We start from the raw sequence: 71,039 nt of genomic DNA, 5'->3' as shown, positions 1-71,039 counted from the left end.
CCAGGAGGTGAGGGAGGAATGACCCCATTGTCCAGCTCCAGCAGCCCCTGAGGAAGGAGTGACCCCACTGTCCAGCTGCAGCAGCCCCTAAGGAAGGAATGACCCCATTGTCCAGCTCCAGGACACCACCCCAGCAGTGTCTAAGGAAGGAATGACCCCACTGTCCAGCTCCAGGACACCCAGCAGTCCCTGAGGAAGGAGTGACCCCACTGTCCAGCTCCAGGAACCATCCAGCAGTCCCTAAGGAAGGAATGACCCCATTGTCCAGCTCCAGGACACCCAGCAGCCCCTAAGGAAGGAGTGACCCCATTGTCCAGCTGCAGGACACCCAGCAGTCTCTGAGGAAGGAGTGACCCCATTGTCCAGCTCCAGGACACCCAGCAGTCTCTGAGGAAGGAGTGACCCCACTGTCCAGCTCCAGGAACCATCCAGCAGTCCCTAAGGAAGGAATGACCCCATTGTCCAGCTCCAGCAGCCCCTGCAGAAGGAGTGACCCCACTGTCCAGCTCCAGCAGTCCCTAAGGAAGGAGTGACCCCACTGTCCAGCTGCAGGACACCCAGCAGCCCCTGAGTCAGGATTTTGGCAGGGTGGGGGCTGCCCCAGCCTCACCCCAGCCAGGAGGGGCTGGATTCCCATTCCCAGGCTCTGGCTCAGCCCTGGCACCACGTGCAGGACAGGAGCCGCTCCATCCCTGCTGCAGGCTCAGCCAGAGCCCTTCCCCAGCAGCACGTGGGGAACGTGGCTCCATTTCAAGGGACAAAGTGCAGGAGTTTCTCATTAACGGGGAATGAAAAGTTCCTGCTGGGATCCAGCTGGGCCAGCTCCCTCAGAGAGAGGGGGGAGAAAGAGGTGGGAAAGGAAATCAGAGCAGCCCTCAGGGCTCTGAGCCTCACCGTGCTGTCCCTGCTCCCCTTTCCCCGCTGGAGCCAGCCTGTCCTGCTCCCCAAACCTCCTGGGGGATTGTCACCCTGGTTTTTTGAAGATTTTCTAAGCCTTCTGATGTTTACATTCTTGTAAGGAACTTTATGTACACACTTTCTGTAAATAACTTGATATTTTGCATTCTTTTATGGAGCGGGAGAAATCTGATGGGCTGTTGGTTTGTCCAGTGTCATTGGAGAGGTGGCACTGTCACCCTCCAATCCACTGTCACTTCTGCAAATCTATAAATGTGATCCATAAACCTATAAATGTTGGAGTCAGAAATTAGAAACTCTCTTTTTACCTTGAGAGAGCTGCGTGTCCACATTGTGTAAATAACTGATTGTTTGCATTCTTTTCTGGAGGAGGAGAAATTGGACTGTTGGTCTGTCCAGTGTCACTGGAGAGGTGGCACTGTCACCCTCCAATCCACTGCCACTTTTGGAAATCTATAAATCTATAAATTAAAAACTCTCTTTTTACCTTGGGAGAGCAGCGTGGCTGTGTTGTGATATTTTGTGTCACAGCCCTGACCTCGGTGTCACCCCCAGGAAAACCTCTCTGCACAGGAAACACCCACCTGGCACCCAGGGCCAGCCCAGGACGCTGCAGTGGGGAGCAGGAAGGGCACAGAGAAAAGGATGAGGAGGAGCAGCCCTGCACTGCTTCACTCTTTACATCACCTCCAAAAAGAAGGAGCTGAACTGTGATTCCCCCAAGGCAGCTCCCAAGGAATTTACCTGACATTCCAAGAAAAAAAACTTTTTTTTTCTTTTTTCCTTTTTTTTTTCCCACCTACAGAGTTGGCTGCAAAAGCAGCCTCTCACTGCACAAGAGGAAAAAAAGAAAACATTTTGTTGGGGAGAGCCCAGTCCTGCCAAAGAGCCCGGCCCACGTGGGCCAGGCTGGGAGCAGGAGTGGGACAGGAGGGAATAAAGTGGTTTTTGTGTGGTGGGGCTGGCCAGGGCTGGGGTGATGCAGCAGAACTGGGAAGGTCAAGTTTCCCAAGAGCCCAAAGAGAGGGATCTTCCTTCTGGGGGAGCTAGAGGAGGAATAAGGAGGAGAATCTGAGCAGCAAACAGGCGATGGGAGCACGGGAGAACCTCCTTGGGCAGCAGCACATTCCCAAGCCATGGAGGAAGCCACATTCCCTTCTTGGAGGTGAAGGAGCAGAGATGGGGATGGCTGTGGGAGAGATGAGGGGAAAGGAGGGAAAAAGCTGAGTTTGGATACAGCAGGAGCACTTCCTCCTTTCCTTTTTCCTTTCCTTCCCTTTCCTTATTTCCCCTTTCCTTATTTCCCATTTCCCCTTTCCTTATTTCCCATTTCCCCTTCCCCTTCCCTTTCCCCTTTCCTTCTTTCCTTTCCCCTTTCCCTTTTTTTCCCTTCCTCCTCTCTTTTTTCTCCACCAGACAACCCCAGCCCCAGCAAAACTCAGTTTTCTTGATGGTGGAGGGAGATCTGCTTTGCTTTCTCCCCACCAACACCCACCCCTCAGCTCTCCCAGCCCTACTGCCAGCATCTGGGGAAGCTCCAGGAGCAGCAGCACCAGCCCTGCCTGCCCTGGGGAAGCTCCAGGAGCACCATCCCTGCCTGCCCTGGGCTGGGGCTGCTGCCCAGGGTGCCCTGCCCATCCCTGCCCATCCCTGCCCATCCCTGCCCGGGGTGAAGGGCAGGTTGCAGGGACACAAAGCCCCGATGCCATCGCCATGGAGATGTTCACTCAAGCCGAGTTCAAAGGGAATTGTTCCCGCTAACGAGGCCGGCAGCTGAAAGGGGCCAGCGCCTCGGCAAAGGGGGAAGGAGGTGGGGTCAGAAAGGGGGGCCCTGCTCCAAAGAGCAGCTCCAAAGAGTTCCCTTGGAGCAGAGCCTCCCCCAGCAGCACGGGAGGGCAGGCAGCATCCCCAGCTGACTCCTGCAGGGCTGCAGAGAATGCAGGACAGAGCAGGGCAGGACAGAATGCAGGACAGAGAGAAGGGCAGGACAGAGTAAGACAGAGAAAAGGGCAGGACAGAATGCAGGACAGAGTGAAAGATAGGACAGAATGCAGGACAGAGCAGGGTGGGACAGAATGCAGGACAGAGAGCAGGGCAGGACAGAATGCAGGACAGAGGGAAGGGCAGGACAGAGGGAAGGGCAGAGAGAAGGGCAGGACGGAGAGAAGGGCAGGACGGAGAGAAGGGCAGAGAATGCAGGATAGGGAAAAGGGCAGGACAGAGCAGGGCAGGATAGAATGCAGGACAGAGAGAAGGGCAGGACAGAATGACGGACAGAGAGAAGGGCAGAGCAGGACAGAACACGACAGGGAAAAGTCAGGACAGAGAATGCATGACAGGGAAAAGGGCAGGACAGAATGAAGGGCAGAGAGAAGGGCAGGACAGAACGCAGGATGGGGAAAAGGGCAGGACAGAGAGCAGGGCAGGACAGAGAGAAGGACAGGACAGAATGAAGGACAGAGAGAAGGGCAGGACAGAACTCAGGACAGGGAGAAGGGCAGCACAGCCCTCCCCTGGCACTGCAGCCACCCTGGCAGTGCTGCCCTCGGTGTAATGATTAATGCTGGCAGCGCAGGCTGCTCTGAAGGGTTGGGCTCTGTTGGGCTGTGCTGGGGCTGCTTTGCCTCTCAGACACTGCCAGCCCCTCAGAGCACGGGTGGCACTGCCCTGGCCCTTCTGCAGGGTGCAGAGGCCCATGTGGAGCCCCTGGAGAGAAGGCAGGGCTGCTGTGCCTCCTCTGAGGGGGCTGCAGGGGAGGCAGAGCCCGCAGGAGAGGCCAGAGAACAGCTCTGGAAGGGATGATGGAGCTACAGCTGCCAAGCCCTTCCCCTGCCCTGCAGGAGCACTTTGAACACCTGCCCTGAGCCAGAGCAGGGGCAGGGGCAGGAGCAGGGGCAGGAGCAGGGGCAGGAGCAGGGGCAGACCTGCTCAGTGCAGGATTTGGGGAGCCACGAGCAGCACGGCTCAGTGCTGGAGAGGAGAACTGGGGCTGGAAATAAAAGAAAGAACAAAAACCCCAGAGTGAGGACTGGCTCTTCCAGCTGAGACAGGAGATCTCCCCAGTGCCAAGAGGGGAATTGGGCTGGAGAGCAGCAGGGTGGTGAGAGGAGCTTCCATCTGCAGCAGGCAGTGCTGGAGGAAGCCCTGGCTGGCAAAGTGACCCTGGGGAGCCCTGGGCTGTCTCTGGCCACTGCTGGTCTGCCCTGCCAGGCCCCCTCTGCCTGCTCCCCATGCCCATCCTGCCTCCCTGCAGCCCTGCAGGCTTGGATGTGCTGCCAGGGCAGTGCTGGGGAGCAGCAGAAGGTGCTGACAGCTCCCCCATCACACATCCCCCTGCCCCAGCCCTCTCCCTCCTCTTCCTCTGCTTTCATCCTCCCCAGCTTCCAGGCTGTAGCTCCAGGCTGCAGGAAAAAAAAAGGAGATTTTTGCTGCTGCACAACGGGGAGATTTCTCACCAATTGGAGGAAAAATGTTTTCTCTGCCCTTTTTCCTCTCCTTCTTTCCCCTTTTCCTGCCTCCTCTCCCAGGGTCACTCCTTTGCCAGCTGGCTCCTCTCCCCTGCCACTCCAGGGGCTCCCTCCTGGAGCAGCTCTGACTTTTGGCCTCCTCAGGGACGTGCCCGAGCAGGAGCAGAGAAAAGTAAGGAAAAGGGGAAGGACAGGCTCGGGTTTCTGCTCACTGCTGCGTGCAGGGAAGCAGAGCAGAGCTGGATTTGCTGATTTTGGGAATGCCAGCAGCACGCTGGAGCCTCTCTGGCCCTGTAACCTCAGAGCTGGGGTCACAGCTCACCCCTGGCCACGTGGAAGGAGGACACAGCTCCAGGGCTCGGATCTGCTGCAGTCATCTCAGGATAAATGATATCACAGCTGCCTTCCTCAAAACAGAGAGGTTTTTCCTTCCCTCCCCAAGGCTCTATCTACAAGTTAAATTCTTTTAGAAAACAAAAACAACCGGTCAGAAAAACAACCTAGGCGGCCACAGTTACATTTGTTTTCCATTTATCTGTAATCTCAGCTCTTTTTTTATTGTATTTGCAGGGTTCCCAGACAAAGGGAGGAATGATGAATCTGACTCCATGCTCTTAGGAGGCGAATTTATTATTTTATGATATTATATTATATCAAAGAATGCTAAACTAAACTATACTAAAGAATACAGGAAGGATGTTTACAGAAGGCTAAAAAGATAATAATGAAAACTCCTGACTCTTTCCAGAGCCTCGACACAGCCTGACTGTGATTTGTCATTAAGTCAAAACAATTCACACCAGAATCCAATGAAACAATCACCTGTGGCTAAACAATCTCCAAACACATTCCAACAGCAAAACACAGGAAAAGCAATGAGAAAATTATTAATTTCCTTTTTCTCTGAGGCTCCTCAGCTTCCCAGGAGAAGAATCCTGGACGAAGGGATTTTTCCAGAAAATGTGACTGCCACACTTCTCCCATGAAAAATTTGCTCTGATTGTGAGGGTGGGGAGGCCCTGGCACAGAGCAGCCCCTGGAAGTGTCTGAGGCCAGGCTGGAGCACCCTGGGGCGGTGGAAGGTGTTCCTGCCCATGGCAGGGTTGGAGTGAGATGGTTTTTAAGGTCCCTTCCACCCCAAACCACTCCAGGATTGAATGGGGAGTGAAGCAGCAGCTCTGCATAAATCCACAATAATTTCTCCCAGCCCCATCCCCTTTTTTAGCTGCAGCTCCTGAATCAGGTGCTGACCCTGTGCCATGCTGAGATGCTGAAAACCCTGCTGGAGGAGCTGTGGCTCCCCCCACCCTCCAGAAGCAGAGGGAAGAAGGTTTTTCCCCAAATCCTCCTCCCCAGAGAGCAGCTCCGAGCTTTCCCTCTACCAGGAACTTGGCAATTTCCCTTTGGGAGCCTCTGCCCGCACTTGCCCCGCACTCAGCCCTTTCCCAGCCATGGTTAAACCCTTCTGAGGCAATCCTGAACCCACCCCTGCCCCTTCCTGACTGCAAAACCTCCCGGTCCCCCCTCCTGTTGCCCTTTTCGGGGTTCTTTTAGCGCCTTTTTTGCGGTTACTCAGCCTGGCTTTTGACAGCTGATCCCTCCACACTGCCACCTCTGCTCTCCCTGCTGCTCTGGCCCGTTTCTCCATCCCTTGCAGGCATTCTGATGACTCTTAGCATCCTTTTGAGGCGGTTGTTCACCCGGCTGGAACTGGACAACTCCTCTGGAAGGCGTCCTCTCAAACGGTTTGAACTCTGCTTGGCTTCTTCTTCTTTTTTTACAGAAAAATCGCAATTGCTCCTCTGAGCTCCTGAGGCCAATGCTCATTCCTGTGGATTTCTCTCCACCAGCGAGGGCTGGCCTGTTTGAAATCGAGGATCTCGTTGGCAGGCTTTGTTTGCTTTTCCATTTCATTTTCATTGAATCAGCATTAATCCCCGAGTCCGAGGCTGCTTTCTTAGCGTGGTGCCCTCGCTGCTGATCAAAGCCCAGGACAGGGCAATGCCTTTCCTCGCTGCTTCAGTGAACACTGCTGAGAAAATTCATCTCCATCCCATGCCAGAATGGATCCCCTGCTGCTATGAATGCCATTGATTTCTAGGATAAGTGAGAGCCTCTCTTCCTAAGAACACATTTTCTCAGGTGGTTTCAGGTGAATAATTTTGCAGAATTCTCTTTCCACGTCCCACCTTGACCCTGGAAATGCACAGAACCTCCCCTGACAGTGCCAGGACCTGCCCAGCTTTCTTTCCCCCCTGATCTTAAGCCTCATAGATTCTTTTTACAGCATGCCAGGACTTGGAGGATTCTCACTCTAAAGCTCTGCACTGCCCCTTTTACTGTGCATCCCTTAGGGGAGTTGTAATTATTTCAGATCTGGGCTGGGCACTCCTGCACTTCACCAGAGAGGTGGACTGCCCTTGGGGCAGTGTTAGTTTTTTATACTAATAACTACATTTTATTTACAATAATTTTCCAATACCTATCATCTACATTAGACAGTCTGTCTCTTCTCTAAACTAATTTAGAAGTGCCAACATCACAGCAGAAGATGGAGGACAAGAAGGAGAAGAAGGACAGGACACGCTCAGATTCCTCCATCTTGCCTCTTGAACCCCCATTCTAAATCCCCAAAATTCTACTTTTTCACCCTGTGATAAATTCACTATCATTCTACTCACTCTTGTGGCTGCAACTCCTCACACAAAGTTGGGAATTGTTTTTTCCATGGGTTAAAATCCAAGGCACAGGTGTTTTTGACTCCCTGCCAAGGTCTCTGAGCCCCCTGCCAGGGTCTCGAGTCCTCCAGGGCAGCCAGAGCAATGTCCTGGGTTTTGACAGAGCAGGACTTGGACAGGCTCCTGGAATCGCTGCCACCAGCTGGGAGACTAATTTAGTTTCTGTTCTTCCCCCCTTTCTCCCCATCCTCGCTCTTTCTGTGTCTCAGTGAGGGGGGAAGGCAGCCAAGGGCTCTGCTCCAGCCGGGCTGGGGCATTCAGAGGAGGAGGAAACAGCAGGGAAAGCTGGAGGGGCTTCCCCAGGCTGAGCTGAGGATGAGGAGCACTTGGAATCCCTGCCAGGTCCTGGCTGTGCCCAGCATCACCTGGGGTGGGGTGGGGTGGAGCAGCCCAGGGACTGGCAGGGAATGAATGAATGAATGGAAGAGTAAAGAAGCAAGGCTGAGGATGTTGAGGGTTCTGTCACCTCCTGCTCTGCTCCCTGCTGTCCCAGCAGCAGCTCTGTCAGCGTTGAACCACGAGTGACCCATACTCACCATCAGGCTGGCTCCACAGCAGCAGCTTTGATACCAAATTCTCTTCTCTCTGCTGTCCCAGCAGCAGCTTTGATACCAAATTCTCTTCTCTCTGCTGTCCCAGCAGCAGCTTTGATACCAAATTCTCTTCTCTCTACTGTCCCAGCAGCAGCTTTGATACCAAATTCTCTTCTCTCTGCTGTCCCAGCAGCAGCTCTGTCAGCCTTGAGCCAGGAGTGACCCAGACTCACCAGCAGGCTGCTTCCACAGCAGCAGCTTTGACGCCAATTTCTCCTCTTTTATAACTAGGCTCCACACGTTTTACTCGATTGGCTTATTAACAAAAACAGCTTTCTCTCGAGCAGGCCCTGAGAAGAACAGAAAAACAGAGCAGGAAAACACCACCTGCAGGTCGTTTGTAATAACGAGTTATCATCGTTTCTCTACATCTCCATCTCCCCTCTCCCATTTCCATCTTCCCTCTCCACCCCCCAGATCCTGGGATATCCACCAGGCAGGGATGACGACTAAAAATCCTCACAAAATCCATTGTGAGAAAACAAATCCCGTTTTCTCTCTCTCTGACCAGGCTGCCACATCCACACAGCTCCACGATTTTGTGACCCCAGCACATCAACCCCTTCCCCACTCAGCCTGGCCTCCCTGGTGGGAGCTGCTGTGCCACTGGAGGTGCCATCCTCTGGAACAAGACATCAGCCTGCCAGCCTGGAGTGTGAAAAACCCTCCCTTGGCAGCTCCTGCCCGCCTTATCTCCCTCCCTCAGCCAAATTCCAGGTTCGGAGCTGCACAAAGCAGCCCTGATGAGCTGCCAGGATTTTAATGAGCAGTTCCCACTGACACCTTCCCGTGATGAAACCCCGAGCAGGTGCACGCAGAGCTCGCAGAGAAAGGAGCTCTGTTTGCTCCTGGCTTGTTCAAACAGCAGCAGGTACAGAAATCCTCCCTCTCGAGCATCACTCGAGCCGGGAAGTGGCTTTGTTTGGCGAGGAAATTGTCGCGGAGAGCGGTTTGCTGCGGGATGTTTACACGGTGCTTCGGAGGGATAATGGCTGTGCTGATAAGATAAGGAGGCAGCCGGGAGGGAGCACGGGGATGGGAATCGCTGGGTGCGCTCTGCGGGGTTGTGGCCCTGACTCTCCCCGCAGCAGGCACAAAGCTCCCAGCATTTCTCTTGGGGAAGGCAGTGAGAAGGCTCAGTGAGTGCTGCAGAAATTATTACAGAAAAATTGTTTTTCTCTTTTCTCGGAGTCCCTCTCCTCCCTGGAGACGGACGGACCTGCCGGGTTCTGGAGGCATTTCCCAACACGCCCAGGTTTTTGGGGCCCCTGACACCCGTGCGTGGGCCAGGGAGGACACCTAGCGGCTGGCACCTGTGCGGGGTGCCCGCCCCGCAGCACCTCCTCTGTGGCACAGCTCTCCAGCCTCTCCCCTCGGCATCCTCTGCATCCTCATCTCCTCTCTCCATGTCCTTTCCTGCTCTCCATCTCCCTTCTCCATCTCCCCTTCCCACCCTCATCTTGCCTCTCCGTGCTCTTCCTCCATCTCCATTTCCTCTCTCCATCCTCATCTCCCCTCTCCATCATTTCTCCATCTCCATCCCATCATCTCCATGTCCGTGTCCATCTCCATCTCCCCTTTCCATCCTCATCTTCCCTCTCCATTCCTTTCTCCATCTCCCTTCTCCGTGCCTTCCTCTGCCTCCATTTCCCCCCTCCATCTCCATCTTCATCTCCATCTCATTTCTCCATCTCCATTTCCTCCTCCATCTCCCCTCTCCCATCTACATCTCCATCATTTCACCACCTCCATCTCCCCTCTCCTATTTCCATCTCCCCTCTCCTTTCTCCATCTCCACCATTTCTCCATCTCCATCATTTCTCCATCTCCATCATTTCTTCATCTCCATCTCCCCTCTCCTATTTCATTTCTATCTCCACCATTTCTCCATCTCCATCTCCTCCTCCATCTCCCGTCTCCCATTTCCATCTCCATCATTTCATCATCTCCATCTCCCCTCTCCCTTCTCCATCTCCATCATTTCTCCATCTCCATTTCCTCCTCCATCTCCCCTTTCCCATTTCTATCTCCATCCTTTCACCATCTCCATCTCCCCTCTCCTTTCTCCATCTCCATCATTTCTCCATCTCCATTTCCTCCTCCATCTCCCCTCTCCCATCTCCATCATTTCTCCATCTCCATCATTTCTCCACCTCCATCTCCCCTCTCCCATTTCATTTCCATCTCAATCATTTCTCCATCTCCCCTCTCCCCTCTCCCTCTCCATCTCCACATCCCTCTCCATCCCCCAACGTGTCCCCAACGTGTCCCCCTCCCAGGGGACTGCCCTGGGGAGCCCTGGAGTGCAGGGCCAGGCCATTCCCTGCTCCAGGAGGGAGCTGCAGCTTCCTCTCCCAAGCTTCCCCCAGGCCTTGGCTCCCCTCCCTGGGTGCCAGCCAGCCCCAGGACGCCGCACAGGGCTGAGCTGGGACTCGATGGAGCCTCCAAGCTGAGTGCAATTAATGTAATGAAGGCTGGCCAGGAGAGCAGGCCGGGCTCCCTGCCTTGCCCAGGCTCCAGGTGCTCCCTGCCCGTGCACAACACGGGGTGAAGAGCCCAAAGCCAAGTGCAGGGAGCGGGCTGGGCACCGCCAGCAGCAGCGAGGGGACAGCCCCAGCCTGTCACCCTGCCACCACTGTCACCCTGCCACCACTGCCACCACTGTCACCACCGTCACCCTGCCACCAGGGTGGCCACCGAGGCTGCAGAGCTCCTGTGCAGCTGCATGGCAGCGCTGGGAGGTGCCCAGAGGGCGCAGGAACCGCTGCATTGCTGCCTCCCCAGCTGCAGAGCCTGCTCCTCCAGCAGCATCCCAGCTCCTCGTGGGTGGGGCTGTGGAAGGGGAGAATCACCAGGGCAGGAATGCCAGGGAGAGGGGCAGGTGTGGGAATCTCCCTTGTGGCTCCCCCTAAAAAGTTTTGTGTTGGGAATGAGAGATAAAAGGGACTCTTGGTTTTTTGGTCTTTAGGTTGTTGTTTATTTTTCTCTTATCAGAAGTTCAGTGCTGCGTCTAGATCTCAGTGTACAAAGAGAAGGCACCAAAAGTCACCAGACACACAGGTTCAAGGTTTTTTAAAGCTGTTTTGTCCAATTAACTCTTAGAATGTACTTTTCTACCAATAACTAATTATTGTTCTGTCCTTGCAACACCTGCATTGTGGTTCTTTCTCACCAATCACCCTGTGCCACCAACAGTGCAGAAAATGGAGCAGATGAAGAGCAAGAAGGAGCTCAGACAATGCCCAAAATCCTTCATTTTGTCTCCTACCCATCTCCATACTAAAAACCCAAAACTCTCTAAGTTTTTCACCCTGTGACAAACTACACCACTGTCTATTTCACACACTCACAGATTCCAATTCTTCCAAAGCCTTGGCAGCTTTCTCCATGGAGGAAGCAGTGTTCTCCTGGGGGTCAGGACACCTCAGCACAGCAGAGGAATATTCCCTGAGCCTGGGGTTCCAGCAGGCTGGGATGGAGGGATGGACAGGAGGGATGGACAGGAGGGATGGACAGACAGAGATGGACAGCAGGGATGGACAGGAGGGATGGACAGGAGGGATGGATGGGGATGGACAGGAGGGATGGACAGGAGGGATGGATGGGGATGGACAGGAGGGATGGACAGGAGGGATGGATGGGGATGGAGAGCAGGGATGGACAGGAGGGATGGACAGACAGAGGTGGACAGACAGGGATGAACAGCAGGAATGGACAGAGATGGACAGGAGGGATGGACAGACAGGGATGGATGGGGATGGAGAGCAGGGATGGACAGACAGGGATGGACAGACAGGGATGACCAGCAGGAATGGACAGAGATGGACAGGAGGGATGGGCAGGAGGGATGGACAGACAGGGATGGACAGACAGGGATGGACAGACAGGGATGGACAGACAGGGATGGACAGACAGGGGTGCAGCAGGTGCTCACTGCTGTGCCCCCACAGCCTCACTGCCCTGACCAGGATTCAGCTCCTGCTGGGGGCTCCTGCAGCTGGAGAACGTTCAGAGTTCTGTTTTGCTGGGTGGGAAGAGCTTTGTCTGCCCCAGAGCAGGCAGGAGCGAGGCAGGGAGGCCTCAGAGCACTGCCAGGGTGGGGAGGATGCTGAGAGGACTTTGGGCTGCAGGGAAGTGTCCAGGATGGAGCAGGCTGAGAGGGGCAGGACCCCCACACCACGGTGGGGCTGGAAGGGACACAAACAGGCGCTGGAGGAGCCATGAGCTCAGTGCCACTGACGTCAGAGCCGCCCTGCTCAGCTCCTTTCCAAGGCAAACATCAGAGATTTTCCATCCAGCTCCCCTCAGATGCCAAATTTCCCTCCCATTCCTGCAAGCCAGGGCTGGTGTCCACACGCTCCTGCTGGGTTGCAGATCCCTTCCTGTCACTGCAGCACACGAAACAACACGAGCTCACACAGTGCTGCTCTCAAGGTGAAGAAAAGGGAAGTTTGTTTTCTGACTCCAGCATTTATAGATTTCCAAAAGTGGCAGTGGATTGGAGGGTGACAGTGCCACCTCTCCAGTGACACTGGACAGACCAACAGTCCAATTTCTCCTCCTCCAGGAAAGAATGAAAACAATCAGTTATTTACACAATGTGGACATGCAGCTCTCTCAAGGTAAAAAGAAAGTTTTTAACTCTGATTCCGACATTTATAGATTTATAAATCACATTTATAGATTTCCAGAAGTGACAGTGGATTGGAGGGTGACAGTGCCACCTCTCCAATGACACTGGACAAACCAACAGCCCATCAGATTTCTCCTGCTCCATAAAAGAATGCAAAATAACAAGTTATTTACAGAAAGTGTGTACATAAAGTTCCTTACAAGAATGCCAGCATCAGAAGGCTTAAAAAAATTCAAAAATCAGGTTGACACCTTCCCAAGCCTCCACCACGGAGCAGCCCTGGCAGGGCAGATAAGGCAGCTGGGAAGAGGAGCTGTGTCAAGGGCTACCTGATCCCATTTCCAGCTGAATTCCAGCCACCAAACCCCCTCTGTGAGCGGCTGCCTGGAGGAAATCAGCCTTGCTGGGCTGGCCTGCAGCCTGCTGATCCTGCTGGGCTTCCCTGCAGAAGGGGATGGCATCACACACACACTCAGAGCTGGTTCCCAGGCAGCTGCCACCACCCTCAAGCCAGAGGGTGGGATTGGGCTCAGAGGGAGAATGCTGACCCAGGACTGCAAGCCCAGACAAGGCAGCTCAGAGCTGCTGCTGCTGAGTAAGAGTGGTGGATGCAAAACCCTCCCTGAGGTCTGGTCCTGACCCTCCACCTGCCTCAGCTCCTGTCACCTTATCCTCAATTTATTGCCATGAGTACAGGCAGCTTCAGGCCCCAATCTAGATTTTGGATTTATATTTGTATTTATCTCTGGTTTTTTCAGTCATTTTCCCAGCGTTTTCCCTCTCCCTGCTCTCTCCCCTGCCTCGTATTTCTCTGGCTGCCCCATTTTGTCATTCTGTATTTACAGTGGGAAGGCAGAGGGGAGTAAATCAAGAGCCACACACGTGCAGGCTCACACATGGGCTGGATATTTGTCTTGCTCAGTCACAGGGTGAATAAGTGTCCTTGTTCCAACACGTTTTCCCAGTTCACTTCCCAGGGGTTCTGCAGAGCCACAATTCCTCTGCACAGCCACACACCAGGGCTCAGCTCACCCTCCTTTGCTGCTGGCCTCGCTCCCCAGGGCTTTCCCCTCCTTTTCCTGATTTCCAGGCACCCAAAGCCCACCCAAAGCCCACCCAAAGCCTCCCCAGGTGCTGAGCTGGCTCCAGGGCAGGGCAAAGGGCAGCAGGATTTTCTCTGCTGGGATTGCTCAGCCCTGCCTCCCACCTCTGATCCTTCTCAGCAGTCAGATCCCACTGCAGGCTCCTCCAGGAGCTGAAGGGAGGTTTGGGGGACACCAGGTGTGCTCTGAGCAGTGCAGTCCCCATCCCTGGGGGTGTTTAGCCAAGCCTGGATGTGGCACTGGGTGCCAGGGCTCAGTTGAGGTGTTGGGGCTGGGCTGGACTCTGTGATCTTGAAGGTCTCTCCCAACGTGGCCATTCTGTGATTCTGTCAAGGCTCTCCCTTCCCTCCATGGTTCCCTGTGTGCCTCTGCTGCTCTCCAAGTCCCCAAAACCCAAGCTCAGCTCCCTGGTGAGGTCAGGGAGTGCAGCCAGGGGAGCCCAGCCTGGAGGGAAAGTGGGCAAGCAGCAGAGGTGGCTGGCAGGGAGGGGGAAAGGGCAGCCAGGTGTTACCAGACTCCTGTGAAATCCTCTGAAATCCCCTGGGTTTGGCAATCCCAAGCCAAGCATCCCTGCAGGCCCTGGTCCAGCAAGAGAGCTGTGCAGGCAGCACTCCCTGCCCTGGGGACAGAAACTGTGCCTCTGTCCCTCCTGAGCCACCAGGGTCACCGGGCAGCCTGGCACAGGGACAGAGGACAGGTGAGGATGAGGAAGGGGCAGTGCTTCCTCCCCTCCCTGTGCTCCCAGGTTTGAGTGGCAGAGCTTGAAATGCAGTCCATGAAATCCCTGATGGCAGCTACATCTCAGGGCCAAACCTTTCTGAGGAAATAAAACCTCCTTTTGAGCAGCCAGATCTCAATCAGTCAGTTCTGCCAGCTGCAGGATGAATAAAGGATAAATCAAATATAAAAAGAGCAGAATGTTTTGCAAGACTTCTACAGCCCCCCCAAAGCAGGAGATTCTATAAATGATCAATTCCACATAAATAATCTCTCCCTCTCTTGCAGCTTGCTTTGCTCCCAAAGATCCCAGAGCACTCCAGACAGGCTGGAGCAGGGCAGAGTCTCCATCTCCCAGGCTGGAGTGGGAGAACTTGGAATGCAATCCGTGAAATTCCAGCTCCAGAGTCAGGGCCTGAAAACTTCCAGTGGCCACAGGCCCAGGAAGCCAAAGCAGATGGCAGGAAATCCCCAGTGCTCCTTTTCCAGTCCAGCAATGTCCCAGCTGAGCCCAGCTTTGGAGCTGGGTTTAGTGCTGGGCAGACACCTGAGAGGAGATGGGGATGCTGGATGTTGGCAAAGCCGTGGGTTTTGGGGCCAGCTCTGGCATTTTGGCCAGTTCCTGCAGTGGGATCTGAGTGCTGAGAAGGATCAGGGGTGGGAGGCAGGGCTGGGCTGGGTTTGGGGTTTAATGCTGAGCAGACACCTGAGAGGAGCAGGCAGCTCCACCCAGCCTCCCCCTGTGCACCAGGCCCAGCTCCAGTGAGAACCAGGTGGGAAAGAAAACAAAAACTCCAAAAGTCAATGACACAGAAACCAAATTAATCATCAAAGTGTGGGGGGAAAACCTTCGTGGCCTCAGCAGGCAGCCAGCAGAAGCCTTGAAATGCAGATTTAATTAATTAATTATAAACAATGTGAGCGTGGTGCAACAAGCCCTGTGAGCACGTGGAAGGCATGCAGGATCCCTGCACTGTTATGCAACTGAAAAAAAAAATCCCAATATTGTCAAGTTGTAAAAAAAAAAATCTCTATTCTCAAAACCCCTCAGCCCCAAAAAATGAATTTAAAAAAGAACTAATGTCCTGAAAATGAAATTGATTTTTTAAAACTAAACAAAACTTCCTTTTAAAAAACCCTTAAAAGCAGCTCTAATCCAGGCACAATAATAAAAACACTATGCATTAAAAAAAAATCCCAATAATAAATGTTCTCCAAGCAGTGCCACGTGTGACATAAAACCACAACAAGTTTCAACTATATTTCCTAAAAAAGCCTATAATATAAAAAAACCTGCTCTCTCCTTAATAAACTAAAAATTAATTATCTAAAAAATAATAACGTAATTGAAAATCCAAAGTTTTATCTCACTATTCTATATTAAAAATAAAATATATTTTAAAAATAGATAAAAAATATATATAAAAAGACATTTTTTTATTTTTATAGATATATATATATAAAAGGTGGGAAGAAGAAGAATGTTTTAGAGAAATTTCCTTCTAAATTATATGTGTGCTCCTTTTTACCCAGCACATGGAAGGCGTGCAGGATCCCTGCATGGTTATGCCACGTGTTGATGGCTGCAGACCCCTGAGTTTTGGGCTCCAAGGCTGCTCCAAAGCCTGGCCTCTGTCCCTGGGGTGCTCCCCTAATTCCCAGATCAAGATTTTTAATGTGTAAATCTAGATTTTTAATGAGTAAATCTCAATTTTTAATGAGTAAATCTAGACTTTTAATGAGTAAATCTCGATTTTTAGTGAGTAAATTTCCCCTTTCTGATCCGGCATTGCCCTTTAACTCAGACTCCCCTCTGTCTGTGCTCTGGTTTCATGCTGAGCTGTGGTTTTGCCCTTTTCCAGACTCAGCAGAAGCCCTGGGAAGGGGTTGTCCCCCAGGCTGCACAAATCCTCTGTGCTGTCACACCCTGGCACTGCTGCCTGCCTCACCCAGTATCGCTCTTACACAACAGGGCACTCGTGTCCTGCTGCCACTGCTGCCAATAATTAACATTCCCCATGGTCCTGCTCATAGCCTGCAGGCCTGCTTTACACCCTGCAAGGGTGTTTGGCCTCTCTGCTGTCCTGGAGGAGCTCCCTGGGTGCTCACAGCACCCTAAAAATCCAAATCTTGGCACAGGAAGCCAAATCCTGAGCAGGACCTGACCAGAACTGAACCAAATTCATGCCCCAAATTACTGAATCCTGTTGGTTCAGCTTTCCTGCCCTTCATCCCCCAATCTGAGACACACAGCTGGTGGGCAAAGAATCACAAACGTCTGAGCTTCACTGCATGCACTATGAATTGGGTCTGTCTCATCTAAATTGAGTCTGTCTCATCTAAATTGAGTCCATCTCATCTAAATTGAGGCTATCTCATCTGAGTCCATCTTGTCTAAGTTGAGTCCATCTTGTCTAAGTTGAGTCCACCTCATCTAAGCTGAGTCCACCTCATCTAAGCTGAGTCTGTCTCATCTAAATTGAGTCCATCTCATCTAAGTTGAGTCCATCTCATCTAAATTGAGGGTATCTCATCTGAGTCCATCTCATCTAAGTTGAGTTCATCTTGTCTAAGTTGAGTCCATCTTCTCTAAATTTAGTCCACCTCATCTGAGTCTATGTCATCTAAGTTGAGTCCATCTTGTCTAAGTTGAGTCCATCTCCTCCAAGCTGAGTCCATCTCCTCCAAGCTGAGTCCATCTCCTCTAAGTTGAGTCCATCTCCTCTAAGTTGAGTACACCTCATCTAAGCTGAGTCTGTCTCATCTGTATTGAGTCCATCTCATCTAAGTTTAGTCTGTCTCCTCTGAGTTGAGTCCATCTCCTCTGAGTCCATCTCCTCTAAGCTGAGTCCATCTAAACTGAGTCCATTTCCTCTAAGTTGAGTCTCTTTCATCTAAGCTGAGTCCATCTCCTCTAAGTTGAGTCCATCTCCTCTGGGTCCATCTCCTCTAAGTTGAGTCCACCTCATCTAAGTTGAGTCCATCTCCTCTAAGTTGAGTCCATCTCACACAAACTCTCCTTGGAGGCTCCAGGGACACCTCCCTGTGGCTTTCCAGCATTAAGGGGGTTTATAAAAAGCACAGAGAGGGACTTTTTAGAAGGGTAGATAACAACAGGACAGTGGTTTAACACTAAATAAAGGAGGGCAGGGCTGGAACAGATGTTTGGAAGAAATTTCTCACTCAGAGGGTGGCAAGGCACTCAGCTCTGGCTGCCCCATCTCTGGAAGTGTCCAAGGCCAGGCTGGAGCAGTCCGGGATAGCGGAAGGTGTCCTGAACATGGCAGGGGTGGAATGAGATGGGATTTAAGGTCTCTTCCACCCCAAGCCACGAAATCCCAGCCCAGAGAGTGTGCAGAGCGCCAGGATGTGATCAGAGGGAGCCCTGGACTCGTTCTGCCAGCTCTGCTGTCCTGCCCTGCATTGCCCAACGCTCCCCAGCTGGGAGCTGGGCTGATCCCTCAGCTCCCCAGCAGCAGCAGGAACACCCTGGCTGCGCCTCGGCGTCACATTTTCTGGGCTGGGGATGTATTTCATCTAAAGGTGGAAGAAATGAGAAAGGGCTGGAAATATGCAGGATGTGCAAGGCTCTGTGGATTAGTGGGCAGAGCACGGAGCAGGCAATTACCAGGCAGGTTCCCTGCTCCTGCTTGGCTCCGAGTTGTTGTGAGAAGCAGGGCCAGTGAATCATGGGCTGGTTGAGCTAATTCTCCCTGACTCCCCATGACTTCATCACTCGCTGCTGTTTGAAAACCTGCTCTGGAGCCTGTCTAAAGGAGTGCCCCGGGGTTGGCTTAACTGTTTCTGTTCTATTTAGTTTGAAGTGGACCCAGTTTCTTTCACTTTTTCATCCTGGGGAGATTGGTTTTCTGTCACTACAGGACACGAAACAACACGAGGTGAACTCGCTGCTCCTTTCGAGGTAAAAAAGGGAGTTTTAATTTCTGACTCCAGCATTTATAGATTTCCAAAAGTGACAGTGGAATGGAGGGTGACAGTGCCACCTCTCCAGTGACACTGGACAGACCAACAGTCCAATTTCTCCTCCTCCAGAAAAGAATGAAAAACAATCAGTTATTTACATGACACGGACACGCAGCTCTCTCAAGGTAAAAAGAGAGTTTTTAATTTCTGACTCCAACATTTATAGGTTTATAGATCACATTTATAGATTTCCAGAAGTGACAGTGGATTGGAGGGTGACAGTGCCACCTCTCCAATGACACTGCACAAACCAACAGCCCATCAAATTTCTCCTCCTCCATAAAAGAATGCAAAACAATCAGTTACTTACATTAAGTGTGTGAGAAAGTTCATTGCAAGAAGGCTCAGAAAAACTTAAAAAGTCAGGGTGACAGGTTTTCTGACACCAACCATGTGCAGTGATGCTGCAGAGTGGAAATGTTTTAATAAAACACCCCAAACTTTCTGGTACAGTGAGAACAAAGTGAAATTCTAAACAAACAACAGCGGCATCATGAGATAGGATTAAGAGAGGTTACAACCATGAAAAATAAGATAATGTAGGGAATGCAAAAGATAAAAAACAAGAGAAAGCCAAAAGGCTGCACAGAGACTTCAGGGGGAAAAAAAACTTTCATTTTGCTGAAAAATTTGCCAGCTCCCCAGTGCATGCCTCAGTTTCCCTAATTGCTACGTGGGGTTACCAGCCCAGACCTATTTTGCAAAGGTGTTGTCAGGTTTAATTTGCGAACCTTTGAAAAGCTCTGCCGAGTCCTGGAGATGAAAGGGCCTGCAGATGCCACCCGTGGGTGTGTGCTCTGAGTCACAGGCACAGCCAGGGCCCTGTGTGCTGGGACAGCACCCGCCAGGGGACACTTGTCCTGAGCAAAAATCCCAAGGGATGCTCCTGCAGGAATGAACTCATGCTGGAGGCAGCAGGAGCCACCTCTGGGAGGGGCAGAGATAAGGAGATGTCCAGGCTGGGCTGTGTTTTGGCTCCTAAATGGCCTGGAAAATGTGTGTGTGCACAAATTGGAATATGAGGGCCCCAACACAACACAAGGAGGACATGGAAGCAGGCCCAGAGTGAGGAATTTCTTCCAAACATCTGTTCCAGCCCTGCCCTCCTTTATTTAGTGTAAAACCACTGTCCTGTTGTTATCTATCCTTCTAAAAAGTCCCTCTCTGTGCTTTTTATAAACCCCCTAAACCCTGGAAAGCCACAGGGAGGTGACCCTGGAGCCTCCAAGCAGAGTTTGTGTGAGATGGATGGTAAAGGGGAGATGAGAATGGAGATGGGAATGGAGATGGGAATGCTCAGGCTGGAGAAGAGAAGGCTGTGTGGAGACCTCAGAGCACCTGGAATATGAGGTCCCCAGCACAAGGAGGACATGGAAGTGTTGGGGCAGGTCCAGAAGAGGCCACGAGGTTGATAAAAGGAGTGGAGACAGGCTGGGAGGGGGGAATGCTCAGGCTGGAGAAGAGAAGGTGGTGTGGAGACCTCAGGATCTGCAGGGGAAGCAGGAGAGGGACTCTGGATCGGGGACTGGAAAAGGGGAAATGGATTCAAACTGCAAGAGGGGAAATTTGGGTTGGATGTTGGGCAGGAATTGTTCCCTGGGAGGGTGTGAGGCTGTGGGTCCAGCTTGGCTGCCCCTGGATCCCTGGCAGTGCCCAAGGCCAGGTTGGACACTGGGACAGTGGAATGGGCTTCAAGGTCCCTTCCAACCCATCCCGTGATTCTGGGATTTATCTGCATTTACATCACCAAAACCAAGATCTAAAAACTCAATCCTTAACCTTTTATCTGCCTTACCCACCCCAAAAATCTTATCAAAGCACCAGGAAAACAAATCAAGACCACCTTTGTCCAAGCCAGACCTTTTCCTTGGGATGTTTTTTGCTCCTCAAGGATTAAACTTGGCTGGAACAGCTCTGCTGAGTCTCCTCAGTACACGTGAGAACAGGAGCCTCCACCCTGCAGTATTTTTAATTACTTGGAGACTTACAGGACTGTTGATGTTCTAAAGAACAGCTCAGCCCAGCAAGCCAGGGGGAAAGAAATGCATTGATGTCAGTCAAATTCTTCCTTTATGAAATCGGGTCTTAAAAAACGGCATTGCCCTTTCCTGTGCTGGGGAATGAATTCTGACTCATGAAAGGCTGTGGGACTATTAATAAAAAATTATTAATGAAAGAAATGCCCTTTCCCAACAACTGCTACCCAAAAAAATGCAGAATGCTGCGGCATTTTTCATAAAGAGAGAGTTGTGAGGACATGCAGGCAGCGAGAGGGGCTGGATCTATGAGCCAGAAAAAGAATTTCACTTCCTTTTTCTCTCATTTTGCGCAGACAAGACCTTGAAAAATTAAATTTGTAAGACAGGTTCTTTCCTTCTCCTATCAGATCCAGAATTTATGCTGTTCCTGCTTTGCCTCTGTTTCCTCCACACTACAAAAAAAGCTGGAAAATGCAGAGCTGGATTTCTACTCAAATCCCTTCCATCAGGGGGTTCCTGGTGGATGTTTAAGGAGATTTTTTTTTTACAGGTAAAAGTCACCTTCTCCAGCAGCACCACTGGGGCGTTCTGAGAAAACTCAATTAAGCACAAGTCTCTGGCATGGTTAATTTGCACCCTGGGCATTCATCTCAGAGAAATCTCACTGAAATTCCGAGTATACTCTGGTGGGATGTGAAAGGAAGATCAACCTCATCCTTTAGAAGTCACTGGAATCCACCAGTGCTCATAATGATCTTTTTTTTCTCCTGAAATCATCTGTGATTCCAACAAGTGAACATTTCCTAGGAATTCAGCTGCTGAAGACAGACAATTTTTAAAACTTTTTCACTTCTTTTCTCTAGAAGAGATTTTGACAATGGTTCCTCTTCCAGGTGTGTTCCAGGTGTGTTCCAATTCTGAGGGCATTTATGGGAAGAGCTCCATAGGATACACCTGAACCTTTATCTCAGAGCACACAGTGGGGGATTTATTTCCCCACTCATCCTTTGGAAATTGCCTGCCCTGTGGGAAAAGCAGGGCCAGCCAGTTTTTACCTGTTCTGATCCGTGGCTGGGTTATTTCCAGGTCTAGATGGACAGACCTTGCACAAACCCAAAATAAAACCAAAAATAAAGATAATAGGGCCATTTAAACCCAGTATTAACCATGAATTTCTCCTCCCTCCTGAAGGCAGCAGGCCCCGGGGGGAGCCTGCTTGAGGAATGCTTTATTCTAGGCGTTCATTTTAATTACAACCCTAATTATTTTGGTGCATGGCTATGACCCAGTTAACAAACCCACCCTGGGCATCTCGTGGTCTCCATCTCTGCAAGGAGGGAACCTCAGCTGCTGGCCAAATTATTTTTGAAACAAGCGGTGGAACTGGTTGCCACATCTTAATGAAAATGAATTTTTTTTTTCTTTTTTCTTCTTTTTTTTTTTTTTTTTTTTAAGGAGACATTTCTATGTATATAAACAGCCCTTCCTCCCCAACCTGGTTAGACAAGAATGTTCCTGGGTGTGGACTGCCTTGTATAATTAACTGCACAGCTGGAGCTTCTGATCCCTCCACGTCTGCTCCTTCCTTTCCTCCTTTCTTTCCCCCCGCATCCACCTGGGCGCGATCCGGGCGCGCTGCTCCTCCTGGGGAGCTCGGGCTGCGTCACTGGGGCAGGAAGGCTCCCCGCGCTCGGCATTCCAGAGCCACTCCTGGCTGGGAGCAGCACCGGGCAGAGCCTGCCTGCCTTGGAGGGGGCTGAGGGACGGGAGCTGGAGCAGAGAGCGAGCAGAGAAACCCCTGACCCCGCTTAGGCCATGGAAACGGGGAGCGCAGCCAGGACGAACGGCACGGCCAGCAAGCCCGAGGACGTCAAGAGCCCAAGCGCCCCCAAAAAAGAAGAGGAAGCCAAGAAGGCCACGAGCCCTGGCGGAGGCGAGAAAGAAGCTATAAAAGGCACGGGCGGCGCTGCGTTGGAGACAGGGCAGATCAAGAGCTCCCTCTTCTCTGGGAGTGACTGGAAGAGGCCCATCATTCAGTTTGTGGAGTCATCCGACGAGAAGAGGTCGACCTACTTCAGCATGGACTCGGCTGACTCCAAGAAGATGCAGTTTGCCAGCGGCCAGCTCGGAGACATGAGGAGACCAGCCCTGAACTTCCCGGAGAAGGGCGACCTCAGGAAGTCCCTCTTCTCCTTGGATTCCAAAAAGAGCTTCCTGCCCGCCGACGGGGAAGGGAGGAAATCCCTGTTCTCTGCGGGCCAGGTGGGCGACCTGAAGAAATCCTCGCTGCCTCTGGTGGAGACGGGCGACCTGAGAAGACCCTTCAACAAGGGCGAGCGAGCCGCGGGCTCGCGGCCCCGCGTGAAGCTGGAGGACGTTCTCTGCGACTCCTGCATCGACAACAAGCAGAAGGCCGTCAAGTCCTGCCTGGTGTGCCAGGCCTCCTTCTGCGAGCTGCACCTCAAGCCCCACCTGGAGGGAGCGGCGTTCCGGGACCACCAGCTGCTGGACCCCATCAGGGACTTCGAGGCCAGAAAATGCCCCGTGCACGGCAAGACCATGGAGCTGTTCTGCCAGACTGACCAGATGTGCATCTGCTACCTCTGCATGTTCCAGGAGCACAAGAACCACAGCACGGTGACGGTGGAGATTGAGAAGGCGGGCAAAGAGGTAATTGTATTCTCCTTTCGTTCCTCCTTTCGGCCCTGATGTCCCCAGCAGGTGCCCATGTCACAGCACAGCCTTTGCCCCCCTGCTCTGGTCATTTTTGGGGTGGGATCCTGGATGCAGCGGTGCTGGTGGGAAGTGCTTAGTGGTTGCTGTTTCCATGGGGTTGGCGCTCTCCTGATCTGGCTGCAGGAGTTGGGCTGCAGGCTGCATTTTAGGGGTGGAGAACCTGGCTGCCAGCACACCTGACTTCCAGCAGAGGCTGAATCCAAGCCCTAAATGCCAAGTTTTTAAAAATGTTCTTGAGTTTTGACAGTGTTTGTGCAGTGTTGCCCACAGAAAGGTGGGCACTGCTCAGGGTCAGCGCCTCCAGAATGCAAATTGTCAAATCAGTGGCTGCTAGAGTTTCTCATGGGTACTAATAACCATTGGAAATTGCTATCTCAGCTCCTGAGAGTGAGATTAGGTTTTGGTTTTTTTCTTTTCTGTTGAGCCACACCTATGGAAAAAGTCTTTTGAAGTTTAGATGGACAAAAAAAACAAACCCTGGTGCAAGCACAAAACATGATCATTTCCCCAGAAGTGTTACTACAACAGGTTCAGAGGATGGACATCCAGGGAGATTTCACTTTTGTTTGCTCTAAGCTTCTTGTTGTTTGCTTTCTGGGTGGATGAGGAGGATTTCACTTGTCCTAGCAAAAAATCAGGGTCTCACCACATTTGTTGCTGCACATCCCCATGGCAAAAGGAAGAAACTTTCTAAGCAGACAGGGCAGGAGAGATGCCAATAAAGAGAGCTGTAAAATAATAATTACATAAAACAAGGTGCCTGGAGTCACACAGTCAGAACCTGGAAGGACACTAAGATCTCCTAAACCCCAAACCAGTGCTGTGATGTGGTGACCAGGCAGACACAGGTACCTGCTGTGAGAAATCCTTGAGTTCCCTTAATGGGAAGAACGATTTTACTCTTTCCAAGGAGCTGGGAGGATTTACCTCATCAGGCTCAAAGAGCACCTTGTGTAGAGCTTATCTCTGGCTTCTCTGGTCTTTTCTTGCCATGTCATCTCCAGCTTGCAGCCCTGCTGAAACCAGACAAAGCCTTTTCCCCGTCTCAGGCAGCCTTTCCCAAATTCCTGCAGGGCTTGCCAGCCTGCTGTTTGTTCCATAATTGCCTGTCCTCGTGGTTTTGATGTCAGCCCTGAACGCTGCAGAGCTCTGACATAAAGCTGTGCCTGGTGTCTGCCAAGGTGTCCAATTCCTGCCTGGAACGAGGTGAGCAGCTGCTTCCTGAGGAAGCAAAGCTGCTCAGATCCTTCCTCCTGTGGCTGGAGACGCCTCCAGCACCTTGATTTTAAAGGCACAGCCATGGATGAGCAGAGAGTGGGATTTAAATGCTGTTTGACTCCTGTCTCTGAGTCCTTGTGCCACCTTTAGCTCCTGCACTGGCTCTGCTGCTGCTCAGCCTGAAGGATTTAGGATTTATCAACATGAATCATGCCCATGTGTGAGTTCCTCCTGACAGAGTTTGATCATGTTGTAACTCGAGCGAGCATTCACTCAGACAAAAACAATTAGCAGCAAAGCTGTTGCCTACAAATGTTTGTTCCCACCCCATATTTATTCACCAGAGGTGGAGCCTCAGCAGGAGCCACAAAGAGCAATGAATATTTCCAAGCCCCTGGTGTGTAAAACCTCTCCTTATCAAATCAGCCACGCTGGAATTTGTGACCACAAATTGGGAGGGTGGCTGGTGCTGCTGCTGCTCTTTTGGGAGGGATCAGTCACAACCTCACACCAGGTCACCCTATCCCTGCCCTGTTCTCCCAGCTTGGCGTCCCAGCAGCTCCAGAGGAGCTTTAAAACCTCCAGAGCCATCCTGCCACTGGGATAAAGCTGTGTCCTCACAAAGCCTTTCACTTTAAAACCCCCAAACCTATCCTGCCACTGGAGTGGTGACCAGAACAAAGCTGTGCCCTGACAGAGCCTGTCACACCTTGCTGGGTTTATCTGCAAGGATTTCCTCATCCCTGGCTGCTGTGTGGCTCCAGAACTGGAGAAGGTTCCAGAGCTGGGGTTGGTTTTGCTGCCCTGCCAGCCTGTGAGCTCAGTGACTTGGTGGCACAGAAGTGTCACAGAATAAGCTCGGTTTAGGTGCAGCTGCCCTTCAGGTCTGCAGGGTTAATGCAGATTTCAGCCTGGCTCTGCTGTGGGCCTGTAGGGAGGAGAGGGGCTGTGCTTTAGAGCTGGCAAAGGAATTAGGAAACCCAGCTTGTCTCAGGGAGCAGACAGAGAAGAGGAATGCAAACAAGCCAGGACAGACACCTATAGTTAGGGCAGTGCAAAGCCTGATATCTCTGTCCCAGACAGAGAACACAGCAGCATCTTCCACTTTTCAGGAGCCTGGGGTGAGAGTCACTCACCCCCTGTTCCTGCTGAGCAGACACAAGTGAAAGGCACAGGGACTCAGACAGAGACATTTGGCCTGACTTCCCACCCAGTGCTATTTGCCTATTTTACCCAGCAAACCTTTAATGCTCTCCCCAGATCCACTTTGCATTCATTTCCTGCTTCAGCTTTAAAGGAAAAGTAACAGTTTGCACCAGAACCAGCACAAAACCCAACCAGGAATAGGTCTGTGAGGCTGGGGAATAACAACTCATGCTTGAAAAGTGAGAATGCTCCACAGCTGCTTGTAAAACCCTGATTTATCTGCAATAAAACCCTGATTTATCAGCAGAGCCCCCCCTTGGAGCCAGCATCCTTCATTCTGGAAGGGGATCCTTCATCCCAAACCTGTTTTACAGGGCTGCTCTCCAAAGGAGACAACTTCACCTCTGCCTGCCAGTCCCAGAGCTGGAAATAACCTGGCATTGCCTTCCAGCACCAGCCTTGGTGCTCAGCATGCCAGCTCAGCTCTGCTGAAAAACACTTTGTTTTTGCTGTAATTCTTTATCTTTTAAAGCAAACTTCGCTGTGGGTACAGGAAGGGGAGCTGGGTGTTCCTCCTTCCCACAGAGCTGCTTTGAAAAGGGGGGGTTTTTACAAAGGCTGAGCCAGGTTTTGAAGAAAACCATCCACAGAGATGGATCCAGAGGGGTTCCCATCCCTGCATCACTTTCACTGAGCAGAAAGAAAACAAAATTAAACCTTGGGAGGGCTTGGGGGCCTTTCTCAGTGCTGCAGCGTGGCTGTGAGGATTTACCTACACCAGCTGTGGCTTCTCTGTGGACTCAGCTCAAAATAGATGTTCTGTCCCCAGAGTTTCCTGCAGGAAGGACGATCTTCCCAGCTGGAAATGGGAGTAAATCTGTCTGTGTGCCTGAATTCTGCATTAATCCTCTACACTGAGGACAGAATCCAGGGAAAACCCACTTGTTTGCAAGCAAGGAATTCTCTCCAAGCTGTGAGAACTCAGCATTTTATGGGCTGCTGGCTGAGTTTTCAGGGGTTTCAGCCCTCTCTGCTTAACAGAGATGGGAAAATGCAGTTGTGCACCCAGCAGGAATCACGTCCCAAACATCCCCCTGACTTTCCAGCCTCCTGGCCCTGCACTGGGACAACGAGCTGGAGCAGCACTTCTGCAGCTTTCCCTGGGTTAATTAGCAGAGCTCTCCCAGGCTGGGGACACAGGGCTGTTCCCAGAGCGTTCAGGGCATGATGCTGCTTGTGCACAAAGCACTTGCATCATCGTGCAGGGCTGGTAATCTCCCATCTGCAGCTCCTCCACAGCACCAGGGCTGGGTTCAGTTCTTTGGATGTACACTCTGAACTTTCACTGGAGCCTCTTAACTGCCCTAATTAGCTGAGGCTCTAATAGGGGATCCAGTCTTAGCTTGAAGGTTCTCAGTGCCTTCATTTCTCAGCCTGCTGTGCTCAAAAATTTGTCAAAATCTGGATTTCCTGGCTTTTCCCCCACTGCTCCTGTTATTTCTGCTCTGAGGGACCCCCACAATGGGGGTGTTGCTGTTTTATCTCCCATTAGGATCCTCTGAACCCCAAATCTTCCATTGGATTTGTTCCAGAGGGCCCCTCAAGGATTTCTGACCCTGGAAAATCTGGGAAATGTGAAGACAGATCGGAGTTTTCTCTTGGGGAGTGAAGCTGAGGCACTGCCTGTCCCTAACCCCTGTGGCCCCATACTGTGACTTTTTATCTGTCATACACATGGGCAGCCAAAGCAACCTTCCAGATTAAAAAAAATTACTTAAAACCATCAGGAATTCACCTCCTGACCCCTTGGTGTTGTGCTCCACCTCCAGAGAACCCTCCCTGAACCCTTCTGCCCATGCCACCAGTTTTTCCACAATTCCAGACTCTCCCTTCACCTCTCTAACCCTTTTTTCCTATGTTTAGGGTGTTTTTTTTGTAGTATTTATTTAATTTCCTGCAGTACCCCACAATGACACCTCCTTCACCTCCCCTGCCCCTGCTGCAGTCTGTGCTGGTGTTTCCCCTTTGCCAAACCTGGCTGAGTGTGGGATTTGCATCCTGGCCATTGGGACCATCTCTGTAATTTCCATTTGCAAGTCATAAAGCTGCTCCAAATTGTTGTGTGCCTCTGCTCTTAAGTGGCTGTTCCATCCCACACCACCTTTCTGGGGGGTGTTTGAGCTTCTGGGGAGTCAGGAGCACTTTTACAAATAATAGTTCTCAAAATTCCTTGGAGACCCATCTTAATTAAAAAGGAACCATAAAAGCATAATATTGTTATCACCACCTTCCAGCCATCACCTGATTTTTTTTTTCCTGTCATTTTCTCTGCAAATCCCTTGAGTTTGGGAGTGTCTACGTGGCTGTGAAAGTTCTGCTTTTCCCCAAAAATTCCTTCCAGTCCTTCTCTGTAGGATCTCACTCCCATTCTTGAAAGGATGTCCTGATTTTGGGGGATGAGGAGGGAAATAATTGCTCTGGAGATGAGCTTTTCACTTCACAAGCAATCAATGCCACCTGGATGCAGCTCTGGGGCTCAACCAAACACCTGGAATTTGGGTGTAATTTCTCACATTGGTTAATGCAGTGGATAAATGGATCTAAAACATTTTCATCTCGTTGCATTTCCCTGCTGTGCAGAGTCTCCATGCACAGGACATCTCCCACTGCACGTGGGAATGGAAACCAGCAGGAATTCCTCCAAGTCACTGCCTTGAAAAATGTGAAAATTGTGGGATCAAACTCCTGTCTTTGTTCTTTTGATGGGTAGCAGGGCAGATTTTCTCATCTGGAAGGCAGAGTGGTGAAGCTCTGCCACAAAATCCTCCCCTGAACCCCTGGAGAGGGTGAGAATCAGCTCATGGCAGCGTTCAGGCCACTGCTGAGGGTGTGTGGGCAATATTTAGAGAGCCAGTGCTCTCCTAATTCCTAAAAACAATGTGAGGATGCACTGAGACGCCTCTGAGCACACTTCCCTTTTTTCTGCCCGCTTTTCCTGTGTTTTATAAGGCAACCAAACCACCCTCCCATCATTGTCCCTCCATAAACAGAGCTTTTCTGGGTTGGAGCAGCTGGGGTGGTTGGCTCTCAGAGCAGCTGTGCTGGATTCCAGCTCCAGAGGCTGTTCAGACACTTGGCTGGCATGGGGACAAGAGCTCCTGTCTGGGCTGGTTCGCAGCTTCTTCCCTGCTCCTCATTTCTAGTGGGGAACTGAAAACCCTCAGACTCTGATCAACACCCAGATTTTCATGTTCCACTACGTTCTTGGATGGACAGCTGGAGTGTGAGAGTGGATTTATCCATCCATGCCTTTAATTGTTGGCCTGAATTTCAGCGGTTTGGGTTAATCCAACGATTTTGCAGAAGATCCCACGCGCCCAGCAGGTTCTCAGGGCTCTCCTGACATGACAGAACACGGAATTTCTGCCAACTCTGAAATTCCTCAACGGCTCTGGGCTGGGTGTCCCACAGCCAGGTTGCCTCCAGCCATGGCTGAGGCCAACCTGCACACACATGAAATGCAGAAATGTCCCAGCAAAGGCTGGGGCAGGATCTGTGGGGCAGGGATGGAGAATGGGAACGACCCAGGGAGGGATTGAAGGAGTTAACGGGGCAAGGCTTTGCTAACACCCAGGTCCAGGGACAAAATGACCCAGGGAAACAGGGCATGGTCTCCACTGCCACAAATTCCAGTGCAGGTCTCAGCTCTGAGCTTCTCTGGGAAGGCTCTGCACAACGAAATGCAAATGAATCCCAGCGAAGTTGCTGATCTCAGCCGAGCAGGTCGACTACACCTCTCCCCTCCTCCTTTTGTGGCTTTTTTTTTTTTTCCTTTTCATTTTTTTTTTTTTTCCAAGCATTCCCCAGCTCCATCCCTACATGAAAGCTCTCAATTCAGAGCAAATTAATCCACAATCCTGTCTAAACAGAATTCCTGCCGGAGGCATCATCCTCTTGTTGCAACACTCGTCAAACGTCATTCCGTAATTGCATGAAAACTGTTATTGCTGCACAGGCACACCCTGGGCTGGGCCCTGCTCTGCACACACAGCTGAATTTTGAAACAGCTCCCTTCCCCTGCAGCTCATGACTCCCATGTGATTAAAGGCAGCCTGGGAGGTGGGTGCTGCTGCTTTGCTGAGGGAGCTGAATCTGCTGGGACGGTGCCCGCTGCAGCTGGACCTCCCCGCTGCTCTGCTCAGCACAGTGGATGTGTCCTGGTTTAGGGCAAATTTGGGAGAAAACCTCCAAAAGGGTCCCCTCCAGAAAGCAAACACACACCAACCAGTTTGGGGAGGATTCCTGGGAGAGAAGTGGAAAGAACCTGTTTGTTTAACAGGCACAGCACCCACCAGCACACAAAATGAACAATGCCAGGTGACAGCACTCTGTCACCGCTCTGAGAAAGATGACAAATTCAGAAAGTCTCTCCTGGGGATGGTCACTCTGTTATCAGTCCCTCCAGCTCTGGGGCAGCTGCTGCAGCCACAAGGTGCAAACTCTCAGTGTTTCCCAGGTCCCAGTCTGGAGCAGGCTCGAGTAGTTCCAAACAAGGGAAAGAAAAACAGTCCAGGGAAAATTCAGACTGCTTAGCTAAACTAACTAATGAGCAGGAGCAAAAAGCAAGAGCAAAGCAGGAGCAAGAGCAAGAGCAAAGCCAAAAGCCAAGCAAAAAGCAAAAGCAGCTCTATGTACTGCCCCGTCTGTGTGTCCCGCCAGCTGCGGGGGAACAGGCTGATAACAACACCAAAACAAAACTTCACTCTTCAGAGCCAGTCTTGAAGGCACAGAGCAGAATATCCAGCATGAACAGAACACACAAAAGGGGATTCAAGCATCATAAAGCCACCCTAGGACAGGATGCTGTGGGACAGAGAAACGGCGAGCGTTTCTCACGGCAGCTTGTGAGAACTTCCAGGGAGTAGTGAGGATGTGGTAACTTTTAAAGTATGAACAATCTGCAGGTGGTGTTTTTCTACTCGGTCTCCTCAAGGATGGTGTGTGAGGAAGGTGTTTTTGTTAAGTAGCCATGGTTCTCTTGAATAAAACCTTTTTTTGCTCTTTCCACAATCCCACAATCTCACCTGCTCCTGTGCGAGAGGGAAGCAGCAGGGCAGGCTCGGGGCTGCTGGAAGGGGTCACCCTCATCCCCAGCTCACCAGGCTCCCTCCCCTCCCCTCTGCTCTGCTCTCCTCCCCACAGACCGAGCTGTCCCTGCAGAAGGAGCAGCTGCAGCTGAAGATCATCGAGGTGGAAGATGAGGTGGACAAGTGGCAGAAGGAGAGGGACCGCATCAAGGTGCGTTTGAGGGCTCCCGTTCCCCTCTCCCTCCTGTAAGCACCAATTCCTGCTCCCCTCCTCTCCCACATCCCTCTCCTTCCCTCCATCCCTTCCCCAGCCTTTATCTCATCCCCAGCCCAAACTCCAAGCCAAATCTCGGAAACAACAACTCCCACTGAAGTCATCTTGCGACATTCCCTGCGGGGAGATGCAGCCCTGATACCAAACCAAGGCACCTCCCTGCTCTGGCTCCTTTTTTAGGTCCTTTATGGCCCTTCCATCACCAGTAGCCAGGCAGATTTAGAAACAAAATCCACAAATAACCTGCAGGAGGGCTCTGGGTTGCCCAAACTGAGATAAGACAGCAGGAGCAGATGAATTTACCCACACAAACATCTTATTTATGGTGGAACAGTTTATTTCCATGCTGAGACAGGGCTCCTTTATAGTTCTTGCACCGTGGTAAGGGTTGGAATAGAGTCATGCTATTATTTTTTTCATTTATAGCCTAACTGAATAAAGCAGTGAAAGCACAAGTTGGAGACACCCCAGAAAATTTGCATAATATTAACAGGCAAAGCCATTCTTCTCCCTTTTATGTGGTGCAAGCACATTGGCTCACCAGCTCTGCTTTTCATCTGCTTTATTATTACTATTATTATTATTATTATTATTATTATTACTGGAAACCTGACCTAGAAATTCTGACTCTCAATATAGTTACATCCCCAGTCCTTCTGAGGAATATTTCAGAGGCACCTCGAGGTCAGGCTTGTAAAAAGTGCTTCAGCACCTTTCATCCTTTGAAATGGTGGGAATTTGGTCCTCAAATAATCCAGGAGCCAGAGCCCTGATTTAGAAGGTGACAGAGTGTTTTTAAATGTCACCTGTGAGTGCATGAATTGAAATTGGAGATGTGCTCTTACCGCTGGGAAGGCAATGGCCCTTTTGGATTGCATCCATGTGACTATTGCAGGAACAGGTATTGCTTCTCTTGGCACAACTTTCCTGCAGCTGAGACTTGCCTAGCTGGAGTTTCCATACTGGAAATGCTGAATCCTTGGATTTATCCCCCTCTGTGTCGCTCTGTTAGCAAAGAACTCAGTGAAATTTTAATATTTTCTTGCTCTTTCCTGCTGCCTCCTCTTTCTGCCCCTTCCCCACGCAGAATTACACCACCAACGAGAAAGCCACGGTGGACCAGCACTTCAAGGAGCTGATCCGTGACCTGGAGAGGCAGAGGGATGAGGTGAAGGCTGCCCTGGATCAGAGGGAAAAGATTGCCTCGGAGAACGTGAAGGAAATCGTGGATGAGCTGGAGGAGAGGGCGAAGCTGCTGCGGGAGGACAAGGAGAACAGGGAGCAGATCCACCAGATCAGCGACTCCGTGCTCTTCCTGCAGGTGACACAGACACCTCCTTTCCCTTCCCTTTGCCCTTGTGAGGACAGGATTTGTCCCAAAGACAAGCCCAAAGAAGTGTGAGATGTATGAAACCCTCATGGTGAGATGGTGAGAGAGATGGGGAAATGAGTGGTGGTCAGAATCCAGATTTCCTGTGGCCTGCATGTGCTTATATACCCTCATTTCCCTTCCCTTTGCCCTTGTGAGGACAGGATTTGTCCCACAGACAATCCCAGAGAAGTGTGAGATGTGTGAACTATCAGCAACAGTGAGAGCCTGAGTGGTGGTCAGAACCCAAATTTTTTGTGGACTACATATGCTTATATACTATTCTGAGCTAGTCATTTTTCACTACAGTAATTGTGTTAATCATCACATAAACAAACATTTTGCAACATCTCTTGCTTACAGAAGTTGATTTTTCTTTTGCTGTCAGCCAGTCTTGATTCAGCCTTCAGCTGGTCTTGCTTTAATCCTCAAAGCTCTCAAAGTTTGTTCTTGCCAAGGCATGCTAATTATCAGATCTCTCATGCTAATCAGGTCCAGAGCGCTCTGTGCCTTGTGTGCCCCAGTGTGAACCTTCCCCATTTCCCTGCACATCCAGGGCAGGGATTCACAGGGACATTTGGAGCTGTCTGCTCTGGTGGGCGAGGAGTGGACATGGACATCCTTTGGTTTTTATGGATGGAAAGGTGGACAGAACATCTCCCTGCCCACCTTCCCTGCTTCCCTTTCCACTTCTGGATTCCAGCACCAACCAGCTCCCTCCGGTTCAGCCTCCACACCTTTATGCTCCTCACCAATGCAATCCCTTTCTCTGGCAGGAATTTGGGGCTCTGATGAGGAATTACGTGCCCCCTCCATCCCTCCCCACCTACAGCGTGCTGCTGGAAGGGGAGAGCATGAGCCCATCCATGGGGCTGCTCAGGGATGATCTCCTCAACGTCTGCATGAGGCACGTGGAGAAGATCTGCAAGGCAGACCTGGGCCGCAACTTCATCGAGAGGAACCACATGGAGAACGGTAAAACATCCCAAATATTCCCCTCCCTGCTCCCCTGGTGAGGATGGTGAGCACTCCTGGTGAGGAAGAAAGCAAGCAAAGACCTGGGGGGGAAAAGTGGGAGTAGTGACTCCTGTAGCTGGAATGAATTCTGGAAGATGAGAGTTGTTGGAATGTGAATTCTGGAATGTCAGAGTTGTTCTGCCACTCCTGTGTGGGGATGGAATCAGTTGAACTGCCAGGGATTTAGGGTATCCCATACAGGACACCAAACTGGCCCCACTTCCCTGAGTTTTGGTTCATTTTAGGGTTTCATGTTTAGGATTTTATGGGTTCAGCCACCCCCTGTGTGGAGTCAAGAGCAGCCACCCTTCCCTCCTGCCCTGTGCCAGGCTCTAGCAAGCCCCTGGAAGTTTAACATTTTCCAGGAGGGGAAACTCCACAGATCTGCTGAGGCAGCTCAGTGAAGGGTGAATTCACACAGGTGAAATGTGGGGTGGCAGGTTTGAAACCCCATTTGTTCACCCATTTAGCACTGTGGGGTGCTGGTGTGACATCAAATATTACAAGTGCAGGGTTTCAGCACTGAAATACCCTGTGAAGGAAATATTTGAAAATCTAATTTTCCAAGCAAAAAATTGCTCCATTTGGGTGTTCAGCTACAACTTGAGCTGGAATGACTCTGATCATCCTCCCTGTTCCACATGGGACAGCTTTCCTGCCTGCCCTGACCCAGGCTGTTCCCCACACTTCAGGGGTGTTTAAGGTGATCTTTAAGGTGAACAGAGAGGTCACAGCCACCCCCACATCAGCAAAACCAATCTTTTACATTTATAACCCACTTCCTCCCAATTAGCTGTGAATAAAGGGCTTGTCTTGCATCAGGCTCACACCTGAGATCAGCACAGGGCACCACAAGGTCTGCACTTCCCAGACCTTTGTAACCCTGGGCACGTTGCCTAATCCCAGGGGATGACCTCTGGCAGCAGGGATGGGAATGAGTGGTTACCTCACCTGGTTATCTCACCTGGATGGTTATCCAAGGACAGCAGGGATGGCAGTGAGTGGTTATCTCACCTGGATGGTTATCCAGGGACAGCAGGAATAGGAATGAGTGGTTATCTCACCTGGTTATCTCACCTGGATGGTTATCCAGGGACAGCAGGGATGGCAGTGAGTGGTTGTCTCACCTGGTTATCTCACCTGGATGTAATCTTTCAGCCACTGAGGAAGCCCAATACCAGGACAGCAGTGGGTGATGGGAGGATAAATGGCACCCTGCTCTTCCAGGAGGATGTGGGAGGCCAAAAGGTTCAGGAATGACCTCAAGGACAGCTCATGCAACACAGGAGCTGAGGAACTGCAGATCTGCAAAGTCACTGATGATTCTCTCAAATTCACAGTATTTACTGGAGACCCCTCCTGTATCAATAATTGCACTGTCCAGGGCCATCATTCTCCATCAGACAGGAATTAAATCCTTCTGGATCCTTCTGGACCAACCTTTCAGGAAGGTCAGGGATCCCAGAGTGCTCAGGATGCACAGCTAGATGCAGGTTTTAAAACACTCCCTGCCTTTAAAGTAGCAGCAGAAATTGAACATTGCTCATCTTCCATCACTGCAACATTCCTATTTAAATTCCCAACACTGCACATGCTCCAGAATTACCGAGAAATTTGACAATAACTCAGTATCAATAGATGACAAACAGATGCACAAATCCCTTCTGTCCATTTTTCTTTCTTTGCTCACCTGAAGCTGGGCAGAGTTTCCATCTGCTGGGCTGGGTTTTACCAGTCCTGGAGCATTTTACTTGGGCATTTTTAAAACCCAACAAAGTTCTGCAGCTACTCAGTTCTGGTAGCTCAGGATAAAGCTTGATTACTTCTTGATTATTTTAATTGGGGTCTCCTCCATGTCACTGATGCCAGAAGCCCTCACTTTTATTTGAAATCCATGGAATCCAAGTGCCAAAACCATTTTTAACTCCTGCCAGAAACCTGGGTGCTTCCAGGAGCTTGACCAGGGACTCAGCTTGGATTCTGCCCTAATGAAAAGTTGGGGACAGGTGAGAAATGTTATTTATGGCGAGTCCCAGGAGCTTCAGAGCTCTCCCTTCTCCAAGCCATGGTTACAGATGAAAGAGGGCAGCACTCTGCATCCAGTGGCTGCCAGGGAATTAAATCCATTAAGGAGCTGTGGAGTTATTAACTCAGACTCCCCCTGAGTCACTGCAACAAATTCATTTGCAGCTGGCTTGGATCTTCCACTGTAAAAAACTTCCCAGGAAGAAATATTATATTAATGGAATGAAAGCTGCTTAATAGCAGACTCCAAAGGGAATCCATGTCCTTTTAGTTGTCATAACAGGTACCTACGTGGTGAGGAGACAAATAATCAGGGAGCTTAAATAGCACTGAAAGAAATGGGAGAAATCAAAGAAAAGTTTGTTCAGTGACTTGAGAACCAAAGAATGGAGCTATTTAAACATGAAAACGGAATTTACTTCCTTGCAGAGAACAATAGGTTTGTAAAGGCCTCCAAGGAATGTTTTTATGAGCAAGTGTAGTGATAAAGCCTCAATTCCTGTGAATCAGTGTCAGAAAGCCAGACCCAGGCTGTGTAGGAGTGAGTTTGATCCATGAAACCTGGATCAAGCCAGCCACCCTTGCCCAGGAGTTTAGAGCTGTTTGCAGCTCAGCTTTAGCATCTCCCTAAAAACTGGAGAAGCCAACCCATTTAACCCTCCCAGAAGTGATTTCTGGAGCTTTAAAGAGTGGCAATTCTCCATCAACCAGGCTGTGCTCAGACTGAGCACACAAAAGGAGCCAAACTCAAACTTTTGGAGTAATTTTAAAACCCACAACATCATTTTGGTAAGAAAATGCCTCAACCCTCAGGTGTCCCTATGGATTTTAGAAGATTCTGTGTTTGCTGCGAGGTTGAATGCTTCAGCTGCGCTCTGCCTCTGAAGGAACCTTTTGTTTTAGACCCTGGCCAGCTCCAGAACTGCTTTAGCTCCCAGGCAAAGACGCCCCGGGGGGGTTAAAGACCCCCAAAGTGCATCCCCATGCTCCCTGCACCTGGGGGTGCTGGTGACATGAGCCAGCAGAGTGACCTGGTGGCCAAGGAGGCCAATGGCCCCTGGTCAGGAATGGAGTGGCAGCAGGAGCAGGGAGGGCACTCTGCCCTGCCCAGTGCTGTGCCCAGCCCTGGCCCCTCTGCTTGGGAAGGACCTTGGGACACTGAGCACACCCAGAGGGGACAGCGGGGCTGGAGAGGGGCTGGGAGCACAAACCCTGTGAGGAACGTTTGGAGGAGCTGGGGGTGCTCAGCCTGGAGAAGAGGAGGCTCAGAGGGGCCCTTGTTGCTCTCCACACCTTCCTGAAGGGAGGATGCAGCCAGCTGGGGTCGGTCCCTCTGACAGAACCAGAGGACACAGCCTGCAGCTACAGCAGGGGAGGTACAGGTTGGATATTAGGAAAAAATTTTTACCAAAAGAATAATAAAGCACTGGATGCTCTTCCCAGGGAGGTGGTGGAATCACCATCTGTGGAGGTGTTTAAAAAAGACTGGACATGGCACTGGGTGCTATGCTCTGGTTGAGGTGTGAGGCACAGGTTGGACTCAATGATCTCAGAGGTCTCTTCCAACCTCATCATTCTGTGATTCTGTGACTCTGTGACTCTCTGATTCTGTGATTGATTCTGTGATTCAGTGACTCTGTGATTCTGTGATTCAGTAGTTCTGTGACTCTCTGATCCTGTGATTGATTCTGTGACTGTGATTCAGTGATGCTGTGACTCTGATTCTGTGATTGATTCTGTGATTCAGTGATTCTGTAATTTTATGACTCTCTGATTCAGTGATTCTGTGATTCTGTGACTCTGACTCTGTGACTCTGTGATTGATTCTGTGATTGATTCTGTGACTCTGTGACTCTGTGACTCTGATTCAGTGATTCTGTGATTCTGTGACTCTGACTCTGTGACTCTGTGATTGATTCTGTGACTCTGTGACTGTGATTGATTCTGTGATTCTGTGATTCAGTGACTCAGTGAATCTCTGTGATTGATTCTGTGACTGATTCTGTGATTGATTCTGTGGCTCTGTGACTCTGTGATTCAGTGATTCAGTGATTCTGTGACTGATTCTGTGATTGATTCTGTGACTCTGTGACTCTGTGATTCAGTGATTCTGTGACTCTGATTCTGTGATTGACTCTGTGATTCAGTGATTCAGTGACTCAGTGACTCTCTGATTCTATGATTGACTCAGTGATTCTGTGATTCAGTGATTCTGTGACTCTGATTCTGTGACTCTGTGACTCTGTGACTCTCTGATTCAGTGATTCTGTGACTCTGATTCTATGATTGACTCTGTGATTCTGTGATTCAGTGATTCTGTGACTCTGATTCTGTGACTGACTCTCTGACTCTGTGATTCACTCCCTGCTCTGCCTCCCCAGGGGACCACCGGTTCATGATGAACAACTACGAGTGGAACCAGCCCGACAACCTGAAGAGATTCTCCATGTTCCTGTCTCCCAAAGGTAAGGAGGGCATCCCACAGCTGGCCAGGCTCCCTTCCAGCTCAGGAGAGGAACTTCACTTGATCCAGCCCAAAATTTGCTCTCCCTCACATCTCAGATCCATCCCTCTGCACTTTTTCTCTCCAGTTACAGAGCTTTGACAAGGTTTGGCCTCAAAACAGGCAGAAAAGGTTCTCAGTTTTATGGGGAAGAGCTGGAGTGGCTGAACTCTATCCAAGAGTTAATATAGAGGACTTTTGACATGGGTTTCCAGGATAAAATCAGAGTTTTTCTCCACCCAAAGCTAATCTCTCTGTGCTATCAAGTGAAAGCTGCATTAAGCATTAAGATTTTACTTTGGCCACCAAACATAATTTTTCCTTACAGGGAAAGGACAGAAGAAGTGAGGAATTTGTCCTTAAAAAAAAAAAAACAAACCAAAGCCAGGAGTCTGGTGCTCCTCTGTGAGCTCTGACAAGAGCCCTGGTGATTTGTTTATGTCCCTCTTGTAGTATGGCCAGTGCAGGATGAATTTTTGGAGTGAACCAAAGTTTCCAACACATCCAGCTCTAAAATCACAGCTGGCATTCCCAAACTGGCAGCCAGACAAGGAGCTGAGAGTGCTGAAAGCCCAGGCAAGGCGAGCAACAAAAGAACAGGAAGGGTGGCACGAAACCACCCTGCAAAAGTGACCAAATTTCGGCCCTGCCTGGCTTTGCCAGCTGTTCCCAGCTGCTGCTCTGCAGCAGAGGGTGGGCAGGGACAGGGACATGGCAGTGGGACCCTCCCTGAGGGCACATTCCTGCCCTGTGCTGGTGTTTCCCAAGGAGACCCAGACCCCAGCATCCCATTTCAGTGCCAGCAGGGCTCTTCCCAAGTTCAGGGGCAGAGTGGCATGTTTTAGAGTTGGGTTTGTTTTTCTGCTCTCTCACCTCAGGGTTTGCAGGCCTTGTGCTGCCAGGGAAGTTCTGCTGAGACCAGACCCAGCCCTGCACCCAAAACTTTCCAACCCTGAGGGAAGTTAGAAAATTAATCCCAACACAGCATAAACTGAGCTAATCTCTACCCAAAATGTGGAGCTTTCAGGTGGAAACAGCCCCGAAGGCATTAAAGGGGTGTGGCAGGGAGGACACCAGGCAGTGTCACCCCCTGGGATGGGGACACTGCCCAGCCTGGCAAAAGGAAGGGAAAAAAGAAGGAAAAAGCCATTTTGGCAGTGGCACAGCATGGTCAGTGCTGCCATGAGTGTCTGAGCTGGGGGAAGAGGCTCCAGCTGGGATCCAGCATTCCAATTGCTGAGGATCCAGGAGGGATCCCCAGGTCCTGCCAGATCTGTGGTGATCTGTGTCCAGAGCAGAGTGAGGCTGCACAGCAATCCCCTCCTCCTGCTGACTGCCCAGAGCTGGGGATGCTTTATCCCAGCTCCACATCCGTGTTCTCCTGGAAACACACACAGTGCTGCCTTCCCAATTCCTCACTCTGTGTTTTCTACCAACAAAGTGACTCTGGCCAAAACAAGCCAGGCCAGGATTGCACCCAGAACCTGTGCTGGATGGGGATTGAGCAGAGAAGGGGCTCAGGGAGGATCCAGCTGATCCAGGATTGCCTGTGCTGGATGGGGATTGAGCAGAGAAAAGGCTCAGGGAGGATCCAGCTGATCCAGGATTGCACCCAGAGCCCAGCAGGGCTCAGGAAGGACCCAGGTGATCCAGGATTGCCTGTGCTGGATGGGGATTGAGCAGAGAAAAGGGTTCAGGGAGGATCCAGCTGATCCAGGATTGCACCCAGAGCCTGTGCTGGATGGGGATTGAGCAGAAAAGGGGATCAGGGAGGATCCAGCAGATCCAGGATTGCCTGTGCTGGATGGGGATTGAGCAGGGTCAGGGCTCAGGGAGGATCCAGCTGATCCAGGATTGCACCCAGAGTCCAGCAGGGCTCAGGAAGGATCCAGCTGATCCCTTACTGCACCCAGAGCCTGTGCTGGATGGGGATTGAGCAGAGAAGGGGATCAGGGAGGATCCAGCTGATCCAGGATTGCACCCAGAGCCCAGCAGGGCTCAGGGAGGATCCAGCTGATCCAGGATTGCCTGTGCTGGATGGGGATTGAACAGAAAAGGGGATCAGGGAGGATCCAGCTGATGCAGAATTGCCTGTGCTGGATGGGGATTGAGCATAGAAAGGGTTCAGGGAGGATCCAGCTGATCCAGGATTGCACCCAGAGCCCAGCAGGGCCAGGGTTCAGGGAGGATCCAGCTGCTGGAAGCTCACCAGGGGGAATTTGGGCAGCAGGATGAATCAGCAGGCAAAGCAGGAGACGTGACCCACTTGGCTTGCAGGCTGGCCAGCCAGGGATCACCCCATGAGTAATGCACCGTCCCCATCATCATTTAACTCTCCTGTGCCCTGTGGCATCAAAGTCCAGCAGTGCAGCTGATTGCACCTCTGTTCAAGAATCCCAAAAACAGGAGGGGAAGATGAGGACCACCCTCTGCATTGTGGCACACCCTTGAATCCTTCAATATCTCACACACCCCGTTCTCAGGCTGGGTCACTGCAGGTTCTGCCCCAGGCCACGGTGAAAAGTCTGTTTGCTGGACTGAGGAATGCTCTCTGCTAATTACAGCAGCCCAGACTGGGGAACTGCTTGGATTCCAGCTGAACCTTTTGGGTTTAAGCCCTGCTTAAATTCAAGACTTCCACTGCCCCTGAATTTCATAATAAATGGCTTCAAACTGAAAGAGATGAGGTTTAGATGGGATATTAGGATGAAATTCTTCCTGTGAGGGTGGTGAGGCCCTGGCACAGAGCAGCTGTGGCTGCCCCTGGACTCCTGGAGTGTCCAAGGCCAGGTTGGATGGGGCTTGGAGCAACCTGGGATAGTGGAGGGTGTCCCTGCCCACGGCAGGGGCTGCAATGAGATGATTTTTAAGGTCTCTTCCAACCCAAACCATTCTATGATCCAATATTTGCTTGCAGAGATGACAGGATGAGGCAGAGGGGCATAAAACACTTCAAACACTGCCTCAAAGGCAGAGGAACAATCTGTCCAACTGCTCCACGCTCCCTCCTGTCCTCTCCCACTAAGCTTTCTTCTCCTGATGTGTCAAACAGTTCAGCCAAAGCCAGGGGGAGGCTGGAAAAAATCATCTTAGAATGAAGAGTAGAAGGGACTCAGGCACACAGAGAGAGAATTGTGCAGACAGAAACACATCTTAAAGGGAGAGGCAGCCCACAGGATGGCAGCAGAGCAGCTCCAAGGATCCACCTTCTTTTTGCTTTACTGGGAGTCCAAAGGGCTTTTGCAGGGGGCTGCAGCAGCACCAGCCTCTGTCCTGGTGGGAGCCTGGGGAATGTTCCTGTCCTGGGACACACACCTGGCACAGGGCTGGGAAATGTTCCTGTCCTGGGACACACACCTGGCACAGGGCTGGGAAATGTTCCTGTCCTGGGAGCACACCTGGCACAGGGCTGGGAAATGTTCCTGTCCTGGGGAACACACCTGGCACAGGGCTGGGAAATGTTCCTGTCCTGGGGAACACACCTGGCACAGGGCTGGGAAATGTTCCTGTCCTGCTGTCTGTGGAGCTCTGAACCCCAAGCTCTGCCTGCAGGGCTCTCACACTGAGTACCCTGTGACAGTGATTGCAGGGTCCCAGGATGAGGGAAGAGATGAGAAAGTTGACTCCATGTTCAGAAGGCTTGGTTCATTATTTTTTGATATATATATTATTACAAACTATTCTAAAAGAATAGAAGGAAGGATTTCATCAGGAGGCTGGCTGAGAATAGAAAAGGAATGAATAACAAAGGTTCAGACTGACTGAGACAGTCTGGACAGCTGGACTGGGATTGGCCATTAATGAGAAACAACCACATGAGCCCAATCCCAGCTCCACCTGTTGCATCCCACAGCAGCAGATAATCATTGCTTGCATTTTGTTCCTGAGGCCTCTCAGCTTCTCAGGAGGAAAAATCCTAAGGAAAGGGTTTTTCAGAAAATATCCTGGCTACAAGTACCCAAACCTGAGCTGGCAATTTCCTGCAGCTCTGTGGCTCTGGGAGCTCTGCTCCCTGCAGGAGAAGAGCAGTGAATCCCCAGCACCCAGGGGTAAAACCCAGGCTCTCCTCTGCTGCCTGGGGCTGCTCCCAGCTCGGCAGGGACCTTTTCCCAGAGCAGTGCCAGGCACAGGCCAGGTCAGGAGCCGACTGCTGAACTGGATGCTCTTGTTTTGCAGCCAATTTCAACCCACGGTCATGGGAATTTTCCTCCTTCCAAGCGACCGAGGAAACACTTGGTACGGGTAATTCTGCCTGCAGCCTGAGAGGATCTAACCCCCCGTGCCACAGCTTCCTGCCTGACTAACCCACCCCTCCTGCTGCCCCCCTGGCACCTGGAAACCCCAGCTGGGCCAGCACACACAGCCCAGCCCCGGCTCTCTGCCCAGGGCAGGGAAAGGCACCCCTGAGAAAGGAGGTGCAAAGCACAGGAGGCAGTTTGCAGAGATGCCCAAATCCTGAACGCTCAGAGCACCCCGAGGAGGTCGTGGCAGAAGCAGGAGGAGACTCCAAGTGCTCCCAGCCAGTCTCAGAAGCACAAGGTGCTTCTTTCTATCAAGTAATGAGAAATATTAATACCTCTTAGGTGTCCTTATCCTCTAAGGAGGATATTCCCAACTGGACATTAAAACCCCCTTTTTTTCCTGAATTCCATGGTTATTCCTTCAGTGATGGGGGGATATTCCCAACTGGACATTTTTTCCTGAATTCCATGGTTATTCCTTCAGTGATGGGGGGATATTCCCAACTGGACATTTTTTCCTGAATCCAGTGGTTATTCCTTCAGTGATGGGAGGATATTCCCCACTGGACATAAAACCCCATTTTTTTTCCTGAATTCTGTGGTTATTCCTTCAGTGATGGGGGGATATTCCCAACTGGAATATCCCGTGTTCTCAAGGACACAGCCTGGCCCACCTTCACGCCTTTTCTTCCCGGATCCCCACCTTCCTTTCCCAACATCTTCCTCCTTTGCTTCGTTCCCACAAGGTCCTGCCAGGTCCAGCCTTTCCTGCTCCCTGGAAGCAGCCAGGGCCACCCAGCCTGGGGAGCTCTGGTGACTCAGAGCCACACCTCAGCCCCTCCTGGCTTCCACAGGCAGGGCTGGGTCCCTCCCTGCTCTCAGATTCCCTCTGGAGCCCAGGAGGGGAGGCTGGAATGGTTTGAAGGCAGCCTGCAGTGCTGGGAGGAAGGGCAGTGCTGAAGCCATCCCTCCTGCCTCGGGAGGTGCAGGGAGCTGCTCCCCAGCCACACCTGAGCTCTGGGGCTCTCAGGAGAAGGGCTGGCAGCACCTCACACCCACACACAGCTGCCTGCCCTCGCCTGCCTCCTGCCCCTGAGGGAAAAAAGGGACAAAAGGCACGAGGGGCTCGTGTCCACCCTGAGCCGGTGTCACAGGGGTGTTTGGAACTGCCCCCCGGCAGCCCTGTGGAGTAACACGACCTCTTTATCTTCCAGTAGGCAATGGCACTAAGCTGCCTTTTCAGTTCTCCTCGGTGGGACAGAATCCGCCCGGTGACTTCAGCAAACAGTCTGACGGGAGCCTCTTCACTAAGACCGGTACTGGGAACTGCCTGTTCCCCTTCCTCCTGCCCCATCTGGGGTGCCAAACCCCCTCATCTGCCTTCCTGCCCCATCTGGGGGGCCAAACCCCCTCATCTGCCTTCCTGCCCACTTTGGGGTCCCAAACCCCTCATCTGCCTTCCTGCCCCATCTGGGGTCCCAACCCCCTCATCCTGCTCTGCCTTTCTGCCCCATCTGGGGTCCCAAACCTCCAACCTGTTCTGCCTTCCCACCTCATTTAGGGTCCCAAGCCCCTCACCCTGCTCTGCCTTCCTGCCCCATCTGGGGTCCCAACCCCCTCATCCTGCTCTGCCTTCCTGCCCCATCTGGGGTCCCAAGCCCCCCAATCCTGCTCTGCCTTTCTGCCCCATTTGGGGTCCCAAACCCCCCAGTCCTGCTCTGCCTTCCTGCCCCCTTTGAGGTCCCAAACCCCCCAATCCTGCTCTGCCTTCCCACCCCATTTAGGGTCCCAAACCCCCCAATCCTGCTCTGCCCTCCCGGAGCAGTCCTGCCCCTTGCCCTCACTGCCAGTCTCTGAGTGACCTGCACAGGAGCCACTCTGCTGAAGCAGGGCAGCAAGGAGTGTTAAAAACCATCAAAGTTTTATCTAGGGAACAGTTGGAGGGATTTTAAATTTTGTGTGTAATGGGTAGGGATAAATTTTAGATGATTCTTGAGGAAGACACCATCACTGAAAAATAACACAAACAGCACAACCTTAAAAAAAAAATATATATAAAAAATGCAGGAGGCCCAGAAGCTGGCAGGCAGAGTCAGGTGTGATCAGCTGGAGATGCTGGGGCAGGCCATGGTGACATTGGCTGTGACACTGCAGCCCTGGGGGCTGGAAGGGGGTCAGGGCAGCTGCGGGGAGCCCAGGCTGAGCTCTCTGCGCTAATTAACCAGCCTGCAGCGCTCCCTGCAACGCCACAGCGCTGACTTTGGGACTCTGGTTTAATTGGTCTGATTGCATTCCACCTCTCTGCATCCCTCAGACGTTTTAATTAGCCAGACCTCCTTTCCTGCCTGATTGGGTGGCGGCACAGGCATCTGTCTGACGGCTGTCTGTGTGTCCCACCCCGGGGATGGCTGCATTTCCATCTTGAGCAATGCCATACTAATGAGGTGGCACTTCCAGTCCTGCTGCTGCTGCTGGGGACACCACGGGGGTGGCAGTGGTGACAGTGACAGTGACTGGCTGTGTTTTGTGTTGTCACAGCCTACCCCTCCATAGTGAGGCACCAGTCTGCAAAGGTGACGCCGCAGACGTGGAAATCCTCCTCCAAGCAGTCTGTATTGGTAAGGAAAAGAATGATTTTTATTTTTTTCCCCCTTGGGGGAGCTTCAGGAATTAGGATGGGTCCTTTGGGAGAATGGGAATAAAAGTTTCAACCCCGCTGCTCCTGCTCAGGGTGCAGATTAACCCTCCCAGCTTTCACAGCTGTTTTGAAAAGGTTTTGGTCTAAAATTTGATGCAGAAATAGGGACTGTGCAAACCCTGTAAAATGATGCTGACAGCACTTTTCCTTGTCACCCCCTCTGTGTCACTCTGTGACATCCACAGTGTGTCAGTGACACCAGAGACAGCCACATCAGAGTGGTCCTGTCCTGCAGTGGGCAAACACAGGATCCCAGAGGAGGGGTCAGAAATCCCCACAGCATCTCTGAGCCCCTGGTTTCACCCTGACCATGATTAGAGGCACAGGGCAGCGATCTTTGAGAGCCTGGAGTCTCAAATGCACCAAGGCAACCTGGTTTTATTCACTTTTATTCACACTGTGCTGCATTAAGGCCTTGCACAATCTGGATTAAGATTGTCCAGCTTTTGCCACCACAGATGAAACATTTTTTAAATTTATTTTTTGTCATTTCTGGTCGCACATTTGTGAGAGATGTTTTAGTGTTTGGTGGAAGTGAGACCTGTAAGGAGCAGAGAGCATTCCCACACCAGGGAGAAACTGAGGGCTGCAGCTGGATCTGCCCCATTCCCAAGGCTCCCCAGGAGGAGAATTCCTGTGGAAGGGATGTTCCTTGGCAGATTCTTCCAGGAAATCCAGCCTGGAGCCTTTGAAAGTGCAAAACTCTGCCTTGGGTTTGCTCTAAAACACCATCACCCACATCCTTTGTGTTCCCAGGGATTTTTCTTTAATCCCCACTGAGAAAATCTGGGTGACTTCCCCACCATCCCTTCCCCATGTCCCTTCCCCTCCTCTGCACTCATTTGTGACGCCCATTTCCTTTTTATGGCCAATATTCACCACCCAGCCCTGAACCCAACAACCCAGCTGATAAATATGAACATTTCAAAGCACCAAAATAGAAATACACACTGCAGGCTGCAGCAGCTCTGCAGGAGCTTTTATGGTCTGTTGGGCCAATAATCTGGCTTTTAAACCAGCCTTAAATGTGTATTTAAGTAATATACACTCTAAAAGGTCTGTAAATATGAATTTTCACAAAGGGTCTGGGCTGTTTAAGGAGGAAGGTCTTTTTCACACCCAGGGAGCTGTTTTAATTGAAGCCCCCCCTTTTTCATATCTTAATTCTGGGGGGTTTCTCCCACCTTCTGCAGCTGAGAGCAAACCCAAGGCAGACTCGGCTTTAAAACCCCCTTTTTTTTCCTGAATTCCTTCAGTGATGGGAGGATATTTCAAACTGGACATTAAAACCCCTCATTTTTCCCTGAATTCCATGGTTATTCCTTCAGTGATTGGGGGACATTAAAACCCCTCATTTTTTCCTGAATTCTGTGGTTATTCCTTCAGTGATGGAGGGATATTTCCAACCGGACATCAAACCCTATTTTTTTCTGAATTCCTTCAGTGATGGGAGGATATTTCAAACTGGACATTAAAACCCCCATTTTTTTTCCTGAATTCCTTCAGTGATTGGGGGATATTCCCCACTGGACTTTAAAACCCCAGTTTTTTCCTGAATTCTGTGGTTATTCCTTCAGTGATGGGGGGGATATTTAAACCCCCATTTTTTTCCCTGAATTCCCTGGTTTCTCCTTCAGTGGTGGGAGGATATTCCCAGCCAGGCTGGGGACTCTGCAGCCAGATATAATATTTATATAAAATATATGTACTATTTCTATATTCCAACAGAACTAATTAAAAATTATGGTATAATAGAAATATATTTTAAAAATCATTTAAAATTAAGTTTAAAAATATATATAGTATATATATAGTATTTATATATATATATATAAATACTATATATATAGTATATATATAGTATATATAGTATATATATACTATATATATTTTTTTATATATACTATATATATATACTATATATATATTTATATATATATAGTATATATATAGTATTTTTATTAATTAATAAATATTATTAAAATTTTATAATTAAAAGTGTAGAGTCAAATTAGTAGAATTAAATTAAATTAATTAATTATATTTAAATGAATTTAAATTAATTAAAAACCTGTAAAAATAAATTATAAAAATACAGATTAAGCTATATAAAAATAAAATAAATAAACCACGTGATCAAAACCAATTCAAAAATCCAATTCCTCGTGGTGGTGAGGCAGGAATTGGTGAGATGAGGGTGGATGGGAGGGGTGAAGGTCAGGAAAAGGAGGGGTCAGACTGAAGTGTCCCAAATTCTCCCTTGCAGTCCCATTATCGCCCCTTCTACGTCAACAAAGGCAACGGAGCCACCTCCAACGAGGCGCCCTGAGCTGCTGCGGGTGAGAGGAGAGCTCAGCTGAGGATTGTCACACGTGTCCCTGCTCCTCCCGACCCTCCTGCTCCCCCAGGGCAGGGCAGGGATGGCCCTGCCCTCAGCACACCAGGACTTCTCCCTCCTTGTCCCCTCCCTGTCCCCTCCCTGTCCCCTCCCTGCCCCCCCAGCTGCTCTGCCCCTCTGGGAATTGTGGATGCTTGGGTGGCACCCCCTGCTAGGCAGCTGTCCCCTTGTCCCCAGGGCTGGAATTGTGTCACCCCCTTGTCCCCAGAGCTGTCAAACCCTGCTGGGTGCCCCAAAGCTCTTCCCAGGCTCCAGATTTCCTCTCCATGCTGGTGTCACATCCCCTGGTGGCATCAGGGTCTTCCATCAGCTCAGCTCTGCTCCTCACCTCCAAAAAAAACTCAGCAGGATTTTTCTAGAGCTGGAATTGTGTCACCCCCTGCCAGGCAGCTGTCCCCTTGTCCCCAGAGCTGTCAAACCCTGCTGGGTGACCCAAAGCTCTTCCCAGGCTCCAGATTTCCTCTCCACCCTGGGGACAGCCAGCTCCCATTTGTGTCACATCCCCTGGTGGCATCTCATGTCCCCAAGGTCCTCCAAGCCCAGCCCTGCTCCTCACCTGCCCAAAAACCTCAGGAGGATTTTCCCAGAGCTGGGAATTGTGTCACCCCCTGCCAGGCAGCTGTCCCTGTGTCCCCAGGGCTGGAATTGTGTCACCCCTTTGTCCCCAGAGCTGTCAAACCCTGCTGGGTGCCCCAAAGCTCTTCCCAGGCTCCAGATTTCCTCTCCACCCTGGGGACAGCCAGCTGCCACTTGTGTCACATCCCCTGGTGGCATCAGGGTCTTCCATCAGCTCAGCCCTGCTCCTCACCTCCAAAAAAACCTCAGGAGGATTTTTCTAGAGCTGGAATTGTGTCACCCCCTGCCAGACAGCTGTCCCCTTGTCCCCAGGGCTGGAATTGTGTCACCCCCTTGTCCCCAGAGCTCTCAAACCCTGCTGAGTGCCCCAAAACTCTCCCCTCTCCACCCTGGGGACACCCAGCTCCTGCTTGTGCCACATCCCCTGGTGGCATCACATGTCCCCAGGGTCCTCCATCAGCTCAGCCCTGCTCCTCAGCTGCCCCAAAACCCCAGCAGGATTTTCGCAGAGCTGCTGGAGGAGGACAGGGAGGTTTTCCAGCCCCTCCAGCCTCCTTTTGGAATTAAGAAATAAAAAGCAAATCCATCCTAGTAATACAAGATTGATTAGGTGCCATAGGTGCTGGGTGCTTTTCTAGTTTGTGGTGGTTTTTCTTAATTCCCTTAAACCAAAATTGATTTATATACTGTAGTTCATGTATTTTATATATATATTTTTTTTTCCCCTGCAGTGGGCAATGAGAATTACTGCCACAGCTTTTTTTTTTTTTTGCTCAGGATAATATTTTTGTATTTGTCCCCTGGACAGATGAATCACATCCAGGGCTGGAAAACCATTCCATGATCTCCCTGAGGTGATTTTCCCTCTCCATGGACAAGCTGAGGGGTTCAGTCCGTGCTGTGCAGGGGGAGAAATGGGAATGAGAGCCCTCAAAATGCTGAAAACCGAGACCTAACAGCTCCTTTTCATGGTTTGCTCTATCCAAGCAGCTTTGGAATGGCTTCCCCCCACTTTTTCCTGCTTGCAGCCCCTTGCTGAGGGAGGCCCCACCTGAAAATTCCCTCCTGGCTCATCCCTTTGCAAAGATCCTCCTGGCTTTATAATCCAACACCTCACCCAAAACTCCTGGGGCTGAATGTTGGTCGCTCCAGAGCACTTGAAATGTCAGTTTATGATGGTTTTTAATTTTTTTTTTTTCCCCTAAAGACCAGAGGGGGAAGGGGCTGGCGTGGCAGGGCAGGATGTGACAAAAGGGATGTGAAAAAAAGGGATGGAATCGCTGGGAAAAGCGCTGAGGGCTCTGAGGATGTGTGTGAGAGGACAAAACCAGCCCCCTCCAGGTCTCACTGTTTTCCCCTTGAGCAGGTCCAATAAAACCTTGCACCACCTCCTTTTTATGCTCCAAAACATGTCAGTGTTTTTCCTTTTCCTCCTCTTTACCTTGGATGTTAAAATCCCCCCACCCCAGCAAGGCTGTGTGGTGCCAGCTGGACCCTGCACCACCGTCCCCTCCGAGCCCCCCCAGCCTCTCTGCTCCCTCCCTGCCCAAATTCCCACCAGGAATGGAGCTGCTCCCTGTTTGCCCCAGCCCTGGAGACACCAGCACCCCTCTGGGATCCCCCTTTTCCCCCAGGATGGAGCTCAGGGGGTTCTGGAACCCTCCCTGCGCTTCCCTGGGGGTTTCCAGCCAGGCTTTGGGTCTGCAGGAACTGTTTGGATCCAGGCTTGGCCAGCAAAGCCCCAGGGATGATGATGATGATGGTGGTGATGATGATGATGGTGATGATGATTCCTCCTCAGGCAGGACAGGGCTCTGCTGGTGCAGAAATAAAGGAGAAAGCTCCATGTCTGACCAAAACCAGCGGGCTCTGCTCTGTCCTTGCTGTTCCTGCGCTCTCACCGAGGCTGAGGCTCTCCAAATTATCCTTGATTACCCTGGATATCCTTGAATATCCACGTTACCCTTGGGCAGCAGGCTTGGAGAAGCCATTTTGCCAGCTCCCTGAGGCTGTTTCGCTGCTTTTTTGGATATTTAAGGCCAGAGGAAATTCCCACATCCTTGAGAGTCAAAAGGTGATGTGCATTTCTGGTACCACACCCCAAAAATGCCCAGTTAGGTCAGCTGCCAAGCACTGGTGCCACCAAAGTCCTTCCCTGCGAGGGCATTTCTGAAAAACCCCTCAGCCTGAGCCAGAGTTGAACCTGCCCAGTTCCCTCTGGAGGGAAATGCTTGTTCCTGTATTTATTGGCCAAAATAAGATTATTTTGGCCCAGCCTGGGGTTGGTTCTGGGACCCTCCACCCACTCAAGCCCCTCTGGGGACCTCTGGTTCTGCTCAGCTCAAAGCTCTTGTGTCCATCCCAGCCTCTCCTTCCCCTGAGGGAGGGATAAAACCCCTCTGGGGGGCTGGAGATGCAGATTCAAGGCCAGAAACAAGGAGGTGTAGCTCTGATAGCTGCTTTAAGGAGCAATTGTACATCCCTCTGCGTGGACAAGGGTTTTTCACAGATTTCCAGAGGATTCCTGGCATATTTCTACTCCCAGGCATTAAACACCAGCTCTTTTTCCCCAGCCATCAGCACCACTCATCCTGAAGAGCCAGGATCCCACCAATTCACTGGAGGAGCTGGCAAATCCTTTTTGTTTACCCCACAAGGGAGCCAGCAGAGGAGAGAGCTCAGCTCTTTGCCATCAATTCCACTCACTGCCTCCGTTACTGTTATTACTGTGATTAAAAAGCAATCAGAGAGAAATCTTCTCCCTGTCCTGGAACTGCTGCAGAACGTCTCAGTTCCACCACTGGAGCAGGAGAAGGGAGAATTTGCTGTCACCTGGGCTCGGTGACAGCTGGAAATGCTGATGAAGCTCCTGGCCTGAGCAGGGAGCAGGGCTGGAATGCAGTAATGAACATTTTTAATGCAGGGGGTTGGATTAAATGAGTTTTGTTTGGGTCCCTTCTCACCCAAATGATTCCATGATCCCCTAAGGAATTGGGGGGATGGGGTCCCCTGGCCCAGCTGGAGGGGTGAGGGGACACTGGGACACCCTGTGGGTGTCAGAGCAAGGCTCAGTGACACCCACAGGGTGACTGGGGGGACACCAGTAGCTGGGACAGCCCTCTGGGGGCCTGGATCATGGAATCACAGCATGGACTGGGCTGGAATGGACCTTGAAGGTCACCCCATGGCAAACCCTGGGACAGGAGGTGGCTCTGGGGACAGTGCCAGGATGGACCCTGGGGACAGGAGGTGGCTCCAGGATGGTCCTGGGGCAGGAGGGGGCTCAGTGGACAATTCCAGGGTGGATCCCAGGGGTAGGTGGCAGCTCTGGGATCGTTCCTGGGTCCAGTCCAGAAGAGGACGTGGCTCCATGGACGGTCCCAGGATGGACCCAGGGGACAGGAGGTGGCTCAGAGGGGTCAGTCCTGGGGACAGGAGGTGGCTCAGGTCTGTGGGTCAGTTCTGGGGGCAGGAGGTGGCTCAGAGGGGTCACTCCTGGGGACAGGAGGTGGCTCAGAGGGGTCAGTCCCAGGGACAGGAGGTGGCTCAGAGGGGTCAGTCCCAGGGACAGGAGGTGGCTCAGAGGTGTCACTCCCGGGGACAGGAGGTGGCTCAGGTCTGGGGGTCACTCCTGGGGACAGGAGGTGGCTCAGAGGGGTCCCTCCCGGGGACAGGAGGGTCTCGGGGCTGATCCAGGGTGGATCCGGGGGCAGGAGCCGGCTCGGCACCGGTGGCAGGGCCAACCCCGGGGGATGTGCTGGGTCCCCGGGCAATGGCAGGGACAGTCGCGGGGACAGGAGGTGGCACTGCCCCAGGTCGCTGCTGCCGGCAGGTGTCAGCGCTCCGCCGCGCTGCTGCAGAATCCCGGCTGTGACACCGCATCCTTCGCTTTTTACCCCAAAACCAACAGCCCCCGGCTGTGACAGCCATCCCTGCCAGCCTCTGCTCCATCCCGCCCTCGTGTCCATCGCCCCAGGCTCCCTGCAGGGGACGATGCCAAGGACAGTGTCACTCACCGGGCACAGACCCTCTGCCCGGGGTAAATTCCCTGGAATATCCAGCTGAGGATCAAGGCAGCCACTTCCAAACCATTTTTCTCTCCTAATCCATTCAGCTCACTCAACCACTTGACTTCAGTCAGCAGAGCAACGCAGGCCACTGTTTTATCTTTGTACATATTAACTATAAAGTTTTAAAATGAACAATCCTTCAGAGGCACAAACAAGAATTACAGAATCTAATTGCCTGCAAACCTTTAAATTCTCGCCATATTTTATAATGCCATAAATTTGCCACTCTCTTGCACAAAGATAACACGGAGATAAAGTGTTTGAATTTGCTAATTAGCAAACATAAAAAGCAGGGACGGGGTCTTAATGAAACTATTGGGATGTTCAATCAAAGGCTGTGATAGCTCCTGAATTTTCATTGCCAGGACTCAGATCTTTGGGCTTTTAGCTCTTCAGGCTACAGAGCTGGATAGAGCTTCCCACAGGTTAATATTTCCCTTAACCTGGGAGAAACAGCCCAGCATTTAAGCCAGCTAAAGCACGCATGGGTAGTTCTGGTAATTAATTTGCACATTTTAGTGCTTTTAAACGAATAATCTCACACTCTGCCTTCAGCCACGTACCTAGACCTGGAGCAGTAAAGCTTCTTATATATGAGAGCAATGAAGGATGAATATTTTGTCCTTTCTCTTTGTTATTACCGGATCTTCAGTGTTTTGTAAATAAGAGTTTCATGTTGTTGTGACTGGGAGTTTTCAATGCCTTCCCCCTCAGAAGGGGGTGAACAATCTCCAAACACATTCCACACCAGCACAACACAGGAGAAGCAAATCAGATAATTATTGTTTTCCTTTTTTTTTCTGAGCCTTCTCAGCTTCCCAGGAGAAGAATCCTGGGCTGAGGGATTTTTCCAGAGGATGTGACTGCCACATGCAGGGTTTTTTTGTGGGATCCTTGGCCCCAGACCCCAGCAGGAGCTCTGGCACTCTGGACCCAGCCCTGCCTCTCCTGCTCCAGCAGTCTGACCAAGGCCATCACCTTTTCCCTGCCTGTCAGGAGCAGGAAATCTCCTTAACAGGGGCACCTTTGAAGGCCACAGCCTGTCCCTGTGTGTTTTTTACCTGGAGCTTCCCACAAAGGCAGGATTTACTCCCCATCTCCTCCTCCTGCCCGGGTCCTCCAGGGGACGGCAGCTCCACCGCTCTCCCTGCTGCTTACAGATTCTGTGAGCGCTTTGCCATTGCAAATCCTGCAGGATTTAATATCCACTCTGTAATCTACTGGCACCACCAGGCATTATCTAACTAAACCTTAAATTGAAAACGCTCCTCTGCTCGTTCTGCCCCCGCCGCGCTGAGCAGGACGGGCTCGCCGCGTCCCCTGGCACGAATCTCGCTCGAATTAAAATCCAGCAGCTCTGCCCAGGTGACACTCACCTGGCTGGTGCCACCAGTGTCACAGGTGTGTCAGGAGCTGTGTGCAGCTGGGACAGCAGTGCCAGGCCTCCCCAAATCCGGCGGGAATTTGGGATTTTGGGGTGTGCTTTGCTGAGCTGCCTCTCCCCTTGCTGTGGAATGTGAGCAGCAAAAAATTGGAATTATCACAATTCAAGGCTTCTGTGATTTTTCTCCCTGTTGGGGTTAAGATGGTTCCTCATGTCCAGAATGATGGAATTTAGCTTGGATGCAGAGCCCCTCCACCCCTCCAGGTGAGTTTAGGGGTGCAAATAAATGCAAGTAGGTCATAAAACATCCTGACTGTGGCATAAAGTGAATTAAAATTCAGTTTATGCTTGGGCCATCTTCTGCTTTTGTGTTCTTCCATCAGGTGTGACAAAATTTCCCAGGACTTGCACAGACTTGCTGCAAGTCCTTTATCTTTAATCTGTTTTCTTTCTGCTGATTAGAGCTTTCCTAATATTGGGGGTGTTAATTGATGCAGATTTATGCAGCCTGGCAGTATTTATGTGAGTGCACATCAGGAATAAAGGGGGAAATTGTGTCATTTTCAGAGATGTCCAGAGAGAGGGGAGCATTTGGAGGGGCTCTAAATTCCATCACTCTGGACATGAGGAACCATCTTAACCTCAAAAGGGAGAGAAAAATCACAGAATTTTGATGATTCCAAGAGGTTTTTGCTGCTCAAATTCCACAGCAAGGGGAGAGGCAGCTCCTCCTGGGAGCTCAGCAAAGCACACCCCAAAATCCCAAATTCCCCCCGGATTTGGGGATGGTGTTCCAGCAGTAACAGGGCCTGCAGAGCCTCTCCTGATCCCAAACTTTGATTTCCCCATGGAAACTCACTCTGTGTCCTCAGCAGCTCCTGGATTTTTTTTCTCCTTTGGGAAAAATAAAGATTCCCATCTTGTTTGTCACTGTTGTCTCGTTCCTGCTGCTGACCCGGGGATAAGGATCTGGCACAGACCATTTTATCAGCTGTAGGAAATGTTCTTTCTTTATTAATTCCATTTGGGATCAATAATTAATGCTGCTGTCTCCTTTGCAATCCCCCTCGGTGGGAGAGGAGGTCAGGATTTCACTGCTTTGTGCTCCTTGAAGCCCTCAAAAATCCCAAAACACACAAGGATTCCTATATTATCCAATTTTTTTCCTTGTTTAGGGGTCAGCAAGATCCCAATTTATGGGGACAAGGTGGATAATTGGGAAGAGAATTCCCAGCACAGAGAAAAGGTAGCAAAGATTGGGCAAGGATCATCCCCTCCCTCCCTGGCCAGGGAGAAAAATAATTCAGAGAGGCTTTGGGGGCAGAAAGTGAACTTTAAATTGGTAGGAAAAGCAGGAGCAGAGAGGATTTCTCTGCCCAGCACCATCTCCCCAGTGCTGGGAGTTTTCTGAGCAGCTCTTTTGGCAGAGATCACCAAACCCCAGCTCTGGGTCGGTGCAGCCCAAACCCCACGTGCCAGTGGTGGCTCCAAGGTGGGAATTGTGGAAATTGAGGCAGTGCACATCCCTGGAGCATCTCTGAGCTCCAAGATCCGAGGGATTTGGGTTCCAAATTCCACAAACCAACCAGGGCAGGGCTCAGGAGGGAGAATTCCTCTGGCTTTGAGCTGGAAGTTCTCACCCTTCCACAGCACCCTCAAGGAAAATATTCCCTTCCTCCAATCCTCCATGGGCATCCTGTGCAGACTCCCACCTTTCTGAATTCCAGAAAATTCCAAACTGGCCCAGTCATTCCTGCTCCCAGCCCATCAGATCTCCCAAAAACCTCCCACCCTACCTGTCCTCACTTCACTTTTCTTCTGGAGCTGCTCTTCCCTCCCTTCTCCAGCGCATGGAGAGCTCCACTGGAGGGCCCACAAGTTGTTTGAAGGAGTCCATCCTATATTTGCCACCCCCTGGAGTTAAAATATAATGAGCTCCATAAATAATAAATAAATCAGCAATTCTTTTTCATGTCTTTGGAAAGGCTATTCTCTAAGGCTACACAGCTTTTAGAATTTTTAATGGCACTGCAAGGCTGGGGGAGCCAGAGAGTTTTTCTTCTTTGATTTTAAAGATAAACACATGATCTGTGGAGGTGAAGCTTTAAGAAAAGCCCCCCCCAAAAATAAAAAAAAATCAAGGAAATCTGATGAAATCATCTTTTTTCAGTTCAGTGGAAAGACAGTGGGGAAAGGTGGACCAAGTTTTGCTTGGAACCTCCTAAGAGAAAACATTTCCTCCCACCAGACAAACAGATCAAGCTTTTTTAATGCATCTACACATGGTATTTTGAACAACTCCTCTACAGGAACACAGTGCTTGAAAGGATGAGCTCAGTGTCTGACACATCCCCAAAAAGGGAGACACTAAATGGGGAAGAGGAGATTGAGCTGTGCTTATTTATTTGGGAACTTTTTTTTTTTTTGGTGTTGTGACAACAGTTCAAATTGTCTTTGGGGTATTAATGATAGAAACCACTCAAATCTGGGGGATTTCTATTATTAATAATCTAATATCCTGTATTACCTTATCCTTAATACCCTAAATATCATATATTAGGAAAATTCAACCCAAACATCCTTGGTGAAAATGGAGTTTCACAACCACAGCTGAGTTGAGGAAGAGAAAAAAAAATTAAAATCTAATATTCCCCCGCTAGGTCCTGTCTCAGCAAAGCCTTCCCTGCCTGTTTCCTTCCTAATGAGGCATTTTCCAGCACTGAGGGGAGAATTCCCTGTGGAATGGGAGCACCAGGATGAGGATGTGCTGGATTTACACCCAGCAGGGCTGCAGGAAAGGGGGCAAAGGGAGGGAAATGGGTGGGAATCCAAATAACTCACACAGACCTTGATATTTCCTCTGCTTCCAGAGAACATCCCAAACCCAAAATCTGGGGGGTTTGTGGTGGAAAACATCCCCAAACTCCTCAGCTACCCCTGGTCCAGCAGGGTTTTGTTTTGCTTCTGTTTTCCCAAGAATCAGAGCAAACCCTCCAGAGCAACATCAAATAATCAATGTGAATAAACACCCAGGGGAGGATGGGCATGGCCAAAGGGAGCCAGTGAGGGAACAACAGCAAGGGCAGGGGATTATTTTGGGATTTGTTTTGTCCTTCTGTCATTCCCTATCCATTCCCCACCACGGAAAATAGAAGTGGAACAGAATTCTTGGGCACTGCCAAGGAAAAACAGATTTTAGCTGAGCCAAAAATACCCTGGGTAAAATCTCTTTTCTTGAGGCAGTGGGAAATACATCCCAAAGTTCTGACCCCAGGAAGGGATGCTCAGGTTTCCTGTCAGTCAGAGTTTGGCTGCTTAATTACCTGTCTAATTACCTGTCTAATTACTTGGACATTGCCTGTCTAATTAGCTGTACCACTCTGGCCAGGGAGCTGCTGCTGGGCTGGGTGTGTGGGCAGCAATTCTGCTGTCCCAGGAAAAGCCTTTCCAGGTGGGAATCACAGAGCAGAGGCTTCACCTGCATCTCTTTGCACTTGAGGAGCCTCAAAACCAACCCAGGACGAGCAGAGCACCCGAGACCTCCAAAACACTTCCCAAAAAAAACCTGAATTAAGGGAGTTTTTTTTTAGTGCTTTCTCATACCTGGATGAGAAGCTGAATATTTCCAAGCCTGTATTTGTGGGATGAGTCATTTCCTGCCAATTTGGGAAACCTGGGGCTGGCTTGGAAGGAGAGGAGGTTTTGTTTCTGCAGAGCTGAAATCTGCATTTTGGGTTGCCAGGCAGGTTCTCCCAGAGTGATCAGAGCAAACTTGGGGGAAAATCCCTTTTTTTTGGGGGGGGGGGAGGTCAGCATCTCCTGCTCTGCACCAGCAGCCCCCTTGTCTGGCTTTAAATCTCTCATAATTATTCTAAAAGCTCTGAGGTTGTCCCCAGAGGCCAGATGAGAAAATAGAAATTGAAGGAAGGTTAAAATGCTGATCTAGAGCTGCTGATGGCACTCAGGAGTTGCACAAGCATCCACCTGGAGCGTGGCCCATCTGGATAGCAGCAAGAATTGCTCAGGAGCAAGCCCTGAAGGTTGCAGAGCACACCAGCCTCCTCTAGAGCTCAGATTTTCTTTACTTCCACCCATTCCCTGCCCTGGAGGCCACTTCAGATCTCTGGCAGTGGTCACAGGGCTTCAGGCAGGTGAGAGGAACCCTGGGCTTGGGATTTCATGAGCCAGAGATGGGGTGGGAGAGCTCTGGATGCTCCTGGTGCAGCCCCTGACCTCCCTGAACCTGCCAGGGAGGGATGCAGGGAGGAATTCGGGGCCATTTTTCGGAAGGGATGGACCAAAACCGCAGAGAAGCAGGCAGAGCTCGTCAGAAGAAGGGCAGAATTTGGATGTCACCTCAAAAAGCTCTAAAATGAAGGACAGAGTCCAGCTGGGATGGGTCTGTCCTGGCTGGGCTGTGCTCCCCAGCCCCTCTGGGCTGGCACTGTGCTCACTGTTTCTTCTGGGAGCTGAAGAAAGCCCCGGGTGCCTTGGAAACCTTTTATCTCCCCTTTGATCCCTCCCCGGCCCTTGCAGCATCAATGCCCACTTTGATCTCAGCTTTTCTCACCTCTCCCTCTGCAGGAACACGCTGATTTCCCACCAATTCATCCTCCTGGATTTCCCCTTCTCTCCCTGATTTCCCACCAATTCCACCTCCTGGATTTCCTCTTCTCTCCCTGATTTCCCACCAATTCCATCTCCTGGATTTGCCCTTCTCTCCCTGATTTCCCACCAATTCCACTCCTGGATTTCCCTTCTCTCCCTGATTTCCCACCAGTTCCATCTCCTGGATTTCCCTTCTCTCCCTGATTTCCCACCAATTCCACCTCCTGGATTTCCTCTTCTCTCCCTGATTTCCCACCAATTCCACCTCCTGGATTTGCCCTTCTCTCCCTGATTTCCCACCAATTCCACCTCCTGGATTTGCCCTTCTCTCCCTGATTTCCCACCAATTCCTCCTCCTGGATTTGCCCTTCTCTCCCTGATTTCCCACCAATTCCACCTCCTGGATTTCCTCTTCTCTCCCTGATTTCCCACCAATTCCACCTCCTGGATTTCCCCTTCTCTCCCTGATTTCCCACCAATTCCACCTCCTGGATTTGCCCTTCTCTCCCTGATTTCCCACCAATTCATCCTCCTGGATTTGCCCTTCTCTCCCTGATTTCCCACCAATTCATCCTCCTGGATTTGCCCTTCTCTCCCTGATTTCCCACCAATTCATCCTCCTGGATTTGCCCTTCTCTCCCTGATTTCCACCAATTCATCCTCCTGGATTTCCTCTTCTCTCCCTGATTTCCCACCAATTCCACCTCCTGGATTTCCCCTTCTCTCCCTGATTTCCCACCAATTCCACCTCCTGGATTTCCCCTTCTCTCCTCACTGCCCACAGAGCATTTTTCTGTATTCTTCATCCAGTCTTGGGGATCCTCAGTCAGGGGGACACACAATCCTCAGCCCCTGAAATTTGGGTTTGCACACAGCCTTGAGTTTAATCCAGAGAAATTCTGGATCCCTAAGGAATCTTCTCAGCTTTCCAAGAGCATCACCAACACTCCCAGCACCAGCAGGAGGTGTTGAAGACTAAAATGTTATTTTTTTTGGGGGGGAAGACAGGACCAGGAGGGGAGATTTCCTGGGGGGAATATTTTTATTTTTTCCTCTGATTTAAAAAAAAAAAGAAAGACTGGTTCCCTAAGCCTGTCCTCCCTGGAAAGGTCAGGCTGCTTTCCAAAAAGGGACTTTTAGGTACTGAAAGGTGTGAGGAGAAGAAGGACTGGCATCTCTTTGTTCTCAGGCTGAGCTGGGGGAGGTTCTTGGCCTCACCTCCAGCTCTCTCAGAGTTGTTCTCCTCATCAGTGAGAGGAATGAGGGATTCGTCTTTCCAAACAGGCTCTGGGTGTGCTGGTAGATAAAACCAGAGAAGAAATCCTGGATGTGAAAAATGTGTGTTTTATGATTGGCTTTTCACTAATATTCAAATGAATATTATGTGTGGTGTGTTAGAAAGTGAGGCTGTGTTAATTCTCTTAAGTAGTGTGTTAAATGTAGTTTTAGGTTATATAAAAAAAAAGTTAAAATAGAAATTGTGCTGTGTAGGACACTTTTTTTAAAGAAAGGACTAGCAGCCACAGGACACCTGAATCTTACAGAGAAAAAGAATTTATTGCCCTTTTATCAGAAGAAATGAACTTCTTCCTGCCTTGAAGGTGCTGTCAGGACTCAGAGGAAGGAGCTGGCACTGCCCAGCCAGAATCCTGGGTGTGAATGGAATTGATGCACCATGTGTGAGCTGTGTGAATATGCAACAGGCTGCTGCTTTAAGGGTTAATCCTCTGTTAACCTGGGGCCTTTTTCGGGCTTATTTTGCCCTGAAAAGTTACCTGGATGTCCATAACTCTTTATTTCTATTCTCTCATATTGTCCTAATCCAAATTGTCCAAATTATTATCACTCTAATTATATTGCTATTTTCATAACCATTTTATTACTATTAAACTTTAAAAAATTTTAAAGCAAGTGATTGGCAGTTTTTCACACTGGGCAGAGGATTTTTCAGACAATATTATGGTGACACCCAGCTGTGCTGGCATCACCTCCACCTGCCCCTGAAAATCAGGGAGAAAATGAAACCCCCAGCTCTGTGTTTGAAGTGATAGAGATTCAGGAATTCATCTTCTGGCCAGGATGTGCCCAGGAAAATATTCCAGACACACATGTGTTTTTTGCAGGGTTTTCCCCCAAATTTTATGCAGCCAAAACCCATAGAGATGCACTGCTTTAAAGTTCATTGGTCCTGAGTTGAGCAAATCCCAGTGAAATATTGAAATATTTCCCTTTTCTTCCCCCCTTCACGAGTGCAAATCCCAAGGAAATATTGAAATATTTCCCTTTTCTTGCCCCCTTTTCTATGACTGCCAATCCCAGTGAAATATTGAAATATTTCCCTTTTCTTGCCCCCTTCTCCACGCTGAGAGCTTAGCTGGGTGCACAGGGAGCTGATTAAAGCAATCAGCTGGTTTGTAATTAGTGCCCAAAGCGGCTGCTGCTGGCCCCTGGGATCCAATAACCACCCATGGATCAAATCCAGGATTTTCCCACCCTCTGTTTGTGGTTAAGAGCCACGGATGATCCTCCAAGCTCAGTTTTGCTGCTCTCTGAGTTCTTTTGAGGGCACGCCAAGAGCTCATTGCTCCCTGCCCTCTTTGGGTCACCAAGGCCACACAAAAATGGAGCAACTGTTCCTCAAACCCACCCTGCAATCCCCACTCTTTTCATTTATTCCCATTATTTTAATTTTTTTCCCATTATTTTTTTTCATTTATTCACTTGGCTTTATTTTTTTTTTCATGATGTGGACAAGAGTTTCATTTGCTGGTGCCATGGGAATCAATACACAATGATAAATTCTCTGTGGCTCAGCAGCTGATTCCCAATCTTTTATCTGAATTACTGCATTGATCCTTGGGGGAAAAAAAAAATAATTGCAAATAAAAATACAAGACAATTAAATGCTGGGCAATTAGCACTGAGCCTCAAGGTAAAAATGATTTAAATATAAAGGGGAGAGCTCAGTAATCTGCTTTTATTCCTTTTTTTTTTGGAGGAGGATGTTAGGGAGAAGAAACAGACTCCTGCCTTGGAGAGAGAAGCTCAGGAAAGTTGCCCTGAAGACTCATTTTTATTCCAGAGGGAATTTTCCCTGCCCACAGCAGCTTTTTGATGCAAAGGAATGACCTGGAATAATTTCAGAGTGGCACTGACAGCTCAAAGTGCAGCCCTGGGTTGTGGCACCCATCAGTGGCAATGTGATGACAGAAACAGGAGGGAAAAAATATCCTCAACTCTGCCAGGAAAAATAAAAATAAATAAATAAAGACTGTTTAGAACCATTAAAGACTATTTAAAGGAATTTTTTCCTTCTCCAAGTTGAGGAGCAGCAAGAGCCAGGCTCAGTTTGGGGTATCAGGTGAGCATTCCCCAGCACACTCCCTACAAAAATGGAAAATATTTATGAAATATTATTTCTTAAAGTCCCAGAATGGTTTGAGGTGGGAGAAACTTTAAAGCTCATCCAGTTCCAACCCTTTTACCACCCCAGACTGATCCAACCTGGCCCTGGACACTTCCAGGATGGAGCAGCCACGGCTTCCCTGGGCCAGTCCCACCCTGGGGGCTGAGCTGAGTCTCTGCCTGGGGTTAAAGCACAAAGTATTTTTTGGAACCACACAAAAAACCACGAAGGCTGAGAGGGTTTGTAGGTGGATGTGACATGTGAAGGACAATTTCCCCCAATATACTGAAATATTTCCCCCAATATACTGAAATATTTCACTCAATATACTGAAATATGTCACTCAATGTATTGAAATATTTCTTCCCAATGTCCCACCTAAATCTAATTTCTCCAGTGCTATTTATTAGCAGAACAGGCTCCTTTTATGCTGGAAATTGTGTGTTCACATGGGGAGATAAATGCTGCTGAAAAGCCTCTGTGATCTCGACCAGAATTAAGCACGACTGGGATAAGTAACAAACAAATGTAGGCAATGAAAGAAAATGGATGAAAGCTCTCGAGATAAGAAGTGTCCAGAGGCTCTTCATGTTGGTTTGGGGTTTTTTTTTGTAAAGAATCAAAGTAAATTGATTGCTTAAAAAAAAAAAAAGCGTCTTTGACACCGTTTTAAGCAGAAAAGCAAATCTGAGCTTGATAATCGCAAAAGTTTGTACAGGAAATGATTTATGCTCATCCAATCAGAGATTTAAAACATGCCACAGACAAGAATCAAAGCTGCTCCAAATACTCTTCCCAGACACCCAGAAGTGACAAGCTTGAGGCCAAGATTTATCAGGAGAAACTCTTTTTTGGAATCTGTTGTTGCCAACACACACACACACGTCTGGGAAAGTTGCAATCACAGAGTATTCACAGAAAGCAAAGTGTGTGAAACCGCCACTAAAAAAATTCATTTCCAATCACATGAATGAGCAGCTGAATGGGGCCTGTTTTCCATTTGAAAATGTCATTCATCCCCAAGCAAATTATGTTGTGAAATTGTGCTAATTTTGACCAGAGGGGGATAAAAGAATATTGACAATGATGAGGTGTTCTGCTTTGGCAGTTTTGGAATAATTTCTCTGCTGCGGCTTTGGGAGATGATTTAAATTGCAATTTATCATCTGAGAGGTTGCAAACACCAACACTGAAGCAAAGCCGTTCCCTTTTGAAAGCTGACCAAGTTTCACCTAAAAACAGTTGAGGTTTGTTGGGTTTTTTTTAATCTGCTCCTGTTAAATCAGCGCTTATAAAAACCTCCTGGTGTCTGAGCTAAATGTATGCACGAACCCATCTGCTGGGTCCTTTTTTAGCTGCAAGGAGCTGACATGGGCTGGGACCTGCAAAAAAGTCATCTGCAGGGGGGAATCCATCCTGGGAGAGGCTCTCAAAGGGATTTTGCTTCGAAAATCCAAATATTTTGGGACGCATCTCCCTTCCTCCACTTGGAAGCGCTGAGATGAAATTTGAGGGATGCTTTGTGGGTTTGCTTTGCTTGGGCTGGGTTGTTCCTCCTTTTCACAGCCTTTAACCTACAAAATGTGATTTTTACACTAAAAAAACCATGTTTTAAATAGCCAGTGTGGCCAAATGCTTCAGTGAAATGGGAAGGGACTGAATTGGCTCAGTCTTCAGTATTAAATAATTGGGGTTTGGGAATCCCACTCTCCCATTTTTCCCTTTTTCCCCCCTTATTTCTGAGCTTCTCCTCGCCCTCCTCCTGCCCTGAGGATCCACAACCCCTTCAAAGCTACAGAGGGAGGACAAAGGAGGAATTGAGAATCTGACTCCATGTTCTTAGAAGGCTGATTATTATATATTATGTTATATTATGTTATGTTATGTTATGTTATATATTATATTATATCATATTATGTTATATTATATTATGTTATATTATATTATTATATTATATTATATTATATTATATTATATTATATTATATTATATTATATCACATTATATCACATTATATCACATTATATCACATTATATCATCATATTATATTATACCATATTACATTATATCATATTATATTACATCATATTATATTACATTACATCATATTATATTGCATTACATCATATTATATTATTATAGAATGCCATACCAATTCCATACTAAAGAATAGAGAAAGGATACAGCCAGATGGTTACAAAGAATGAGAATGAAGAACTCATGACTCCTTCCAGAGTCCCAGCACATCTTGACCCTGGTTGGCCAACAAGTCAAAATAATTAAATGAAACCAATCAAACCTGCTGGATAAACAATCTCCAAACCACATTCCAAAGCAGCAAAGCACAGGAGAAGCAGAATGAGATAATTATTGTTTTTCTTTTTCTCTGAGGCTTCTCAGCTTCCCAGGAGAAGAAATCCTGGCGAAGGGATTGTTCCAGAAAATGTGACTGTGACGTCACAGTGCCAGGAAATATTCCCAGGGGGGTTTGCCAGGCCATAAACTCCAAAAAGGAAAAGCTCTGCTGCCCTTGAACATCCAAATTAAAATCCTGGATGTCCCTCCCTTTGTGACAACACCTTCAACCTTGACGGGGACAGGATCATTATTAGGGAAGGGAATAGAAAATCTCTGCTCTGCTGCACGGTGGGATTGGGAGAACAGGGAAACAAAAAAATAAAATTGAGCTGGGTTTTGTAGAAGTGAGGCAAAACTTTGGCATTTATTGAGGAAATTGTGTTTTGAGTGCCTGAATGTGTGTGAGGGGTGCTGGAGGGGGATTGGGATGGTTGGGATGCTCCAAGGCACAGCAAAGGGACAGCACCTTCAGCCTTGCAGAGATCAGGGGACAGGATCATTTGTAGGATGATTTTTAGGGAGGAGAATAGAAAATCTCTATTCTGCTGCATGGTGGGATTGGGAGAACAGGGAAACAAAAAAAAAAAAAAAGAAAAATGGAGCTGGGTTTTGTAGAAGTGAGGCAAAAATTTTGCATTTATTGAGGAAATTGTGTTTTGAGTGTCTGTGAGGGGTGCTGGAGGGGGATTGGGATGGTTGGGATGCTCAGCAAAGGGACAGCAGGAAGGAGCCACACAAAGGTGTGAGTTCAGCCCACACAGCCCCGCCAGTCCTGCTCATTCCTGCTCATTCCCTCCCAAAATAGGCTCCAAACGCTGTGAATCACCCAATTCCCAATTTAATTCACCAAGTTATTCGAGGGAGGGACAACAACAGAGGAACGTCTGTGTTGCTGAGATACACCAGGCCCCAGATATTGAACACGGGTTTCCAGCAAATTAAACTTTTTTTCCCTTTCCTCGCTGACAAGGATCTCCAAGCAGCAGAGTGGCAGGAAATAAAAGCATTTAGCAACACCTCAGTGGTTGTTTTTTCCCAGCCAGCTGCTCGAGCAGGGTTTTGATCTGCCCAGAGGTTACAGCTGACTGGTTGTGCTAATGTCATCTCCAAAAAAAAACCCAAAAAACCAAAAAAAACCATCAAAAAACCCATCAAAGCAGCTCTTCTGGAAAACACAACCAGCCATTTATCCCCCTCCTGCAGTCAGGGAGTGGCCTGGCTTGGAAAAGGCTTTGGAGATTTCCTTGTTCTTTGTTGAAGGGACAGCTTCCACCACCCCAGGCTGCTCCAAATCCCATCCAGGGATGGGGGAAATCCCTTCTGGAGCATCCCCAGCCTCTCAGATGTGGGAACTCAGCACATTGCTCTGGATTTCCAGAGATACAGAGAGAAAACCATGGGGGGCTCAGAGGTCCTGGAATGTTGCCAGAACCACTTGGTGGCTTGACTTTGATCCCTCTAGGGATGTGCCACCTGTGTATGAGGATATGAGGATCACTGGGGTTTGAATGGTGTAAAAACAGTATATTTGTAGGGTAAAACACAGGTTTTAAGGTTTTGGTACAGGGGGTTATGAAGACAAGATGGAGGAATTTAGGCCTTATCTCGTGGTTCTTCTTTCTTCTTCTTGTCATCCATTTTCTGTGTGATGCTGGCACTTGTGGATTGGTTCTTGGTGAAGGTGCACTTGTTAATAAGGGTGAAAGGTATTGGGGATAAAAGGTAAATATGATTTATGTAGTTTTTACTATAAAAAGACACGACTGCCCCGTGGGCGGTCAGAGTGCCTTTGGCTGCCTTGCTGGGCAGATCCCAGCTGGGCAGAGGGAAAACTTTGTAGATAAGAAATAATAAACAACCTTGGAGACCAAAAATGTGAGAGTCCAGCCTGGTCCTTTGGAGCCTGGTCTCGAACAGAACCATCCTGTGTGTGTCTGGGCACCCAGGGAAGGATTCCTCCCCAAAATCCCCCCAAAAACCTCCAGTTTGGACAGTGGGGAACTGAGGAGGGGTGAGGGAAGGCTGGCTGCATCTTTGGGATTCTCCTGGATCCCAATCCCGCCCTGGCAGCTCCTCAGGACTGGGACGAGGCCCAGGAGGATCCCCGTGCTAAAAAACGACTTTGTGGCAACCATGCCTTGACGAGGTGCCTGCCAAAAGCCAGGGATGCACATCCAGCAGCTGGATTTCCGCAGGATTTCCCGGGATTTGACTCAGACAAAGTGCTGGGGAGGCCACATGGACTCGCTGCTTCTCTGCACGGGCTCATTAATTAAGGGCTCATCTGAAAGCATCCCACGGCTCTCTCCTGCAGTGCCCGGGCTGTTCAGAGCTGCTGCTGCTCTTCCAGGGCTCTTCCTGAGCTCCCAGGGCAGGAGCAGCTGCTCCAAAAGGAGCTGGGATGTGGGAGAGCAGCTCCAGCACGTCCCAGCCCGCGGTGCTGCAGCAAATTCTGCTTTTTTCGCTGCCATCGCTCCCCTCTGATTGATCAAACAGCAGCAGCTCCCAGCACTGCGGGGTTTTTTTGGGAATGTTTGGTTCATTCAGAGGCTGAGTCACGCTGGGGAGAGGCAGCTCTGCTGCTGGGGATGAGGGAGGTGGGGAGGAATAAGGGGGAGGCAGAAATATCCCCTTAAAAAGAGCATTTCAGGCCAAAAAAAGGGTAATTTTCCATGATGGTGCTCCATTTAGGATTATATACTGAGGTAAAAATAAGTCCCTAAATACCAGGCTGGGGCATTTACAGCCTGGGTTTGGAGATATAGATCCCCAGAGCAAGGCAAATCTTCATCTGCCACAATTCCAAGCACAAAAATCTGCACACTCCCAGATTTTCCTCTCAGTGCTGCTCTTTTTTTCCGAGCCCTCTCACAAAAATCAGATTTTTGGGTAGTCAGGGATGTCTCCCTTCCCTCCTACAGCAGGGATGCAATTTTTTTTTTTGCTGCTTTCCCTCCCTTTTCTGCAGTAAAATCGGCTGCAAACCCAAAAGCAGCCGTGATGTCACCTGGGTGGGACTTTCAGGCATCAGGGGCTTGGACATTCCTGCTCTCAACTTCCTCCCCTCCTGTCCTTAGCCAGAAATTCCCACTTATCCAGCATTTCCCACCTCTCTCCCCTCCAAACCTAGCAGACAGATGCTGCTGGGAGTGAATTCCTAAAATAAAAAATAAAAAAACCCAAACCTCAAGCCAGCTCCTTCATTTTTGGAAGCTTTGAGCTTAATTAGGCTCGTTCTGCACCTGTCTTGATGACACGTGAAGGAAATTAATGGGACCAGCAGCCATTCCAGACTTCCCTGGGGCCTGGGGGAGCTTCCAATTACTTCCAGGATTGGGCTGTGTCAGCGAGGAGAAGAAAGGACTTTAATTATTGACCCTGCTGGGCTGTGGGATGGCAGGGAAATGGAGATTGGGCTGCATGACACCATCAGCACTTGGAGAGGGACATGGCAAAGGAAAATTCCAAGAGTGGAGCCTTCTAAAAAAACCCATAAAATCACAGCTGGAAAATGAGCCAAGGCAGAGCTGCAGAAGTTCAGGGGAGAGCTGGTGATGCAAAACCCAGCCCTAAAATAGAACAGCCACAGCCCCACCTGCCCAGGTAAAACTCCTGAATTGCCTTCCCTTGGCTTCCATCCCACACAATTCCACTGACTGTGGGGGATGCACGGCCTTGAGGCTGAGAGGGAAGAGGGATGATGTGCAAGAAAGAGCACAGAAGTCGATATTTTTTTCATCAAAGATGCCTTCCTCCAGTAAAACCCTTTTTCATCAACACAAGAGGAGAAGGAGATGAAAAATAAAAGCGAGAGGTTTGTTACTCTGGATTTTTATGGGTATCTGGGGAAGTTTGATGGGAAGTGTTTGGCTGCTGATGCAGCAGGGGCAGGGAGGAGGGGATTAGCCAGATCTAGGTGCAGGCAGGTGTGTGCTGCCAGCACACAGGTCCCCAGAGCTGCTCCCCTGCAGGGCAGGGCTGGGGAGGGGGCCCTGGCTCGCAGCCCTGCCTCTGTCGTGCCTCACATCCCCGGGGCTGTCACAGCTCCCAGCCAGGCTGCGTGGGCTGGGCCATATGGAGGCACAAACATCCCCCAGGGCTGCACTCAGCAGCACTCAGCCCTCCCCTTCCCCTCCCTGCCCCAGCTCTTCCCTGGTGGGGTCATGTTGGGTTTGGGGGGGGCCCAGACCAAGGAAGGGATGGTGAAACTGACTCCATGTTTTCAGAAGGCTCATTCATTATTTTATGGTACTATAACAGATTAAAGAATGCTATAATAAACTATGCTAAAGGATACAGACAGGAGGATAAAAAGATAATAATGAAAACTGGTGATTCTTTCCAGAGTCTGACACAGCTTGGCCATGACTGGCCAAAGAGTGAAAACAACTCACAGCAGAATGCAATAAAACAATCACCTGTGGGTGAACAATCTCCAAACACATTCCACATCAGCACAGCACAGGAGAAGCAAATAACACAGCAGTTTGTTTTCCTTTTCCTCTGAGGCTTCTCAGGAAGAAATCCTGGGCCAAGGAAGGGGTTTTTCAGCAGATGTGACAGTGACAGTGTCCCAGCCAGCTTCCCCCACTTTGGAGCACAGGAGAGTTAAAACCAAGACCAAGACTAAAGCTCTGTGCTCATCAACATCACCTGCACACTTCAACTTCACCCTGCACACCCAAAGCTCCACAGGTCCAAGCTTTGTACCTTTAATTTTTGTTATTATCTCAAACGTGGCCACCACCCTCTCTCAAAGCTCTGAAGGAAGGTGGAGATGAGACCAATTCCCATTTTCCCAAATCCCAGAATGGTTTGGCTCGGAGGGAACCTGGAAGTTCATCTCATTCCAAACCCCCTGCCATGGTCAGGGATGCCTGAACCAGGATTCTCCACACCCTGTCCACAAACACTTCCAGGGATGGGGCAGATTCCCCACTGCAATAATAATCCCATTTTGCATATCCCAGTTCCCAGGTTCTCCTTCCCTCCTGGAACTGATAGAAAATATCTCCATTTTTTGGGATGTTTTTGGCTGGAATGGAGTTGATTTTTCTCTCAGCACGTGGAGCTGGAGGAAGGAGAAGGAAAGGGAGGAGAAGAAGGAGAAAGAAAAGGAGAAGGAAAAAGAGGAGAAGAAGAAGGAAAAGGAAAAGGAGGAGAAGAAGAAGGAAAAGGAGGAGAAGAAGGAAAAGGAGGAGAAGAAGAAGGAAAAGGAAAAGGAGGAGAAGAAGAAGGAAAAGGAAAAGGAGGAGAAGAAGAAGGAAAAGGAGAAGAAGAAGAAGGAGAAGGAGAAGCAAAAGGAGGAAGGAGAAGGAGATGCAAAAGGAGGAGAAGAAGAAGGAAAAGGAGGAGAAGAAGAAGGAAAAGGAAAGGAGGAGAAGAAGAAGGAGAAGGAGAAGCAAAAGGTGGAAGGAGAAGGAGATGCAAAAGGAGGATAAGAAGAAGGAAAAGGAGGAGAAGAAGAAGGAAAAGGAAAGGAGGAGAAGAAGAAGGAGAAGGAGAAGCAAAAGGAGGATAAGAAGAAGGAGAAGGAAAAGGAGGAGAAGGAGAAGGAAAAGGAGAAGACAACGACACAGGGGATGTTCAGAGCCCATCCTGGGCATGGCTGAACACCTGACAGTGGAATGTGCAAAATTAATTCCTTGTTTTCCTTTGCTTTCCTGGCTTTTGCTGTACCTATTAAACCATCTCTAACTCATCCCACGCGTTTTCTCACCTCTCCTCCTCCACCTCATCCCACCCTGGGGGCCGAGCTGAGTTTCTGCCTGGGGTTAAACCACGATATGTTTTTTGGAGCCACACAAAAACAATGAAGGCTGGCAGGGTTTGTAGGTGGATGTGACATGTGAAGGACAATTTCACTCAATCCTCCAGCTGAACGATGGCTCTTTGGGTAATTAGCAGAGATATTTTTAAACAGATTGGTCCCTCTGGCTGAGGGCAACTCTGAGGTTGAAATCAATCCTGTACAAGCATTATATTAATTTGAGAGATCTTTGTCTCTGTGGACAAAAGCCCCACTGTCTTCCTGTGAGCGTTGTGATGATGAGACCATTAATATTAGATAATTATGGCTTTGAAAGATTAAATGAAAAACGGTGGTGAGGAGGAAAAGGCATCATGTTAAATAAAACTGCTGCACATGTCAGCTGCTGATGCTGCTCTGTTGACAGATTCAGAGTGAAACAATCAAAGCAAGGAGAAGGGAGAGGTGGCTTCTGAGTCTGCCCAAAGAGATGGAGGTGCAGCTCTGAGGCAGAGAAAACAGAGTTAATCACACAGGAAAGGCATTCCACTGATCCCCAGCAGAAATTCAGCCTCTCTTCCCACTGCTGCTCATCCTCAGAGCCTGCTGTGAGCAGGGCATGCTCAGGACTTTGATTTGCACCAGTCACAGAACCTTCCTCTGGAGGGTCTCAGGGGGAACATCTGTGGTAGGGAATATCCCAGATATTCCATCTCCCTGAGACGGGAGGGACCCCCAGGGATCATCAATCCCAAATCCCTGCCTGGGAGTGGGGTCCAAACCCTCCTGGAGCTCTGGCAGCCTTGGGCTTGTGACATTCCCTGGGGAGAGAAACTTTTCCTGCTGTCCCCCCTAATCCTCCCCTGGCTCCATTCTCCCTCCAGCCCTGTCCCTGCTCGAGCTGGGCCAGCCTGGGGACCAGAGCCCAGCACTGGATTTGACACAAAGCACCTGAAATTCCAAACAAGAGCCAGACCTGGGACGGTGTTCCAGGGGTCCCAGGGTGAGGGGAGAGATGAGAAAGTTGACTCCATGTTCAGAAGGCTGATTTATTATTTTATGATATATATTACATAAAAACTATATTAAAGAATAGAAGGAAGGATTTCATCAGAAGGCTGGCTGAGAATAGAAAAGGAATGAATAACAAAGGTTTGTCTGTGACCAAGACAGTCTGGACAGCTGGACTGGGATTGGCCATTAATTAAAAACAACCACATGAGCCCAATCCCAGCTCCACCTGTTGCATCCCCCAGCAGCAGACAATCATTGTTTGCATTTTGTTCCTCTCAGCTTCTCAGGAGGACAAATCCCAAGGAAAGGGTTTTTCATCAAACACGTCGGTGACACAGACCAACCCCCAGAGCCGAGGGGATGAAGGGAGGGTGGCTGAGGGGAGGATGAGGAGGTGGCTCTGGATGAGGCTGAGGCAGGAAGGAGAATTTTCACAGCAAGGAGCAGGAGCACAGCCCTGCCCACAGCTCCTCTCCACACCCAGAGCTTGGCAAAGGGACAGCAGAGCTTAAAAAATTAAAAAAAAAAAACCAAAAAAACCCCACAGGAATCAAATCCCAGCTCATTCCAGAGTCATCCCCCCTTGCTTTGAGTATCCTGCACCCCCTCTCTCTCCTGACCAAGCTGGCACTGCTGCCTTGGATGGCTCCAAACCCCTCAGGGAGGCCCCAGCACCCCAAATATCCCTGGCACGGGCACGTTCCTTCCCCACCATTCCAGATTTGGTCAGGATTGTTGCCTGGCTCCCCCTGGATATGCCCAAACTCGGTAAAAACCTCACTTGAAAGAGGCCCAGGCCAACCTGTCCACACCTGTGTCTTTTGCCAGCACAGGGCAGGACTTTAATTGCCAGCCCAGCCCCATTCCAGAGGCAGCTTTTCCTTTTCCCTCCCTCTTTTTTTTTTGGCTCTCTCTGACGGAATTTTATGAATATAAAAACCTTACTGGTGTGTAATAAGCAGGATCCTCTTAGAGCAAATCTGACAGGCACTGAAGGTGTCTTAATGGATGTATTATTTCAAATGCTGC

At 49.9% G+C, this 71,039-nt stretch overlaps 1 protein-coding gene across 1 annotated transcript; it reads left to right on the top strand.

Moving 5' to 3' along the window:
- Positions 1-21,947: 21,947 nt before the first annotated feature.
- Positions 21,948-46,775, top strand: TRIM29 (tripartite motif containing 29; the record flags this gene model as incomplete). Its single annotated transcript, XM_084221495.1, has 9 exons — positions 21,948-22,802; positions 30,435-30,530; positions 31,681-31,914; positions 32,739-32,937; positions 37,386-37,469; positions 41,684-41,743; positions 42,963-43,064; positions 44,287-44,366; positions 46,713-46,775. The coding sequence occupies 9 exons, from the start codon at positions 21,948-21,950 to the stop codon at positions 46,773-46,775; spliced, it is 1,773 nt and encodes a 590-aa protein (XP_084077621.1).
- Positions 46,776-71,039: the final 24,264 nt, after the last annotated feature.

This window comes from Fringilla coelebs (genome assembly GCF_963513975.1).
Source record: "Fringilla coelebs genome assembly, chromosome: 25".
NCBI classification, from domain to species: Eukaryota; Metazoa; Chordata; class Aves; order Passeriformes; family Fringillidae; genus Fringilla; species Fringilla coelebs.
The sequence above is the reverse complement of the archived record's forward strand: the minus strand, read 5'-3'. Positions and strand labels throughout refer to the sequence as shown.